The sequence below is a fragment of the Anser brachyrhynchus genome (genome assembly GCF_964034855.1).
Source record: "Anser brachyrhynchus genome assembly, chromosome: 2".
NCBI classification, from domain to species: Eukaryota; Metazoa; Chordata; class Aves; order Anseriformes; family Anatidae; genus Anser; species Anser brachyrhynchus.
Window position 1 is genome coordinate 128,550,419 of NC_137695.1, and position 63,953 is coordinate 128,614,371.

Below are 63,953 nucleotides of genomic sequence, written 5' to 3' on the forward strand. Positions count from 1 at the left end.
AACATCAGTCACTACAGTGTGCCTAGGAGACTTCCCAGAATTCTCTAAAGATCTTGAAAGAAGGTCCCAGAGGATCTAGAGGAAAAACATGGAAACTATTCTGCCAACTAATGTCTGTTTGTTTGGCATATTGTAGTTGTTTTCATTTAAGTTAAAGCAACATTCTTTTAGCAATGCCATTCTACATTTTGGGCCTCTGATTCTTATCAAAATTTACTCATCAATTAGGGATTTCATAAAACTTCAAAACAGTCTCATATCTCTTGTAAATGATTCAAAAGTTTCATCTTCTCTTTTTGTTTTTGTAGGAAACTGAAATCTTTCAAAATGCTCATTCTGTCTAGGAGTCATGTTTTCCTAAAATATTCATAACAGTTTGATAAACTACCTTAAACTATTTCATTTTTCTAGAGTAATAAGTGGTTCTCAGACCTCTGGCTCAACAGCGTGAGTAGATATATATATATATATATATATATATATGTATGTATGTATATGTATATATATATAAATCAATCCACCAATGAACCAAACAAAAAGCAAGCAAGCAACCAACCAACCAAAAAAACTCTTCTGCTTGCCTTTTTTTCACAGAATCACAGAATCGCAGAATCGTCTAGGTTGGAAGAGACCTCCAAGACCACCTAGTCCAACCTCTGACCTAACACTACACTAAAGTCCTACACTAAACCATATCACTAAGGGCTACATCTAAACGTCTTTAAAGACCTCCAGGGATGGTGACTCAACCACTTCCCTGGGCAGCCCATTCCAATGCCTAACAACCCTTTCAGTAAAGAAGTTTTTCCTAATATCCAACCTAAACTTCCCCTGGCACAACTTTAGCCCATTCCCCCTCGTCCTGTCACCAGGCACGTGGGAGAATAGACCAATCCCTACCTCTCTACAGCCTCCCTTAAGGTACCTATAGAGAGCAATGAGGTCTCCCCTGAGCCTCCTCTTCTCCAGGCTCAACAACCCCAGCTCCCTCAGCCGCTCCTCGTAAGACTTGTTCTCCAGACCCCTCACCAGCTTCGTTGCCCTTCTCTGGACTCTCTCGAGCACCTCCATGTCCTTCTTGTAGCGAGGGGCCCAAAACTGAACACAGTACTCGAGGTGCGGCCTCACCAGAGCCGAGTACAGGGGGACAATCACCTCCCTAGACCTGCTGGCCACACTGCTTCTTATACAAGCCAGGATGCTGTTGGCCTTCTTGGTCACCTGAGCACACTGCTGGCTCATATTCAGCTGACTATCAACCAATACTCCCAGGTCCTTCTCTGCCAGGCAGCTTTCCAACCACTCATCTCCCAGCCTGTAGCACTGCTTGGGGTTGTTGTGCCCCAGGTGCAGGACCCAGCACTTAGCCTTGTTGAACTTCATACAGCTGGCCTCAGCCCATCGGTCCAGCCTATCCAGATCCTCCTGCAGAGCCTTCTTTCCCTCGAACAGATCGACACACGCACCTATCTTGGTGTCATCTGCAAACTTACTGAGGGTGCACTCGATCCCCTCATCCAGATCATCGATAAAGATATTAAAGAGGACTGGCCCCAGTACTGAGCCCTGGGGGACACCACTAGTGACGGCCTCCAACTGGATTTGACTCCATTCACCACAACTCTTTGGGCCCGGCCATCCAGCCAGTTTTTAACCCAACGAAGCGTATGCCAGTCCAAGCCACGAGCAGCCAGTTTCTTGAGGAGAATGCTGTGGGAAAGTGTCAAAAGCCTTACTGAAATCAAGGTAGACCGCATCCACAGCCTTCCCCTCATCCACCAAGCGCGTCACTTGGTCATAGAAGGAGATCAGGTTTGTCAAGCAGGACCTGCCTTTCATAAATCCATGCTGACTGGGCCTGATCGCCTGGTTGCCCTGTAAATGCCGCGTGATGACACTCAAGATAATCTGCTCCATGAGCTTCCCTGGCACTGAGGTCAAACTAACAGGCCTACAGTTCCCCGGGTCCACCCTCTGACCCTTCTTGTAGATGGGCGTCACATTTGCTAGCCACCAGTCGACTCGGACCTCTCCTGATAGCCAGGACTGCCAATAAATGATGGAAAGCAGCTTGGCCAGCTCCTCCACCAGTTCGCTCAGTACCCTCGGGTGGATCCCATCTGGCCCCATCGACTTGCGTACATCCAAGTGCTGTAGCAGGTCACCAACCATTTCCTCGTGGATAGTGAGGGCCACATCCTGTTCCCCATCCCCTTCCACCAGCTCAGGGTACCGGGTATCCAGAGAACAACTGGTCTTGCCGCTAAAGACTGAGGCAAAGAAAGCATTGAGCACCTCAGCCTTTTCCTTATCTTTTGTAAACTAAGTTTCCCCCGCATCCAGTAAAGGATGGAGATTCTCCTTAGTCCTCCTTTTTGTGTTGATGTATTTGTAAATATGTTTTTTGTTATCTTTAATGGCAGTAGGCAGATTGAGCTCCAGATGAGCTTTGGCCTTTCTAATTTTGTCCCTGCACAGCCTCGCAACATCCTTATAGTCCTCTTGAGTGGCCCGCCCTCTTTTCCAAAGATTATAAACCCTCCTTTTTCTCCTAAGATCGAGCCACAACTCTGCTCAGCCAGGCCAGTCTAGTTCTGTGCCGGCTCGTCTTTGGGCACGTGGGGACAGACCACTCCTGAGCCATTAAGATTTCCTTCTTAAGGAGTGCCCAGCCTTCCTGGACTCCTTTGCCCTTCAGAACCTCCTCCCAAGGGACTCTGCCAACCAGTGTTCTGAACAGCTCAAAGTCAGCCCTCCGGAAGTCCAAGACAGCGGTTTTACTGGTCCCCTTCCTGACTTCGCCAAGAATAGAGACCTGAACCATTTCGTGGTCACTCTGCCCAAGACAGCTCTCGACCACCACATCTCCCACCAGTCCGTCACTGTTTGTGAACAGAAGGTCTAGCGGGGCACCTCCCCTGCTAGGCTCTCTAACCAGCTGCGTCAGGAAGCTATCTTCCACGCTCTCCAGAAACCTCCTAGACTGCTTTCTCTGGGCTGTGTTGTGCTTCCAGGACATGTCTGGGAAGTTGAAGTCCCCCGCGAGAACAAGCGCTGACGATTTCGCGGCTTCTGCCAGCTGCCTGTAGAACTCCTCATCAGTCTCCTCATCCTGGTTCGGTGGTCTATAACAGACCCCCACCAGGATGCTTGCCTTGTTGGCCTTCCCTCTGATCCTAACCCATAGAGACTCAACCTTATCATTTCCAGCCTCAAGTTCCTCAACATCAAAACACTCTCTAATATAGAGAGCCACACCACCACCCCTTCTGTGCTGCCTGTCCCTTCTGAAGAGCCTATAGCCAGACATTGCAGCACTCCAGTCATGAGAGTGGTCCCACCGCGTTTCCGTGATGGCAACCAAGTCATAGCCTTCCCTCTGCACGATGGCTTCCAGCTCCTCTTGTTTGTTACCCATGCTGCGTGCATTAGTGTAGATGCACTTCAGTCGGGCCATTGCCTTCTTCCCCAGCTTTGCCATTGTTCCCCCTGGCACAGCTCCAACAAGCCTTCTTTCAGCCCCATCCCCCTTCTTACCTAGTTTAAAGCCCTCTCAATGAGCCCTACCAGCTCTTGGGCTAGGATCCATTTTCCCCTTAGAGATAGGTGGGACCCGTCTGCAGCCATCAGGCCGGGTGCCTAGTAAAGCGCCCCATGGTCAAAAAAACCCAAATTTTCTGTGTTGGCACCAGCCTCTGAGCCACATGTTAATCAGGTGGGCTTTCCGTGTCCTCTCGGTACCCCTCCTTGCCACTGTAGGGATTGATGAAAACACCACCTGTACTCCCGCTCCATCCACTAACCGTCCCAGTCCCCTAAAGTCCCGTTTGATAGCCTTCAGGCTTCTCTCATCAATATCATCACTGCCAGCCTGGACTATCAAAAGAGGATAGTAGTCAGAGGGGCGAACCAGGTTGGGAAGCTTCCTGGCAACATCCCTGACCCTGGCCCCAGGGAGGCAGCAGACTTCCCTACGGGTAGGGTCAGGCCGACAAATAGGGCCCTCTGTTCCCCTGAGAAGGGAGTCACCTACAACAATTACCCTTCTATCTTTCTTGGTGGAGGCAGTCTTGAGGCGTGGAGTCAACTTCCTCGCCCTAGGCATCCTTCTGTGTAGACTTTCTACCTCATCCTCACCCACCAGTCTCTCAAGCTCCAGGGCCTCAAATCTGTTGTGTAAGGGCACCTGGGAAGGTGGGGCCGGCAGGGGGGGGCGCTGCCTGCGAGGTCGAGCAGGGACCTGTTTCCATCCCTCCTCAACTCCTAGGTCGCCTCCCTCTGCCCAACAGTGACAGGGCAGGGGTCCACCCCCATCTGGGGTGTCTCACCCTGGTACCTCTCCTTCAGGCCTTGCAGGGAATTGTTCCACCAGTCTATCTCCCACTCACACTCCCTGATAGCCCTCAACCTCTCCACCTCCTCTTTGAGTTCTGCCACCAGGCGGACCAGGTCATCCACCTGCTCGCACCTCACACACACAGTATCTCTGCCTCCCTCAGATGGCAGCAACAGGCTCAGACACTCCCTGCACCCAGAGACCTGAACTGCCGCATTGTTGAGCAGGCGGTCAGTCTGGGTGGTTACAGACTTTATAGAGAGAGCACTCTGCCTGGTGAAGACCATCGCAGCCTAGCTAGCGGTCGACAGCCGTTAAAGATGTTGTTCTTATGGGCGGGGGGAAAACTCTGCCCTCTCTGCCCTCCCTCCTCGCCCTGCCTGCGCAAACTGCCGTGCCCCGCCCTTCTGCCGCGCCACGCCCTGTTTGCCTGCCTTGTTCGCCTCGCTCCTGGTCACTCGCGCTCCCTAGGGGCTGCTTTTGAACGGCCAGGGAGGGGGCGCTGCTGGCTCCGCCTACGCCTCGTCAGCCTCCCTCGCGGGGGCTGCCGGGTCCTGGTGGCTCCCTCGAGCGGCCTCGATGTCGAAAAAAAAGCCCTGCCTGTCCCGATACCCCGCTCCGCTGCAGAACATGTCTGCCCCGGAGCCGATTGCCTCGGCAAGTGGTTTTTTAATTTAAGTTTTTTTTATATTTTATTTTATCTATTTTATATATATTTATATATTTTTTTATACGTTTTTAATTATTTTAAAGCTGTTCATCCTCATGAAGACATTAAATTAATGCTCATTTTCACTGCATTTGCATCTCTTTTTTTTTAATGCATTGAAATGTTTAGCTTAGAAGCTGTTAGCCATTTAATAACTCATCACTTCATATTTCATGTTTGAGAAACTCTTCCTCCACATCCTTAGATAGTGCTCTGTAGGAAGCTTGTGTCAGAGTGTCTTCCTTGTAACGCTGATAAAATTAACAATATTAGATTGTGTAGGTGAGAAAGACAGTGATCTAAGCAGACTTCCGTCACAACAAAAAATCAGTTAAAAATCTCAATGTTCATGCATGCTGTATTTTACTCTAGGCTTTAAAAGTCTATCTGTTTAGTACAAATTAATAAAATAGAAAAAAAAAGACAGAGAGGCATTTAGTCACAGATTTAGATTCCTGCTTGAAGTTGCAAGAAGTAAATTACATTGCTTGGAGTCACAAAGAAGGTCAGTAACTGATCCAGAAATTGATGTTACATTTTCTGCTTCCAGTACAGTGACCTGGTCATTAGACCATATTGCCTTCAAAGTAAATATTTAGAAACTTTTCAGGTTTAAATTTAATTTCCTTAAGCAAAGTTCATTTGGGGGTATTCAGGTCAAACATCACTGAGAAGTTTTTTTTACTCAGAGAAGTCTCATATAAAGAAAGATGAATCCTCTAAAGGTCAGGAAAAAAATACTGCAGAATGTACACAGCTATAATGCAAAACTGGTGCCAAGTTTCTACATTTCTTTATATATATATATATAAAAGAAATATTGATAGTTGATAATGACACAGCACTACAACCAGAACCTGGTTTGAAGTTGACAGTTGTTGAATACCCATCTAAATTTTCTTCTCTCTTTCTTTCTTTCTTTCTTTCTTTCTTTCTTTCTTTCTTTCTTTCTTTCTTTCTTTCTTTCTTTCTTTCTTTCTTTCTTTCTTTCTTTCTTCCTTCCTTCCTTCCTTCCTTCCTTCCTTCCTTCCTTCCTTCCTTCCTTCCTTCCTTCCTTCCTTCCTTCCTTCCTTTCTTTCTTTCTTTCTTTTTCTTTCTTTCTTTTTTTCCTTCAGTATATTTCAAAGTTCTAAAAAAGATGCTTGTGTCCAGAAGTGAAGCATGAACCTCTGCGCTTGATATATAGAATTTTGCCTTAATATTGGTATATACTAGAATTTTCAACTATGTTTTCAATTATAATGATGCTTAAATTACCATATAAAGGGACTACATTATCAAGGACCTATGGGAAAACACAAAAGAAACCTTAGCTTTGGTCATGATGAGTCCACAAGGCAAGCATTGCAGTCACTGCACTGGCTTAGGAGGTTGTTTTATAATTTATCTACCCAAATAAGTTAAGCAGTGATGCATTCATTTGTTTTCATTATGCTGGTTATGATAAGACTCCTAAAGAACACCATATGCCCAGAATAGTGAAATGTGACACATTAACCAAAAGAACATCTGGAAAATGTATGCTTAATATTACAAGTACACACACCCTAGCAAATTCTTAACCCTTTTGCTTCTCACCTCTATGGCCAGTGGTTTCTGCTGATGTGTTAGTAAGAATACTGATTTTACCAGTGCTGCAAAGTGTGCTAATTACCTAATTTCTAAGAAATGTTATATTATGCCTGGCACAGGACTTTAGCATTCACTCTAGTCAGCAGTAATTTCTTGGCAAAGCAGAGTTCTTGATACATGTAATTAACATTTACTCCTATTATAAATAATTGTTCCTTATTTTCTACTAATTCTTTTCTAGGCCGTTGATATATTGCCAGTAACAACAGATAAACCAGAGCAAATAGTTCATAATCCTTCCATGTGCCAATTTTGTTACTGTTGTCACTCAATCCTGTGCCATAAGCCCAACAGTATATTAATTATATTAACAGTTGTGTTTGATGAAAATTATATTTTAAACCTATTTGGAATTTCAGGAAAAGTATTTAATGCTGAGAATATGATTGTCTGTATTGTAATTGTTCATTCTTCTTCCTCTCAAACTTTGATTTCTGGGTGGAACTTGGACCTTTTGTTGATATATTTGTATTTGTTGATATATTTGATAGGATGTCAACATGAAGACACAAAAAAGCAGTGTCTACAGATGAACTGAGTTTTTTAAGTCTCCCATGTAGTCAAGAAAGATATGGTCAATACAGTCAGTAATAGTGAAAGAGTTGTCCAAGCAACCAGCCAGGGTAGATGTTTGGTACAATGTAAGATCATAGAATCAAAGAATCACAGAATGGCTTGGGTTGCAAGGGACCTAAAAGACCATCTAACTCCAACCCCCCTGCCAGGGGCAGGAATGCCACTTGCTAGATCAGGTTGGCCAAGGTCCCATGTAAACTGGACTTGAACACCTCCGGGATGGGGCATCCACAACTTCTCTTGGCAACATGTTCCAGTGCCTCACTACCCTTACAGTGAAGAATTTCTTCCTAATGTCTAATCTAAATCTATCCTCTTTTAGTTTAAGACCATTCCCCCTTGTTCTATCATTATCTACCTGAGTAAAGAGTCCCACTCCATCCTTTTTACTAGACCCCTTTAAGTACTGAAAGGGTGCAATGAGGTCTCCCTGGAGCCTTCTCTTCTCCAGTCTGAACATCCCCATCTCTCTCCACTTTTCTTCATACGAGAGGTACTCCAGCCCCTTGATCATCCTCATGCATGCCCTCCTCCGGGCTCGCTCTAACAGGTCCACATCTTTCTTGTGCTGGGATCTCCAAACTTGGACTCAGTACTCCAGGTGGAGCCTCATGAGGGCAGAATAAAGGCAGACAATTACCTCCCTTGACCTTGTTTGTCACGCCTTTTTTTGATGCAGCCCAGGACACAGATGGCCTTCTGGTCTGCAGGCACACACTGCTAGCTCATGTGGAGCTTTTTGTCCACAAGAATCCCTAAGTTTTTCTCCTTCTCCCAGTCTGTACTCCTGTCTCAGATTGGCCCGACCCAGGTGCAGCACCTCGTAGTTAGACTTATTGAACCTCATGCAGTTCACATGGGCCCACTTCTTCAGCCTGTCTGGGTCCCTTTGAATGGCATCTCTTCCTTCCTTGGTATCAACTGCACCACTCTGCTTGGTGTCATCTTCAAACTTGCTAAGAGTGCACTCAATCCCATAGTCCATGTCATTGATAAAGATATTGAAAGGCACTGGTTGGTCCCAAGACAGACACTGCTCATCAGCGGCCTCCACCTGGACATAGAACTATTGACCGCTACTCTTTGGGTGTGGCTGTCAAGCCAATTCCTTATGCACTGGATGGTGCACCCTTCAAATCCATATCTTTCCTATTTAGAGATTAGGATATTGTGTGGGACTGTGTCAAATGCCTTGCAGAAGTCTAAGTAGATGACAATGTTTGGTCTTCCCTTGTTGACTGATACAGTCACTCCATTGTAGAAGGCCACCAGATTGGACAGGCATGATTTGCCCTTGGTGAAGCCATGCTGGCTGTCTCAGATCACCTCTTTGCCTTGCACGTGCCTTTACATTGCCTCCAGGAGGATCCGTTCCATGATCTTGCCAGGCACAGAGGTGAGGCTCACCAGTCTGTAATTCCCCAGGTCCTCCTTTCTACCACTTTTTAAAAATGTGAGGGATGTTTCCCTTTTTCCAGTCACCAGGCACTTTGCCTGACTGCCATGATTTTTAAATATGATGGAGAGTGGCTTGGCAACTACATCAGCCAATTCCCTCAGGACCTTGGGATATATATACTCAGGAATCAGGGATATATACTCAGGACTCGCCGAGGCGATCGGCTCTGGGACAGACGCGTTCTGCAGTGGAGCGGGGGATCGAGGCAGGCAGGGCTTTTTTTCCGGCATCGAGGCCACTTGAGACAGCCAAGGGAGCTGCCAGGACCCAGCAGCCCTTGCAAGGGAGGCTGACGAGGCGTAGGTGGAGCCAGCAGCGCCCCCTCCCTGGCCGTTCAAAAGCAGCCCCTAGGGGGCGCGAGCGACCAGGAGTGTGGTGAACAAGGCAGGCAAACAGGGCGTGTTGCGACAGAAGGGCGGGGCACGGCAGTTTGCGCGGCAGTGCGCGTGGGCAGGGTGCACGCAGGCAGGGCAGAGCGTTCTGCCCCGCCCATAAGAACAATTCATCTAACGGCTGTCTACCACTAGCTAGGCCGCAATGGTCTACACTAGGCAGAGAGCTCTCTCTATGAAGTCTGTAACCACCCAGACTGACTGCCTGCTCAACAATGCGGCAGTTCAGGTCTCTGGGTGCAGGGAGTGTCTGAGCCTGTTGCTGCCATCTGAGGGAGGCAGAGATACTGTGTGTGTGAGGTGCGAGCAGGTGGATGACCTGGTCCGCCTGGTGGCAGAACTCAAAGAGGAGGTGGAGAGGTTGAGGGCTATCAGGGAGTGTGAGTGGGAGATAGACTGGTGGAACAATTCCCTGCAAGGCCTGAAGGAGAGGTACCAGGGTGAGACACCCCAGATGGGGGTGGACCCCTGCCCTGTCACTGTTGGGCAGAGGGAGGCGACCTAGGAGTTGAGGAGGGATGGAAACAGGTCCCTGCTCGACCTCGCAGGCAGCGCCCCCCCCTGCCGGCCCCACCTTCCCAGGTGCCCTTACACAACAGATTTGAGGCCCTGGAGCTTGAGAGACTGGTGGGTGAGGATGAGGTAGAAAGTCTACACAGAAGGATGCCTAGGGCGAGGAAGTTGACTCCACGCCTCAAGACTGCCTCCACCAAGAAAGATAGAAGGGTAATTGTTGTAGGTGACTCCCTTCTCAGGGGAACAGAGGGCCCTATTTGTCGGCCTGACCCTACCCGTAGGGAAGTCTGCTGCCTCCCTGGGGCCAGGGTCAGGGATGTTGCCAGGAAGCTTCCCAACCTGGTTCGCCCCTCTGACTACTATCCTCTTTTGATAGTCCAGGCTGGCAGTGATAATATTGAAGAGAGAAGCCTGAAGGCTATCAAACGGGACTTTAGGGGACTGGGACGGTTAGTGGATGGAGCGGGAGTACAGGTGGTGTTTTCATCAATCCCTACAGTGGCAAGGAGGGGTACCGAGAGGACACGGAAAGCCCACCTGATTAACATGTGGCTCAGAGGCTGGTGCCAACACAGAAAATTTGGGTTTTTTTGACCATGGGGCGCTTTACTAGGCACCCGGCCTGATGGCTGCAGACGGGTCCCACCTATCTCTAAGGGGAAAATGGATCCTAGCCCAAGAGCTGGTAGGGCTCATTGAGAGGGCTTTAAACTAGGTAAGAAGGGGGATGGGGCTGAAAGAAGGCTTGTTGGAGCTGTGCCAGGGGGAACAATGGCAAAGCTGGGGAAGAAGGCAATGGCCCGACTGAAGTGCATCTACACTAATGCACGCAGCATGGGTAACAAACAAGAGGAGCTGGAAGCCATCGTGCAGAGGGAAGGCTATGACTTGGTTGCCATCACGGAAACGCGGTGGGACCACTCTCATGACTGGAGTGCTGCAATGTCTGGCTATAGGCTCTTGAGAAGGGACAGGCAACACAGAAGGGGTGGTGGTGTGGCTCTCTATATTAGAGAGTGTTTTGATGTTGAGGAACTTGAGGCTGGGAATGAGAAGGTTGAGTCCCTATGGGTTAGGATCAGAGGGAAGGCCAACAAGGTAAGCATCCTGGTGGGGGTCTGTTATAGACCACCGAACCAGGATGAGGAGACTGATGAGGAGTTCTACAGGCAGCTGGCAGAAGCCGCGAAATCGTCAGCGCTTGTTCTCGTGGGGGACTTCAACTTCCCAGACATGTCCTGGAAGCACAACACAGCCCAGAGAAAGCAGTCTAGGAGGTTTCTGGAGAGCGTGGAAGATAGCTTCCTGACGCAGCTGGTTAGAGAGCCTAGCAGGGGAGGTGCCCCGCTAGACCTTCTGTTCACAAACAGTGACGGACTGGTGGGAGATGTGGTGGTCGAGAGCTGTCTTGGGCAGAGTGACCACGAAATGGTTCAGGTCTCTATTCTTGGCGAAGTCAGGAAGGGGACCAGTAAAACCGCTGTCTTGGACTTCCGGAGGGCTGACTTTGAGCTGTTCAGAACACTGGTTGGCAGAGTCCCTTGGGAGGAGGTTCTGAAGGGCAAAGGAGTCCAGGAAGGCTGGGCACTCCTTAAGAAGGAAATCTTAATGGCTCAGGAGTGGTCTGTCCCCACGTGCCCAAAGACGAGCCGGCACAGAACTAGACTGGCCTGGCTGAGCAGAGTTGTGGCTCGATCTTAGGAGAAAAAGGAGGGTTTATAATCTTTGGAAAAGAGGGCGGGCCACTCAAGAGGACTATAAGGATGTTGCGAGGCTGTGCAGGGACAAAATTAGAAAGGCCAAAGCTCATCTGGAGCTCAATCTGCCTACTGCCATTAAAGATAACAAAAAACATATTTACAAATACATCAACACAAAAAGGAGGACTAAGGAGAATCTCCATCCTTTACTGGATGCGGGGGAAACTTAGTTTACAAAAGATAAGGAAAAGGCTGAGGTGCTCAATGCTTTCTTTGCCTCAGTCTTTAGCGGCAAGACCAGTTGTTCTCTGGATACCCGGTACCCTGAGCTGGTGGAAGGGGATGGGGAACAGGATGTGGCCCTCACTATCCACGAGGAAATGGTTGGTGACCTGCTACAGCACTTGGATGTACGCAAGTCGATGGGGCCAGATGGGATCCACCCGAGGGTACTGAGCGAACTGGTGGAGGAGCTGGCCAAGCTGCTTTCCATCATTTATTGGCAGTCCTGGCTATCAGGAGAGGTCCCAGTCGACTGGTGGCTAGCAAATGTGACGCCCATCTACAAGAAGGGTCAGAGGGTGGACCCGGGGAACTGTAGGCCTGTTAGTTTGACCTCAGTGCCAGGGAAGCTCATGGAGCAGATTATCTTGAGTGTCATCACGCGGCATTTACAGGGCAACCAGGCGATCAGGCCCAGTCAGCATGGATTTATGAAAGGCAGGTCCTGCTTGACAAACCTGATCTCCTTCTATGACCAAGTGACGCGCTTGGTGGATGAGGGGAAGGCTGTGGATGCGGTCTACCTTGATTTCAGTAAGGCTTTTGACACTTTCCCACAGCATTCTCCTCAAGAAACTGGCTGCTCGTGGCTTGGACTGGCATACGCTTCGTTGGGTTAAAAACTGGCTGGATGGCCGGGCCCAAAGAGTTGTGGTGAATGGAGTCAAATCCAGTTGGAGGCCGTCACTAGTGGTGTCCCCCAGGGCTCAGTACTGGGGCCAGTCCTCTTTAATATCTTTATCGATGATCTGGATGAGGGGATCGAGTGCACCCTCAGTAAGTTTGCAGATGACACCAAGATAGGTGCGTGTGTCGATCTGCTCGAGGGAAAGAAGGCTCTGCAGGAGGATCTGGATAGGCTGGACCGATGGGCTGAGGCCAGCTGTATGAAGTTCAACAAGGCTAAGTGCTGGGTCCTGCACCTGGGGCACAACAACCCCAAGCAGTGCTACAGGCTGGGAGATGAGTGGTTGGAAAGCTGCCTGGCAGAGAAGGACCTGGGAGTATTGGTTGATAGTCAGCTGAATATGAGCCAGCAGTGTGCTCAGGTGACCAAGAAGACCAACAGCATCCTGGCTTGTATAAGAAGCAGTGTGGCCAGCAGGTCTAGGGAGGTGATTGTCCCCCTGTACTCGGCTCTGGTGAGGCCGCACCTCGAGTACTGTGTTCAGTTTTGGGCCCCTCGCTACAAGAAGGACATGGAGGTGCTCGAGAGAGTCCAGAGAAGGGCAACGAAGCTGGTGAGGGGTCTGGAGAACAAGTCTTACGAGGAGCAGCTGAGGGAGCTGGGGTTGTTGAGCCTGGAGAAGAGGAGGCTCAGGGGAGACCTCATTGCTCTCTATAGGTACCTTAAAGGAGGCTGTAGAGAGGTAGGGATTGGTCTATTCTCCCACGTGCCTGGTGACAGGACGAGGGGGAATGGGCTAAAGTTGTGCCAGGGGAAGTTTAGGTTGGATATTAGGAAAAACTTCTTTACTGAAAGGGTTGTTAGGCATTGGAATGGGCTGCCCAGGGAAGTGGTTGAGTCACCATCCCTGGAGGTCTTTAAAGACGTTTAGATGTAGCCCTTAGTGATATGGTTTAGTGTAGGACTTGTTGGTGTTAGGTCAGAGGTTGGACTAGGTGATCTTGGAGGTCTCTTCCAACCTAGACGATTCTGTGATTCTGTGATTCTGTGATATGTCATCAGGCCCTATAGACATGCAGTAGTTAAGTTGTGTCAGGAGGTCCCAGACTTGCTCTTATCTTACAGTGGGAGGGACTTTGTTCCCTCAGCGCCTCTCTAGAGGTTCAGGGACAGCAGAGATGTGGGGAGCCTGACCACTAGTGAAGACTGAGACAAAGAAATTGTTAAGTACCTCTGCCTTCTCTGCATCTGTTGTTACCACTTATATGTCTTCATTTGTCGGAGGTGGTACACTCTCCTTAGTCTTTTTTTTTTTTTTTTTTTTTTTTTTTGAGGCCAATGCACCTATAGAATACCTTCTTGTTATTCTTTGTAGCCCTTGTGAAGTTAATTCTGTCAGTGCCTTGGCTTTCCTGATCCCATGCCTGCATGTTTGGACAATGTTTCTGTACTCTTTCCAGGGCACATGGCCCTGTTTCCATCATCTGAGCATTTCCTTCTTTTGCCTAAGTTTGACAAGCAGGTACTTGTTCAGCCATGCTGGTTTCCTACCTTTCCTGCTTGACTTATTACATATGGGACTAGAGGGCTCTTGCACTCTAAGAAAAATAAAAGATATATTATATATTATATATTATATATTATATATTATATATTATATATTATATATTATATATTATATATTATATATTATATATTATATATTATATATTATATATTATATTAAATTATATATATTAAAGATATATTAGATGTCTTCATCTGGTTACCCACTGTATTTCAAAAAGGCACAGGTCTTAAGTCCTGTGTCACACCTATGAATCAGATATCTCAGATACCCAGGGCATCTGAAATGAAACTGGAAGTCTATGTCTGGGTAAAATAAAATCAGCCTTGGTGAGATGAATTATTTTCTGGGCTCCACTGACCCTCAGCTGTCATTATTTTTTCAGAAGCTTGGATAGTTCTCTGGACAGCTGTAACCAGTTGTTATAATGTTAAAGTGAAAACTACTACAATAGGCCTAATTGCCTTTTGATATTGTAAGAGAATTTATCTCTTTGTGACACTGCTGTAGTTGATGACATTTCTGTCACCACACTGCCACGAGGAGATAGATATTGCCAAAGAATTCCTGAGTGAAGGCTTTATGTTGACCTCTCTCACTACACCTGTATTAGAAAGGCCATTCTTTCTTTTGCCCTTGAGATAAGATCCTGGGATCTTCTTTCCCAGGATGATCTAGAAGTATATCTCTAGTCTAAAACAGCAGAGTTCATATCAAGGTACTGCTCTCCACGATTCCTGATTGACTACAGGTATGCCACTAACCTTATGATTCATTACTTCTGTATGATGGGTATCAGTATGATACAGCATCAAAAATACAAGGCAGAAATTTGAACATAAGAGATATTTTGACCTTTACAATGCCCAGAGATACAGAACTGGAAAACAACGACAACAACAAAACACTCTGGGGTTTAATTTTATGAATAATTTGTCTGACATTAAATTTATAATATCAAAATTATCTGGACTCCCAGGTAGGTATTTCTAGGGTATCTAAGAATAAAATAAATTATATTAAATGTTTCAAGCTTAACTGTCTAATTTTAGCCACCAGCATAAAATTATTTTGCTGTAAATGTAGTGTTGTTAAGTGATGACAATTCAACTTCTATACAGTCATTCTTTGATTTATTTACTAAAATAAATGTCAGCTAAAATGATAAAGTTATGTTGCTTTGTTGAGTAATGGATGGACAACAGAATTCTAGCATTCAGATCATGTTATATGGTTAATCTATGCAATACTGCAGTTGAACCATGAATGTTGTGAGTCATCACTTTTGTTGTGCAATGAAGAAAAGACAGTGTTTTTCATAAACTGATATCCACTTCTCTTCGATCCATGCTTTTGTGCAGCCTATATCCCAGGTGAAATATAGATCTTAAGCTAAAATATTGTATTTCTGCTTTTTTTGATATGTGTGGACAGGGATCAGTGAAAAAGTAGCTATTTCCTAGTCAACCCTTAAAGTCTAGTTCATTTCCTAGAACTGAAAGAGTCTTTTAGAAGATAAATTGACTTTTTGTTTGTTTGTTTCTCATTTTCTTCTAAATATTTTCTCATTCTTTACTGTGTAACTTTCTTCATTGGTAAAGTTTGCTGTCATTAAATACAAGAACATTTCCCCATCATTTATTCAGACTGCTCAGTAACCCTGTTGTGGCTGCCTCTGCTGCCACATTCTGTTCTTAATTAGGTTTAAAGATATTTTGACTTGTTCCATGGTCTCACTAATGGTCTCTGGACTGTAATCGTCTTTTGTCACTAGTTTAATTTTTCTCTCTTTGGCTTTTTTGAGTGAGCTGAAGAGTCTGGAAATTGTTCTTTTTGTGTATATTTCGGATGGTTCCATCCGCTTTTCATTTTAATTCTTACAAGCTTGCAGACATCTTCAGTGCTTCTTTCCCTCATTCTTCTTTATGTTATCCACTCCTCTCCTTGATGTGGACCTTCGTGAGGACTTGACTTACTAAGTCTTCATTGGTGTTGCTTGCTAATTTTTGCTGCATGTCAGCTCATTGGATCATTTCCTTCACAGGAAAACTGAGTGCACACATGTATGTGATTGTCTTAGCTATCATACTAGAGAGTTACTATTGCTCTTCCCCTAAATTATAATATATATAAAGAAGAAATTCATTACTCAGAGGATGGTGGAACCTGGAACAGGTTTCCCAGAAAAGTTGTGGATGCCCCATCCCTGGAATTGTTCAGTGCCAGGTTGGGTGGAGCTTTGAGCAACCTGGTCTAGTGGGAGGTGTCCCTACCCATGGCAGGGGGGTTGGAACTAGGTGATCTTTAAGGTCCCTTCCAACCCAAACAATTCAACATTTCTATGATTCTGCAATTCTATGGTTCTATGAATTTGCCACTGCTTCTTATCTGAGAACTCATTTCTACAATAGGTTTGGGTCAAAGTACTCTCATGCTCTAAGGCCTTTCATATTTGCAATATACTTTTTTTGCTACTGTGCTTGTTAGTATTGCTCATAATCTTTCTTTCTACATTTAAATGAGTAGTTATACTGATGGCCTGTCAGATGTGGAAACAAATAATTAGGCAATAACCACAAACAATGGAAATAAAAGAAATCTCATAAGTTGGCATGTTCTTAGGTAACTACAGCTCAGTTTTACAACTGTGAACGTTATGGCTATTTTACAACATTTGCTAGTATATCCTAATTGTTCTGTGGCCAACACCATAGAGCCCTATGTCATAACAGTTTTAAATACTGCCACAGGGTGAGTATGAGGAAATAATGATAGCAATCTAAAATGTGACTAACTAGTAAAATTTACCCTCTGAGCTTTCTGAAATATTAATTTTGAGTCTTCCTCTTGGTAATTGCAGCACGGTTGAAATCAAAGGACCTGTGGCAATTCAAAGGAACTGAGAATTGTTCCCATTGTACTCAAACAATGGGATGAAGTTCTCGACATTAACATAAGCAAATATGCACTTCATTTCAGAAGAAAGAAAACTGGATGAAATCAATTATCCAACTTCTACTCCTGCAAAGACAAATGATGTGTTAAAATTTCTTGTATAATCATGTAAAGGAATACCTGCAGCTACACTTCAAGCAGCAGTTTTTGTTAGGCTGGGTATAAATATAGTAATATAACTAGTGATGATGCTTTATACTCATTTAACACCTTTCATCACAAACTACATTACCAAACGCTAGTTATTTGAGCCTTACAACATGTCTGTAAAAGACTATTATACCATGGTGCAGATTGCACACAGAGATTAAATGGCTTGGGTTAGGCCACACAGAGAGTGAGTAGCAGAGCCAAAAGGAGAGCGTGAGCATTGGCTCTCAGCCCTGTGCTCTAACTACTGGACTCCACTTCCTTAATACTGAATTCCCATATTGTTTCTCTAAAAGAGCTACTGAAACTTTTGAGCACTTGATAATTTTTGGTGTAATACTGAACTGTTTGTGCCTCTCTCCCCTGCTCCTGCATGACATTGCGTGATGTTATTCCTACATTTTTAAAGGTCTCATTTTTACAGGTTGTCCCAGGTCGCCTGGCTCTGGAGGTCAATCAGCCTGACATTGTGGTGCTCCCATTCCCTGTCCCCAATATACAACTGCTGCCTGCTGCTGCTTTGCTCTGCTAGCTTTCTTCATGGCCTCAGCGCTACGCCCTGAGCTCTGTTGTGTGAGTGGCTGGACCATTCTGTGCCTGAATAATTCCTGCTATATGCTAGTTAATGTGAAACAGATGTCTCCTAGGCACTGGAGAAAGCTTTTGGTCCTGCTGCCGCTGTAGTTTCCCACAGGCAGGCAGTCAGGTAACAGATATTTGCCAGGCACAACCTTCCTAAAGGTTCGTGTTGCACCTAGTGTGTGTATGCACCTCTGAGTGAGGAAGTGGGACCAGTGAGGAGCGAGGCATCGTGCTCCGAGCATCCCCGGTGCCCAGAGATGAACAGCATCAACGATGCTTGCCCCAGTGGCTGCAGGCATGCCCAGACACCTCCCGGTGCATCACGGTCTGAGCTGGGGCCGAGCCATGCCGTGCCGGGCGGTGTGGCATTGGCTCTGTTTCCCACGACCGGGACAAGAGTGCACTCTGCGCTGCAGGCTGCTCCTTTTGTGTTCAAAGAGAAGAAGAAAATAGCATTCACCAAGCCAGCATGATGTTGGTGAAGTGAGGAAGAATAAACATAGAGGAAAATAATAACAATAATGAAAATAAACGTAGGAAGTACCGGGAAAAAAGGGAGTCTTGCATGTTGCCTTTTTGTACTATAGAAACAGGGGGTGTGACTGAATAGCCAAACCACCTCCGCCACAGAGATGCCACCCAATCGCTGTGTGTGTGCTTTGCAGAGCTCCTCCCCTCTCCTTCTGGCTGAGCGGAGACCTTTAGAGAAACTGCCTGTTCTGGATCATGCAGGCTGTAACATATAAAAGCTGTTAGCAGCTCCTGTGGCCAGAAAGCTTCACAACCAGCAGAGTTTTGTTCTTTGGGGGTTTGTAATAAGAGACACTCCTTCACAAAGGTTCATATCACCACATAGGAGAGTGCTAAATATACTGGGAGAACAATAGACTGTATTCTTTTTTGGTATTATCCAGAGGTAAGCCATTTAGCTCAATAAGCTTGCTTTGCATGCACTTTTAACAATGCTCATCACATTTTGCTGTAGTTAAGATCTGAATGCTATTTCTAAGACGTTTTCATGCTTTATATGTGTTCTTTTGCCTACTAGTTTATCTGTGCCACAGGATGTCAAAACAATCCATGCATAAAGGACAGGCATAACCTGGGATGTATTTTTTTGTTTTCAGTGCATAACATTCTGTGAGGTTTCTTGCAGTCTCCCCATTTAAGATTTATAGTGTGGTTTATGGACTGATCTGGTGTGCTACCACTGTCACTCTTTCAGGAGTACTACTAGCTCTGATCACTTAATTCAGGGTATAATGATATTTCATCTGCTGTGTTCATAGTAAGAGGATATTATTATTTAATGATAATATGGTAAGTGAAAATTGCTCGGTAACGTGTTCTGACTGGATTGTTTTTGTAATTGAGCTGACAGAATCATTTTTCAGACCACAGCCTGTCAATTCACTTTGTCTTGCTAACCGGATGTACAGAATCACATCTTTGACATCTTCTCTTCTACAGATCTGTTCCCTACTGCCCTGACTTAAAGCAGAGTACCTCTGTGTCCTTTCTCCTCTGGTCTCAAAATGACAGCAATCACTGCAATCAGTTGTGCTTTCTTATTTTCCATTCTCTGTGAAACAAGTGCATTAGTGTTACCCAACTCCACTGACCTACTCCTGTCAAACAATAATTTCACTGACATTGAGACGGCTTTGGCAGCTCATCTGGACTCTGCAAAAATTCCCAAAGCCAGGCGGAAGCGCTACATTTCACAGAATGACATGATTGCCATTCTTGATTACCATAATCAAGTCAGAGGCAAAGTCTTCCCACCTGCTTCCAACATGGAATATATGGTAAGTGACCTTCATTTACCTTATAGTAAAACAAACTGTAAGCCAGTGATTTTGTTTTCTTAAGTTGTGGGGATTTAATTAGGCAGACAAAATATTTTTAACTCTTATTGCTTGGTAAAACATTATTTCTTTACATCTTTTAGAGTTGTACTAAAGTATCTAAATACCAAACTCTGAACCTTTTACTAGCCCTGTTGAATTGTCAATTCCATGAGTAGTTCAAGTGAAGCTGCTGGGACCCCAAGTAATGAAGTTGTGATTTAACTGCTAGTTGGCCTGAAGTGGCATAGGATCATAGTGTACATGATCATAACGTGATCACGTGTCTAAAGTGCTAACCACTAGCAGTCCCATTGTTTTTGTGGAGTATATTGAAAGTCATTGCCCTGATGTATGCCAAAAATATAGTTAACATTTCTAATTTCTTTCACAAATAGTATTTTCAGACACAATATGGTCAAACTGCATTTGGAGAGCAATTCATTTGATGCACTGTGTGTATCATGCTCATGGTTTTTGTTTACTGCATATTTTTCACCTAATATTCTTATTTTTTCCATCAAATACAATGCTTATTTTAGATGCTTTTCCACTATGCAGGATTGCAGTGTGTTTGAACGTTATGTTTGTAGCAGACACCTTTTCTCCTTATTGGCATATACTCATTATGTGAATTGTGTGTTCCTACAGGTATGATAGAAGTTACTCATTCACCGTGATTTCATACTTGGTACTCATAGCTAAAAGCTAAGCTAAAGCCGCATGTTTACTGTTTCATGTTCCAACTTTGAATGCGTGCATGTGAAGTTCTAATGTTAAACATAGGTTGGCCAAGCAAAAATTATTTTACCTTCACAACTTACACAAGTTGTGTCAGCACCATAATATCTGCCTAAAGTCACAGAGCATCTCAGATGATGACAGTTAACAGTTTTGAGAAAGCACAACACCATCAGCATGACATAAAAATGGGATAATGGTAATAACTCCTTTTTAGCAGCTAATGACTAACAATTTGGACATCTCTCTATCACAGATGTTACCTAAATCTGGATTTGATCATTTAATCTTCTTAACACATCCCAACAACACCTTAAAAATGCTGAATGCATTCAAAACATTGCAGGATGAAGTCCTGTAGCCATACTATAGTCTGAGTTTGAAGTTTGTGAAGTGGAAAGGTCAGAGACAGAAAAAATAGAGAGGTCAGAAGTCAAGCTCAGTCATCATTTTATTGCTGAGCTCTCCACTGACGTTTCCTTTGATTCTGCATAAATAAACTTTGTTGTAATGTCTGAGGGAATGGCAGCCTACCATGCCCTTCCTTGGCTTGTGAGTTTTAGAAATGTGTTCCTGCAGTTTGCTTAAGTGAAGCCAGCACCCTGTTGTATTCCCAAAAGTTTTGTGAGTGCAGTGTTCTTAGCCTGTTCAGTTAAAAAAAAGACTTCACAGAGAAAGAATTCTTCCTTGATTAAATCTACATTTATTTCACTCATTTGCTAAAACTGCCAAGGTTTCACATATATTTGTTGTGTGTTCTGCTGCAGCCTTGCTCTGCAATGGGACTGTGTGAGGTTTGATCCAGAATCAAGACTGGGGCCATGCTCTTTATAACTTACTTGTTACTTTTTTTCCTTGCTCTTCTTACTATTGCTTTTACCAGTCCCACCCAGCCATGGGATGTTCCTGTGTTCCTATTAACATCAGCCCCATTAATAGTCACAAGGGCAAGGTCTAAGGCTTTCTTTCACCTTTGTTTTCCCAGTTCGAAAATAGTTTGTTCCTTCATGCAGCAGAATTCAGAGCACCACATCAATTTACTTAGGTAATGATCTAGAATGCAACTCCATCTTGAATCTCCAAGTGGAAGGTAACCTCTTGGCTATTAATTGTATTTCAGAATTAACCAATCCGTGTCTGACTCATGTAATGTTACAGAGCAAAAAATAAAAATAGCCCAGTGAGCAACATCACACATAGGTGTCTCTGCCATCTAGTTTGGAATGACAGCAGCCTCAATTTAACTTCTTAACTTTGAGTCTTCAGAAAGGTTTTGGTAGGAAGGTCTTGAAGATGGCATAGTGTTGTAAGCCTGGGGACCCGTGTATCAGTAATGCCCAAGTGAACTTGATCAGTTCATTCTTTAGTCTCTGTCTAATTATGTGTATGGCACAGCATCTGCTTTGTCTTATGAGAACATAAGATTACTGCTGTTATATATAAATGAGACTGTGCCACTCAATATGCGTTTCCAGAAACAACAAGCATATTGCCATTACCAGCAGACAATATGCACAGTGCTGAAAGACTGTTACAGAGTGTGTGTTCCTGTTCTGAACACTATGGAAAAGTGCAGTGATAGTGATGAAAGTGGCCTTTCCCATTCATATTACAATGATTGAAAAGGATGTCATATGTTAGAGGATGGAAGTATCTATAGGTGCATTAGATTGTGGAAACCTCTTGTAAGTGTGTTGAAGTAGAGATGGCCTAAGCATGAAGTAGAAATGGCCTAAGCAGTTCAGAACCCCGCCCCCCCCCAAATGTTTTCTGTTCTATTCTCTGTCCACAGTCATACTAAATCGTGTTTTGTTCTGTTTTCCTAATTCTGTTAGGATCTCTTTTCATGAATGTCTGTCACATTCTTAACTTCTATAAAATTCTGTTTTCTTTTCTTCTTCACTGGTAAGAGCTTAGGGTTTAGCAATATGGGTTGGTTCTTGTGATTCCAGTTCTCCACACACCAAACTTCTTTAATATTTTATTTTTTACTTTTGACACATTCTGTTCCTTCCCCTGATACAGTCTGATTCTCAAACATTCAGTGTATTTATAGATAGCTTGAAGTTCTTGGGCATTTTTTAATCTGTACTTGTTGTCTTGAAAGTTTGTGTGCTTAGGACTTTTGATGAGAGGTCACAAAAAATGGCAAAGAATGCACACATTAGGCAAGGAAGGTTCATCTGAACACTGCAATATCAGAAGTGGGGAGCATATTACCTCCTTTTGGGAGAGGTGGGTGTGAATGCTGCTCCATCCTGCTGTTGTATGCAGTCTCTGAAGTAAGCAGACAGATGGGGTGTCAAAAGCAACGATGGGAAACATTGTTCAGTTGTCAGTCCATAGAGAAAGAAACTGCATGTTTTATGCACTGTGGGTCAATAAGATTTTGGGTAATCTTTCTCTTGGGATGTTAGCACTCTATGAGTCATACTCCTTTTTTTTTTTTTCCGGTGCTGGTAGCGCTGATGACTTTGATTTGAAGTTTTTCTGCAAGTACAAGTCTAGACTTAGTGAGTGTGGGAAGGAAAGCAAATGAAAAAGGAAACAAGAACTTCCAAACCTATAATGTAGAAGTAATGTCCTCTGCTTTTAATTTGGGTCTTTTTATATGCTTTATTCCTTTTCATCCTAAGACTGTCATTCTGAAGCCTTCACTTGTGCTCTAAAAGCTGATGCCATACCTGCAGAAGAAAGGATGACACAATACTTTTGATCCGGTGGAGGCTGGGTGATCATCCACTTGGCTTTGCATACTTTTTCTGGAGAAAGCAGAAATGTTTCACAAAATTCATGGTTCAGAGAAGTGAGGTATAAAACTGTCTACAGCTCTGTCACGTGAAAGATGTGTAAATCTACAAATCCAGGGGAAGACTATGAACAAAAAAATTGCTTTCTCTAAATGCTATCTCTGTGCTATAGAGGCCTGTGTTGCCTTCCAGTAACACCTCATCTACTTGGTGGGCCACTGAAGGTTTGCAATGTTTGTCAGATGAACTTTGAGTCTCATAAAATATGTCATTTAGTATGCATCGGTACTATCTGTAGGCTCCTGATTACATTCACTAAAGAAATATCTGTTCCTGTGGGAATCAAATATTTAATTTTCTCTGTAACCATCCCCACCTGAAGCCAGTTTCTTTGAAGTCCATGTGCTCTTTTGATGTAACCCATGTCCCTGTATGCATAGAAAACCTGGTTTGAACAGATGCTTGTCTACATACATGTAAGCTCCTTACTCTTTCGCATGCACTAAGCAGAAGCAGTAAATCTGATATAGCTTGCCTTAATGGGCATTGAACACATTCCTCCATAGCATTTGTGTAAGCAAGCGAAGAAATCTAGTCTAAGTAAGAGTAATCTAAGGTGATATGAATAATTTGTTAAAGAGCCATACTGAAAGACAAGATGCAAGTAGTTCACTGCTGGCTTGCAGAGCTTCTCATGTGAGGTTCTGCAAGGATGCGTCCTGAGCCCAGTACTTATCAGCGCAGTAATTAATAGACTGGCAGTAGCATGTCAGAAGTATAAAAGATGGGACAAGATTATACACTCAAAAACATGAAGCTAGATGTTTGTGGAATGCTGTCTGAAGAGCAGAGAAATGTTCTAGAAAAACTCGAGCGTATTTCTGTATAGAAGATGGTCTCATAGGGTTTCAGTTCCTTTTTGTTCAGTGATTGCATAAGTTCTTTTATGTTTAGGAAAACATGCCCTTCAGTGAATGTGTCACTTTTTAGGACTCACTTTTTAGTACTAACAGATTCCCAGACTATCCTGAAATGAATTATCTTGGATATCCAGAAGTTGCTTCATGGCAACACAACAGAAGATAGTTTCTCATGAGCTGGTGGCAGAGGAGTTGGAAAGGAATGGAGAATCTTAGCTTATTCATCTTCTACTGAATCCCATATGAAAGAATATGATAAGATGGACAAAATAAGTCAACAGTTGCTCTAAAATAAAAGTAATTGTATTCCAAAAGAAACTCCTATAATCGTGTGGGCTAAGGCAAAGTCACAAGGGCTGTTCACTCTGTAATGCCCAGAAGTGACCTTTTTTGCTGAGTGATGAATATGGAGACTTTGCTTTGTGTCCACAGAGGTCTGCAGGCAATATGCAAAGTCAGTTCAGAGAAGGAAGAAAATAGTCTACTTAGTGGTCACAGATATAAATAACTTCAACACTGTTTCACTCCTGAATGTGAAAGTCTTCATAAAATTTTCTTGCTGTCAAGGTGATCTTAAAAATGTTTTTTGAATATGCTACAGGTTGTGGGTAAGAAAAATAGAAAAGGAAATGTTTTCTAACTACTTCACGTTTTCCAAAGTCCTATTTAATACCTGAAAGCCTTTCATATGAACATGGAAGAAGTGAGTCAGTTTGTTTTTCACTCCAATGCAGTAGTACTTCTGATAAATAAACTTCTCGACTTGTTTACCTATTTTTGCTGTTGTCAGTTTGGTTTCTTACAAACCAGTCTAAATCTTGGAGGACATTTTGTACTTGAGTTGTTTGCCCTGGCTCATCTACATTGTCCCACTGAAATCATCCATGTCTGTAAGGACTCCATGACTAGTTTCTTCAAGATTTATGTCTATTGAGTTGGATAGGATCTCTTAATTCATATAGTTTATCCCCACCCTGTTGCAGGACTTCCTTCTGCATTAAGTACATATGGTTTTCATCTTGTCTGCTCCTGAACACATATAGTGATGCTGTCTCAGTCACATCTCTTGGCAAATATTTTACCTTAGGAATAGAAATGATTTCCAAATGTCTAACCTAAATACTTCCTTCCAAAACTCAGATAATTAATCTTTATATTCACTTTAACTGTCCAGTAGAACTTCTCTCCTTGTTTCATTTCAAACGTTATTTTTCATATATTTACTGCCAGTTTTCTTGGAATTAATTAAGTTGCATTAGTAATGTATGTGTATAATGGTTCCCTAATTTCCATGTGCATGTCTTACAGTATTTCTGCATATTGGAGCAAATTATTGTTGCATTCTATTTAGAGCTTCTTTATTAGATCAGGGAACAGCAGTGTCAAAGCAGATTAGACATGTATTTAACTACACATATTTAAAGAGATAAGTACCATAATACAATGAAGAATTAACCCTAGACGTTACTGCCAACCTACTTTTTCCATTGAATAGATCTGTTCCCTTAAATCCTATATACACAGTGAAGGCTGAAACGAGCCAAGGCATAAAGATCTTAATCTGGTTTTCATCATGCCAGAGCACAAAGTAAATCTAAGTATAGTCCACTCTAGTCTTCTAGGAGGAAAGATACCAAAGAGCTTGGAGCTTCTCCGGTGTAATTCACCTTTCCTAGTTGGCCATAGCTTTTAGATTGCTCTGCGCTGGGGATTCACAAGTGAGGTGAATGCAAGTGGGGTGTAATGATGAAATATATTGACTGGCTCCAGTTTTTCCTTCCTACCACTTGTGTTTATGTTTAGGCAGCTGAGTATGTTCCTTCTATCTGGTGCCCCAATGCACCAACAGGAGTGTCTGAAGATAATGAATGTCATGAATGTGATTCCTCTCAGGAAATTAAAAGAAAGCAGAAAGCATTGAACTGATCTCCATGGTTATAGCTTGAGGTTTCTGTCTGCATGCCAGCTGTGAAAGGAAGCAGTCATTTTACAGCATACCCAGCCTTTTCCCCCAGCAGAGGCAAAACATAGTATCTGAAAGTAAGCTGAAAGAAGACAAGAGTAGATGGAGTTACTTTCTCTTAATTTTGTCAGAGTAGAGTTACCTAGCTTTCTTTTATCTATCAGGTGCATTTATCCACTTACCTATTTCCTACTGTACCACTGTCAATAACGCAATCCTGTACTACTATCAGTGGCTATCAGTGAGATACAGGATGCTGCCCATTTTTCTAGCAGAATTTCAACTACAAACCTCTAGGAACCACATTCAGTATCAGTAACTAAACTGGTGTTTCGGGTGAAGACAAAGTTGATGCTACCTCTATGAGGTATAAAAGCCACAAGTTACGTTCAGTGAGAATGACAGAAGACCTGCTTAGGAGACGAAAAGAAAAGACCTTTCCTGGAAAGCACTTCTTGAAAAACCTGAAGAACTTCCCCAGAAATTTTATAATTGATAAATACTATGATAAAGAATGACTGTGTTGAATATGTTTTGCTATGAGACCTCCTTTCCAATGTTTTGTATGTATTTTAAAACACCCATCTCTTGATGGTATTTTAAAACAGAATATTTACATTATTTAAATTTAGTCTTAGGAGAAAGCCTTCTAGGAGTTTAAGCAAACAAAAACCAACTTAGTAAAGTCTCTGATAGAAAAGCAGCCTGCCTGGGGCCCTCAGAATTAGACATTCCTTTATTATTAAATGTAGCACCTCTTGAACTTTTTGGCTGAAAACAGAGACAGGGCATTTTTCACAAGAATCTTGATCCAAAGTACACAGCGCTTTGCTTCATACATGAATGGAGAAGATAGTAACCTTAAACCTCTCAACATTTTTATCCTCTTTCTGTATCTGAAAAGAAGATCTGAAAAAGAGAATAGGCTATCCAAGTCTATGGAAAAGTGTCTCCTAAAACCAAAGCAAAGAATGTCAAACCCAAGATAACCACTTGCTTTGGGATGGAGAGAACCATCAGCAGACACCTCCACCTGCAAATGCATCTGCAGGTACCCTGTGACGGGGTCTGAGGTCTATTTTAACTGAACTGAGAGTGAACTGTTTTTCCATCTCCATCTGTACAGTGTTATCTATTGATCTGTATCAAGATAAAACAATCTTAAGTTGAGATGCCTTGTTATGAGAATAAAGAACTATTGTTCTTGTTCTTTATCCTGAAGAAAGAAGAAGCTGTGTTTTCTTTTGTGTCATGCTGCTATATCTTTCAGTTAAAGCTACTTAGAAAATAATAAGTATTTTCTTTGAAAACTTTTAAAGAAATTAAGAACATTTTTGTTTTAATGAAAAACTTCAGTGGTTAGTAATAAAAAAGTAAAAAATGTAGATTATTTCCGTATAGAAGAGAAACAAAACATTACACTACAAAACAAATAATTTTTCTATTCACATGTTGTGGTTTTGAGAAAAGGCAATTTGCACAGATGATGTTTAAAATGATAGAGTTCAGACACCTTACTCTTCAGACTTATAACAAATTGTCAGGGTGACATGGAGCTGGATGAAGTTTGGTCCTTTTTGTTACCAGTTCTGTGATAAGCTCTTGCCAACTAAAACATGCCTTGCAGTAGGTTAGGAAAGCACTAAATATTTTAAGATATGTAGCTCTGATATTTAACTTTTCCAAAAGCTAAACAAATAATAGCATATCAGGGAAGCTTATTGTTATTTAATTTGACAGCCTACCAATTCTTTTTGTTTCTTATTGTTTAAAAGCCTGGTGCCAAACATGAAAAGAAATGCGGACAAGCTTTAGAAGAAACAAATTGAGTATTAGCAATGGTCAGGCTTCAAATAATAGGAGTTTGAATTTGGACCAAATAGACACCCAGAAATACAAACTTCTATATAAAATACAGACTTGCAATGGTCTTGAATTTTCATAAGAAAAGAATTTCTGGCAATGAGTTTTCTTGGACATCTGTTTGGTGATGCCTTAAGTACTGTAAGTTAGACCTTCTAATACTGAGCCCTTCAAAAGTGTGTATCAGATGTTTGGAGGTTTGTTTATATGAAAGTAAATTGACTATAAACCATTGCACAATTTTACTTTGAGTTGCAGAGGAGTATTGGACAAGCAGCTTGATGTATTAACCGTGTATTTATCTGCAAAAAAGTAAGTACAGAACTGCAATTCCCATCAAGACTTTCCCTCTAGGGGACAGACTTTGGGAATTTTCTGTGTAAAGTTCTAATTAGTACCTAATACAGTACCCAATTATTGCCTAATGGGGAAGGATGTGTACATGCAGTAGGCACTAATTACAGTATGCCCAGTAAAATGTCTAACAGGTGGCAGTTGAGAGCAAAAAGTATTTGTATTCTTAGAGAGAGAGAGAGCGCCTGGAGTCCAAATGATCTCAGAGCCCAAATAAATATGTAAAGTTTGCCAAATCTGTCTTTAAATTCCAATGAGCTCATGTGTTTTCATCACACAGTATGTATTGAAAAAAAGTGAAGGCAAAAAGACGAGTCTCTTTCAGTGACTCTGCTGAAAAAGCAAGCAGGTAGAAGGGCTGGTGGGTAGTTTTATTAAGTTTGTGATTTAGGGTAGTGGATGTGGTGGGGGGTCCTACAGAAAATCCCTGAACCTTAAAAAGCCACAGGTTCAACTATACAAAAGAGAAGGGAAGAAGCTGTTCAAGGGACTTCTGCATGCCCTGCACACTGCTGTAGGATTTCTGAGAAACGGCCACCGCACGTGCGAGCATTATGGCCGGTGCAAGTATGTACAGCTGAATAACCTATGAGGACAAGACCTGCATATTGGGGGGTAGCAGCGTACATCTGTTAATCCACTCTGGAACTTGAACTAGCAGCTGTGGAGTGCAGCTGCACAGATGGGCTGGAAACGCTGGATTTCATCTTTCAGCTTCCCAATGGTCAAAACTGCTTTAATTGAGGTTTTCTTCTTTCCTACTTTTTGCCATTCTGAAAATAAGCGTGGCTGATCTTCGGCTGGACAAACAAGCAAAAGCACAGGGTTAATGGAGAATAAAATCAGAAGTCTGATATAGAAAGGTTAATTTTTTTGATCACTGCTAAAAGAAGGTCCTACTGGCCACCTTCTGAGGTACATAGGAACTATTGTGGATTTGTTGGTTCTGTTGGTACCAAACAGAAATCTGAAGATACTAGTATGAGTCCACAGTAAACATATATTAATGACAAAAAAGATGCCAAAGCTGACAAATTGCCGCTTTCTACTATTATTACTGCAAAATGTAACTTAATGTAGTATCTGGAGCTTGTCACTCCAGATGGACAGCTGGTGGCAGCACGCTAAGGGGTGAGACACACCACGCCTGCTTAGTATTAGAGTCAGCAGCCCTTGACTGCTGGGTGCCCTGGGGGATTCTTGGGAGGATTGTGAGTGACTGGGATGTGTGTGTTTTGCTTAAAATACTTGCTTTGCCACTGAGAAATTAGTAGAATATTACCCCAGCTGATATGTCATTAAAAACAAACAAACACAACAAAGTCCACAGTAAAGTACTGAGGACTGCTGCTAGTACTTAATATTTAGAACAATGCTCCTTGTGCAAGTGAGGGGAGCTTCTTTGGTACTGGCAAACATGAGTCAGGGAAGTTTAAGGATTACGATGACAGCAGAAGAATGGAAGCATGGTTCTGTATTGTTTGAATGCTTTAAAATGATCTTTAGAAGACCCTCTGTTCGCCCAGGTTGAAAATACATCTTCATTTCCCAGCAAACACATCTCTTCTAGCTATACAACATGACTGCTGGCAGTCTGAAGGAAGCAGTGCTCCTACTTCTTAGTTTTTTCCATGTTGTCTCTGTGACACTGAAGGCTGTAAACTTGAATGCTTCTAAATAATACAGTTTACACAGATATCCACAAGGAAAGAGAAACACTTTAATATAGTGTATTACTAAATATTCTGCTCACTTTGTCTCTAGATCACAAAGTCTTTTGACCCATTGCCATGAGTAATGATTTCAGGATATTTGCAAAGAAGGAGAGAATTAAATTTGCTTTGGTAATGGTGTCTCTTATACAGCAAGGCGTGCATAAGGGTATTGCCATATTAAATCAGATCAAGATATTTTTCCTGGTATTTTCTTTTGTCACTGGAAATCTGCACTGTGAAGGGAAGGTATCTGTTTGCCCCGAAAAGAAAACAGATTAATTTTTGTCTCTGAAAATCAGGAAGTCAGGAATAGGTAAATGAAAATGTTTCAGCTTTCTCATGGAAAGTCATCTTTAGCTAAATGGTCAACTGCATCTCAGTAATGCTTGCATTATGAAGAAATGGACTACCAAAGGATAGACTGATTTTTTTTTTCACTCTCTATATTTGCCAGGAGTAACAGATCCTAAATCTTTCTGCTTCCTAATTCTTAACTTTAAGAACAACTTACAAATGGATATCATTCCAGATGAATGTATCAGTCATACATTCTCAGGTGTGGCCTCTCTAGTGGGGGCAACTAAAAATTAAGTTTTAAATTTACCTTTTTAGCTCTAAACATATTACTATTTTAAGTATCTGTTTTACTTGGAAGATATTTCACTGCTTGAGTGAGGTCTTTTTTTGTCTACCTGTAAGGAAATTGAAATAAACATTTTATCTGTGCGTATTTTATTTTTACTTTTGAAGTGGTGAGTCATTAGAAAAAGGCAATGTGAAATTATTCTTAGGGCTTGTAAATGGAGTGCAGTGTTGACAGATCTTCTGGTGGCTTTGGAAGAAGGCATTAATTGCTTTATGAGGAAAAAAACAAAACACAACATCAACAACAAAAAAACAGACCATGTCTTACAGTTTTTACCAGTCAGATAATAAATTTGATGATAAGTACTGGCAACATGGAAAGTGAAAATCATGATTTTTTTTTAAATTGCTTTTATTTGATAGTATGTTGAAGAGTTGCAAGAGAAATAGGCACACATTTTCATATTATATAGTGACAATGGTTTTTGTTTGCTTGTTTTGTTTTGTTTTTTCTCCTATTGCAAAACTATGAAATGTTGAGATCCTTATTTTTCAAATGAGGAGATGATACTCTCTTGCAGAAATAGGAAACAAGTCATTAGTATATTCTTCTATATATAGAAGCAATTTAAGAATATAACAGTTTTACGTTTGCAGGGGTAGGTGTTGTCAGTTTATCATAAGAAAAGCATCTATCAAGGGTCAATGTGATTTTCAAGACATTTGTCCTTTCCTTTCTTGACTTAGCTAGTCATAATTTGCATGACGTAAAACTTCCCAGAACTCATTTGCAGCACTCAAAATATGAGAGAAAGCCTTGGCAGGGGAAGGAAACCCTCTCTGTCTTCTCTTTTTATCAAAATGTTTAAAATGTTCTCTCTAAAGCAATAAGAAACCTCGAGGTGTGTGATCAAGAAATTGAAGTAATAGTCATATATTGCCACTGTTTTGTTTGAGCTTTTCAGACAATTCAGAAAATTATGATCTTTCATTAAATGTACTTTCATTGTGTAATATGTTTCTGGTTCTTCGAGCTATGGAAAATCTCTTAGAATATCACCCGACATAGGCTTTTCTCCAGGTGTTGGCAGTCCTTTGGTTGGCCAAGCTGAACTCTCAGAGAGAAAGATTGCATCCTAGAGACCTGTGGGCTGCAAGCTGACATCTCACAAAGGCAACTTGGAGCCCAATTTTTTAATATTGGTTCCTGGCAGAAATGTTTTGTAGCTTATATTTGGACCACCTCACTGAGGTTAATCAAGGAAAAAGCAGTTGTATAATGAGCTCAACTGATAAGCACAGGTCCTGAGTCGGACCTTCCACAAGAGAAAGTTTTGCTGACCTGTATGGAATTACATAGTACAGACACTATGAAGCCAGACTACAAGGACTCCAACCTATTGTACAGCAAAACTGAGTGGTGCTCCATGGAAAGACGAAGTCCTTAAAGGAAGGTTTGGCATTAATTATTTTGTCTATAAGCAGTTATACCCATAGTATATATACACACACATGCGTTGGTAAAGTTACAGATCAGAAATGACACAATCCCTTAATACCTTCAAAAGGCTGAGGCTTGATTTCACTGTCACTGAAAGTGAGCTCCAGACTCTGATAATGATGCTTTGAGTCCCTACTCTGTTTCAGACAGTATAGTTTAAATCATGGATATATGACTTCATTTATCCATCATACACAAATGTTCTCAGAAAAGTTTGCATATACAAGATGTGGTAATAAATGCTGCATTAGTGCATTTAAAACTACAAATAAGAAACTACAAATAAGACAGTAAACAATGAAGGTTAGTGTTCATTCTTGAAAAAAATACCACAGGGTAAATGTAGCCAGCATAGTGATATATTTACAGTAATTTAGCAGTCCGTTAGAAGGTTTGCAATAAGAACAAGTGAGGCAGAATAAGAAAGCTCCATTTGATCTGTTTCATGTATACTTACTCAATGTGTTCTACTTACAGATAAAATAGTGAAGTTTCTGTGTGAAGTAGTAGTCTGCTGCTTTCAGCTTTAGCTCCCCGTCTGCATCAGGATTTGCCCCCTAAGACATGTATTGAGCAGGGTCAAAAGAGAAAACTACTGCATTTGAACTATAGATTCTAGGAGTACAATTATGACCCTAGTGAGAAAGAATGGAAGAATTTTGTTTCTAAGTTCAGATCATAGTTAAATAGTGGTTATATACACTGTTCTTCAAATTAAAGCATAGCTATCAATGTGGGGAGGGAACAGCCAGTTATTCTTCTGCACAAGTTTTGAAAAGGTCTTTGTTATGCTGTAGTTGCTTCTTTTTTTTTTTTTTTTTTTCATTGTAACGCTTCTTCAACTTCATCATCATTTTATTACCTAAGAGGACAGTGATGATTAGGACCTTATGGTAATAAAAGATAATCCAGCAAAGAACAGAAGGACATCTCCCACCCCTCTACATATGTAAGAGTGACAGAAACAGCAAAAAACTACAGAAAGGCAGAAGGGTGTGAGGGCACCGTGACCCACTTTACAAGGTTTCCTTTGAGAAAGGAAGCTTCCTTTGTGGTCTTTGAGAAATTTCATTTAATATTAAAGAGATTTCATTTTATTCTCCATTGCTTACTATAGATTAAGGGAATAACAAGATTTATTTTACTATTTGTTTACAGAGTCGGGAAAATTATAACCTTGGGTTAAAGTCTAGCCTTACTGACAAAATTCCCACTGACTTTATTAATGCTTAGATCACGTGCTGTATGAGTGCACAGAACACCCCACAACAACCTCATAGAACCTCAGAAAGAGCTTTCTTGGTGTTGAAATGCTCTGTATAAAAGCACTAGCCTCTTCCCTATATTCAGTCCATTTGACAATTTTCAAGTGAAATGTAGTTTTGAAGTGTAGTTTTGCAGGGAGACAGAGAGCAGTGTAGAGAGCACAGTCAGACAGCTTTCTAGGAAAATAATCATTGGCGGAGGAAAGAAAAATAAATTGGCCAAAGGATGTTGACTTCGAGTTGCCAGTGGAAGTGTGATGAGACACTTTAACTCTATCACAGCTTAGACCCAGCTGAGGGTGGAGAGGATTTCCAAGATCGACCAAATCAATGGTCTGGAGAGTTCAGGAGGGATCTTTATATTGGGTGGCAGGAAGGTAATTGCTTCCCCAACCATTAATGACCTAGTATTTGTTTACTAGTTCTGCTGTCCCTGGCGAGAGAATGAGCAAAGTTTGGCATTTTGAGCCTGCATGATTAGTACAAGGATGAGTCACATCCTCAGATCTTGACCCACTGTGCATGCAAATCTTTTTCCTTTTTCCATTTCCCTTTTGCAATTTTCTGTTCATATCAGGCAGCTTTCTCTGCCATATTTAATAGAAAGCCTGTATTGGCCATCATTACACAGTTTAAAATTTTATTTATCAGATCTTTTTAAACCTTTGTTTTTTGTTTAAAATTCATTGAGCTTTTTAATTTCTCCTCATACCAAAACTGCCCCTCTGTCTTTCAAGTTACTTCAGTTTCTCTTTTTAGGATATTTTTCTATTTCCGTATATCCTATTTCTTTGTGTACAACAGTTAAGCCTCACACGTTCAAAAAGCCTTAAATCCATTTATCTCATTGTCCTACATGCCCAAAACAGGACCAAACTGAGATAAAAATTAATACAAGTGTTGACTCAGGATCAGAATTCTTTTGAAAGGGGAGAACTAGCAGTGCAGTCTCTTGCAGTTTAGAAAGTTTAGATTTTAGATCATTATAATTTTTATCTGATTCACAATCATTTTTTTCTGCCTCAACCTATATTATTGCCTTTACTTGTGCAGAGGATCTAGAGGTAGTCCTAGATGTACTGAGAACACTTTTCTGAGAGAGAGAGAGAGAGAGAGGAGAAAAAAAAAAAAAGGAAGAAGAAAGTTTTTGGTGAAGTGCTTTGTCCTCTCCCATAGAATCCGAATGATTTACCTAGTAGAAGGGGACACCATACAAGGGAAATTCACCAGCCTGTTAATGAAGGAGTGGAGGTAATTAAAAGATGCTGCTGCCGATACTCCCTCCTTCATCTCTCTCCCCCCCCGCCCCTTTATTCCTTATTCAGTGGTTATGTTTTCTGTTTCTCTCTCATGTTGGCCAAAAATGTCATATGTCCAGAGAATGGTTGGGATTGAGTAGATAATGGCAAGAAGAGTGAACTACATATATATATATATATATATATATATCACAGTAATGCTTACCTGCCAAACCCACAATTTTTCTTCAGATTTTTAACTGAGTTTGAAACAACCCCCTATAACTTTCCCAATCTAATGCTGCAAATGATTTCTGAGAACCAGAAAATGAAGCTAAAGAGGAAGAAAGTGGATTACCAATGTTCTCACTTGTCAAGGGGGAATAATGCCCAGTTTTTAGAGGGCATTAATGATGAAAACCTAATCCAGTCTTCACAGTTCTTTTAAACAAGTAACATACTACTTTGAAAGGCAATTTAGTATGTAAAAATATTCTGGGTGAAAATCAGGAGCTCGGTGCTATTTGTGCAAATACAGTACACATTCAAATTATTGTGGGACTGCAGCCAGGTCACTTGGGAGCAAGCACACAAACCTCATGTTCAGCCTCCTGGCAGAGAGCACTCATGCCAGAGGCATGATTAATCTCAGCAAAGGAGGGTGTTTATGGGGTGTCACAGTACTGGCTGAGCTGCCCATTATGGATGCACACCAGGCAGCTGTGTTTGGACCCACATGCTGGGTTCATATGCTTCTCCATTCCCCTGGGCCTGGGCAGGCTCCAAGCATCGTCTGTGTCCCTGGCCTCTCAGGCACACTTCCTATGCAAAAAACTTTTATGCTGGTACCTACTGTTGCCTCCTCTTTCAGCCCTCTTTTTGGGACCACTGTTAAACCACAGAGATTATAAAGGGTTATTTTTATGCTGGCTGCATTCAGCTATTTGGCTTAACAGCAGAGATAGAAATCAGAACAAATATCTGTACAGTTTTCTTCCTCTTGGACACTGGAGCGTTCTCTGGGTTATGGACAGTGCCAAAGCAGCTCCAGGTCCCTTTCTCTTGTATGGTAGTGCTCCAGTTTAGCCTTCTTTACCTAAGTTATAGATTTATCTCCTTCACGAAACTCCTCTGAGAAACTCCCTTCATTTTTCAGAGGTGAAGTCAAAGTTCTCTCTGGCTCAAAGACTATTCCTTCTTAGTATGCTTCTTCCTAACTCTTCTCTGTTTTGTCCTTTTACTGGTGATTTGCTCTGACTTCAGTCTGGGACCTTTCATGAACGAAATGTAAAGTAAATCTCTGCTTTAACCACCATCCATCTTACTTTCCCTAAGGTGATTCAACTTGAAGGGAAGATCATTTGTGCTAAGGGTTCATATTTATCAGTGTTGCACTTCTTCTGCTTTAATCTGGGAAGTACCTCACCCACTCCATACTAGCAAAAGCTTCGTTGAATGATAATGGCAATTACATAAAATTTGCTAAAGATTGTTCTGTTCACTTGGAGAAATATCACAAACTACCAGGCAGAGTCAGGGACATGAATTAATGTCCAAGTTCATGATCTATGGTCAGCTCATTCACTCTGAGATTTTTGGGAACTTAAAACTATGAAATCAGTGTTTTGTAAATCTGTATTAGCACATAGTACAGAAAATATTTGTGTTGTGGGCCACCTTATCCTTTGATAAGTTTATTTCTGACTTTGCTTCTTATTTCATACCTCACAGAGGATACTCTTTATTTCGTAACCAGTCGAGATTTATGAGTTTGGCTTTGCGTTTAAAAAGATGTAATGGGCTGGGTAAGCATTTTTACCACATTCTGTTCCCGCTTTTCTACCTACAATTCACTAAAACTCTCCTGCACCAAAACAGTCCAAACGGAGTATTCAAAATTCATGTGTAATTCCAGGATCTAGAGCCTACTTGGCTATCACTTAAACACTTAGATATTTATGTATGGTAGGATATTCTTCATCTGGAGCTCCAGTGGTGCAGCAGGTTCTATTGATGATAACTCTGTTATTGCTGAGGCCAGCCTATTTGCTGTGGAAAAATCAGCAGAGTTACACATAAGCATGTAAGCGAGCAGGCAAAGTATATAAAGGAGACAGTGTTACTGTCATGTTTTTACCACTGCAGTAGAACATAAGAAGTTGAAACAGGTCTTCTTACAGACCTGTTATCTTTTTATTTCAGTCAGGTAGCAGTGTCAGCTCCAACACAGAACAAAGTAGTGAAACTCATACTGCACCTGGAAACTACCCACAGTCTTTGTTTTTATGGAATCCCTTTTCTTGACCTTGTGGCCTCAAATACGAAAAGCTGCCACACATACTCTCTCTGGCTATAGATATTCCTGAGATCCTATTTCAAAAATGTTGGGGTTTTGTGGGGTATGTAATACCTGTGCTCAACTTTTCTTCCCTATGCGCCTGTACTTCTCTTTAACCTTCTGAGTCCTATCCAATGTTTCACTCCCCTCCACACATGGATCTCATAAATTCAGGAGGGAAAATGGCAAGTGAATGCCTGCTCCAGATAAAAAGGAGAGATAAGAATACCTGCCTTCCTCTGATGATATAGGCAGGGATTCTGCCCACCTTTAGGGCAAATGCTATTGCTGTTACTGTGCTGACCCATGATTTTCTGGATTCAGGAGGTCTTTGCCTAGGTTATAAATCTGTTTTTTCTTAAGTATGTGTTTCTTATATTCTTTCACCATGATTGCTTTTTTTTTTTTTTTTTCTTTTTTTTTTTTTTTCTGCATACTACTGCCTAATGGTACTTTATTTTGTCAGGTTTGGGATGAAACTCTGGCCAAATCTGCAGAGGCTTGGGCTGCTACTTGCATTTGGGACCATGGACCTTCCTACTTACTGAGATTCTTGGGCCAGAACCTGTCTGTGAGAACTGGAAGGTAAGCAAATCCTACAAAACAGTTATTTTGTTACTCTTTGTAAAGCCTTTGGGATTCAGATCTTAAACTGATACAAGAGTCATCCAGTATTATAGCAATAATTGATATCCATCTATAATTTACAGAGATTTTTCACTTGGGTTGGGTATTGGCTTAATACTATGCCCCTAATGATGTTTTGAGAAATGTGCTTTTAGGTGACTTGCATCATGGGGATTAGCAGCAGAAAGTTCCAAAGTACCTTAATCTGAAATGACATATTTCTCTTTCTGCCTTTTAAATAAACATAGGTATCGATCTATTCTCCAGCTGGTAAAGCCATGGTACGATGAGGTGAAGGATTATGCTTTCCCTTATCCTCAGGATTGCAACCCCAGGTGTCCCATGCGATGCTATGGACCCATGTGCACCCACTACACACAGGTTATATAAATTACATTCTTCTATTCAAAATGTACTGTCCAAAGATGGACTTTTCTGTGATGTATTTATAGCTTTCTGTCATATAAATGTATATATAAATACATATATGTTTCTTTTCAATTTGGACTTCACCAATAATGAATATTTATTCAGATGGTTTGGGCCACTTCCAACCGTATAGGCTGCGCAATCCACACATGCCACAATATGAACGTCTGGGGATCTGTTTGGCGACGAGCTGTTTACTTGGTATGCAACTATGCCCCAAAGTGAGTTACTTTCTTTTAATATTGTTTATTTTTATACTGTATGCATGTTTGGGTGCTCTCATAGGACTGCTTACTCCTTTTTCTGCAGCCTGACCTCTATTTATGCTTTTTTTCTGCAGGCTGCTCATTCATTCTAACATCACATTTGAACACGTTGCAAATGCATGACTTTGGCATACAAAGAGAAAAAAAGAAATAACTTGATGTGCATTGAACAAAAGAAAAAAAAACAGTTATTTTCTATGATTATTATTGTCACCATTCTCCTTGTCCTCTCCTTATGTGTTTACTTAGCTTTACTTTGAGTTCCTCATTTCTTCACTCTGTTGCATACTGCTATATGAGCTAGACTTCCTCAGGTAAGCTACAGGACTGTATATCAAGCTGTTGATTCACTGTGAACCCACATTTTTGCCCACAGGACACCTTTGCTTATAACCATGCTGCATAAGGGCAGCCCTAGCATAGATTTTCTATAAAGATCAGTGTCTACAAATATCATCTTGCCTTCCAAATTTGGGTCCATCAAAGTATCTGTCATAGTCACCCGTGGATGACCCCTATTATGAAATAGCTGTGCAGAGGTCTGTGTTGGGTTGAAATGAAGACATTATTTTTTTTCCCAGTGTTCACTAGACATCAACTCAAGTGCATGTCTGGGTGCAGAATGAATCACTAACGTGTGGATCTGGGAGAGCTTCAATTTAAGGTTTGGTTTGGACCGGTGCTTCAAAAGCAACATGGACAGTATAAATGAGTGGTCTCTCTGACCATATAATAGGCAGAGACATAGTTCTGTGTAGAAAGCTAAGTATAATTAACTGAGCATGTTTTCCATAAAATTTTGGTCCAGGCACAGGTCCATTTGTGGTAAAGAATGTGCATGAATATGTCATTATTCTAGCTGATACATGAGTAAAAGATGTTTTAAAGAATTTGCAAATTAAAAGAAGATAGGATTTAGTAAGAAAAATGACTTGAAAAAATGTCCCTTTTCCTTTGGAAATCAATATCTCTTTGTTCTTTTTTCTTTAATATATACTGTAAAAGGATGGTAAGAAATGAATATGAGGGTTATCAGGCAACAAAAACTGAACTGAAATCAAAGTTTATAAGAGAAACACAGATACTATTTTTTGTATCACTCAGTTTGGAAAAACAAAAATAAAAACTCCCTAGGATAAATCTCCCATTGTGTTAAGAAACAGCAAAATGGTTTCAAGCATTAGGCATTACTGAAAACTGGCGCATTGTTTATCTATCATGTAGCAATTACAGACATTTTATATTTTTGCAGCCTAAAAATCCATATTTCTCAAAAGGCAAACCAAAACCTGGAGTTACAAGCTTCTTCTCTGGAGGAGATTTTTCAGTATTTGTTTGTTTCTTAGGTTGTAGAATCAGGATTTTGACATCTACTTCTTGCACAGTCACAAGAAAGGGTACCAAGTGGACTTCCCTGGTTTAAGGTTATATTCCTAAGAGTTAATTAAAATTGGGTTAAGGACACTGGGTTTAGAGTCCTGGAGCATACATTCAGAAGTCTCTTTCTCAGTCAATAAAGGCTGTGTCTGTCTGAGTAACCAGCACATCAGAAGCTTCTCTAAAGGAGAAGGAGATGTGTTATTATTACCTACTTATTAAGATTGGAATTTGGCAAAGATTTGGGGTTTAAAATTCCAATAATTTTCACTAAGACCATGTTGTAATGCTGAAGAAATACATATGCTTCGGAAATCAGGAGAAAAAAAAAAGGTTAAGAGGAGGATAATTATAAAATTTACAAAGATCCTGCACCTGGTTAACTAGAATGGACTCACAAAAGTCAGCCATGTGTTGCATAGAAAGTGAAGCAGAAATGAGCTTTCAGCAAACTCTTTCTGGATTTCCGTATCTGTTATCAAACTAAATATATTTCCTGAGCACTCAGTCTGCTGTACCTATTTGGAAGAGAAGTAGAAATGAGCAAATTATTTGAGAGATTCTTGCTTTCTTCCAAGGCACAGTCCAAACCAGGGCTTTTGATCCAGTTTTATTGGCTGGGAGGTGGGGGGATGAGAAAATGTTTCATAAATAATTTTGTTACTCACTGGTATATCACGTCACATGCAAACTAGAGGAAAGATCTCTCATGAGTGAGACATAATGTTTAAATGAAAATCTAATTTTAACTTTTTGCCTACCTCACTTTAAAAGTCTGGAAATTTATATAAGCACCTAAAAGTCTGTAAATGTTTTTCAGGCATTCCTAGATCTTCCAGTTACCTCTAAGTCTGGACCACTGTCCAGACTTCTATTCTTCTTCCCCAGGGCTCTGTCACAAACTGTAGAGATCTATTCATCAGGTGGGAGCCCTCCACCTCCCATTAATACCTGAGGCCCCTACAAGTGCCCCAATATAGTTCTTTTTAATACAGTACTGTATTAATACTTGTCATCTTCGCTTTTTTTTTGAACTGTGAAGTCAGCCTCAGAGTTTCACAATGTGGACCCAAGGCAATGAAACCTGATAATAAGATTCTCTCAGTTCATCTTTCCACCTTCCAAAAATAAGCTTTTATGATAAGTGCCAGACAAAAAGTGTTCCAGGAAAACCTTGCACCAATGCTTATGTTGCTAATTTCTCTTTAATATAGTCCTCTGGTTAAATATTCAGGCTTGGGGAGTCAAAAATCACTTGTCTGTAGTGAGACTTCACTGCAGACATATAAAGGATATGGAATGAACCACTGTCCTGGGATGACATGATCATTCGTTTACTGTTTTTTTTTGGGGGGGATCAGCAGACTATTTTTTTGTTAGTAACCTACAGAAATATATTAATGTATGTTTTCAGTAATGGTGCATTTGTAGGATATCATGCAAAAGTATTCACTTTAATCACTCAAAACATGTGCTGTTAATGAATATTTTTTTCTTCCTCTGTCAAATTGCTAAGGATTTTGTTTCCTTTCTTATTTTCAGGGGGAATTGGATTGGAGAAGCACCATATAAAGTAGGAGTGCCGTGTTCTGCTTGCCCTCCAAGCTATGGAGGCTCTTGTACCAACAACCTTTGTTTCCCAGGAGTAACATCAAACTACTTATATTGGTTTAAATAAGTTCATGTTTACATTATTTAAAAACAAAACAAACAAACATGGATGAGTAACAAGCTTGTATATTGAATTTTGCACATATTATATATAGAGAGATCCTGTAATAATACTCTGATGTTTTCTTTTTGTATGCTTTTGTATAATTAGCTTTCAAAGTATAGTATAATTTGTTTTAAACCCTTTGGGATTTATGACTCACATTAACCCTTTTAGATTAACATTTTGTAAAGGTGAGCAAACTAATTTTCACCTTAGCAAGTGTAGCTTCCTGAAGATAGGTTCTGTTAAAAGCACATTGAAAGGTACTGTCAACTTATACCTAAAATATAATACCCTTTAAAAAATAATACGTCTAGAAAGAGAAGGGTCATTGTTTAATACTGTGCTTTAAAAATGGAGTGTTACATGCAAAGAAACAATTTGTCCTCACACTACCAATGGTTCTTCCCATTTACACCTGTGCTTTCATCTGTAGTGTCTGGGACTCTGAGCACAGGAAAACATATGTGCAAGAGAAACTGCAGGATATTACCTACCTCATGCACAACATTAATTCATTTATAGTGTTTCAAGAGTTCAGCACACGGCTGCTGCTATCATCAATGATGCCTGTGTGCAGACAGGAAAAGTAGAATAAGAAACCACACTGGCCAAGATGCAGTAGCTGTTAACTCATATGCCTAATCTTATCTAGATAGAAAGCTACATCACTATATATATACTGGTATAATCAATACAGCCAAACTTTATATTCCCGTGTTTTTGAACATTACATTCACAATGGTATAAATGTGCTTTGCTGCAGTATAGTTTTTCCTGTACAGGAAGGCAAAGAAATATATTTCCACAAAGCAGTCTATATCAATACATGACATCCAAACTAAGCCCTTTACACTATTATCTTACCAATATATGTGCTATTCACCTGACTGAAACTCATCCAGGTAAAACTTTAAGACGAGCCTAAAAGTAGATAATAGGATTTCCAAATAAAATATTAAAAATTAATTAGGCGACTTTAAAATTTCATACAGATTTGTGATAAATATTTCAAATTTATAAAGCAATTGGCAGTGCCCTTTAAAATATGTTTTGCTATTTCCTGAAAATATCTGTATGAATTATTAAAAAACAAATTATTCACACCCTTTCTATAAAAAACCGAACATCTTATGGGTGCTTACTGTAATCCACAGTGTACACCCATAAAGAGGGCATACATTTCAAGCTAGACTACTATACAGGTAGTTTTCTTGAAAAGGAGATCATAAAAAGGAGGAAATCCAATGTCTACCACAACTAGTATGCCATTGAAATAGCATAGAGTCTTGGCTTTATATTACAGGGTGGAATTTATTCCACTTTAAGTACAGGTGTTTACTGTGCTTGCACTGCTACATTTAGACCTCTGAAATTTACAGACTTTGAAAAGTAATATTGAGTAGAGCAAGCAGAACAACAGAGGATAATTCCACTGGTGCTGTGTGTCGTTAAGTCACTAATTCAGACCTTTTGAGGGTGTTTGAGACAGTCTGTTACTAGAATATGAAATATCATATTGGTGCTAAAAAACAAAAACAAACAAACAAAAAACAACCAACCAACCAACCAACCAACCAACCAACCAACCAAAAAAAACAAAAACAAAAACAAAAACAAAAACAAAACAACAAAAAAAACAGACCCTCTCCATCTGTCCATAATATGATCCCTCAGAGAATGTCAGCAACTGATCTGTGGCTCTTCAGACTTCTGATTAATGACGCTCCTGTATTTGACAGGACAATAACTAGAGAAGTATATTGTCTTAATATCTGTCCATGTTTTAAAGGGACAACACTTGTAATATTCCACTTTTATCCTAACAATTACAACATGTATGATTTTCTTTGTGGTTTCAAAGGGACCTGGACTTAGCCAATGCTCAGTGAAACACTTTGGCTGAGTAAAATCCAGTACTGTTTTGAGAGTGAAACACAATCTCTTTGTGTCATTTATGTACACATTGAAAGAATTCAGTGAGACAAAACTGCTATATGTGTAACTAGTCCTCAGCTAGCACAGCTTTTGACAAAGATGCATGGGACAGATACATTTTTATTCCACATGAGTTCTTCCCCAGAGGTAAAGACAGTACAGTTCAAACAGTGCACCTTGACATTTTCTTGTATTTATTATATATATATATATATGTGTATATAAATACAAGATAGGAAGCAGAGCATAAGCAAAAGTTCAGGTTAAGCCATGGAGCCTACAGCAGTAGGTCTATTGAGAAATGACTATGCACTTTGGAACTTACAACTTGTATGTTGTACGGTACACTTTCCAAACAGGACTAGACATTGTAAATTAATTTATAATTCTGTAATTCAGCTGAAATTATTATAACGGGTATATATGTTCTTGTATCTGTTATTTTTTAACTTGCTACAAAGACCTTGATTTTGTGGAATATTTTGTTTTCTGTGGATATAGAAAACTTCACTTTTAATAAATAGGTACACAGGTTTTTCACAACATCCTGTAATGGTGCTAGGCATTAACTATTGTAATCACACTGTAATTAACAACAGCAAAAAATGGTCTGGGTATAAGCTATTTCTTATGAGCAGCTCCTGATAAAACCAGCTACAAGCACTCAAGCATTAGATGAATATTTTTAATGGAATGAAGATAATTACAGCAAATCAGACATTTGATTACCACACGATGTTTCTTTCCACTGTATTTAATAAGTAGGTTACTGAAGGCCTTTCTATATTGCCTACCTGAATCTCCCCACTTTTGATCTTATTTTTCTTTTGGGTTGGATAATGACAACGACAGCAAATACCTACTTTGCTTGCCAGTGTCAAAGCTGCCCGATTGTTTGCCTGACACAAAGTGCTGCTGGAACAGAAGTACTGAAATGTGCTGAAAACTTTAGATGTCTTCAGCAGTATGTCTTCTCTGATACATGTTGATGAAAGTTCTTGATGAGTTCAAGGTTATGCTGAAGCAAACTACCCCTGGTTGCTATTCTCATAGCCTTAAATATTTGTAGTAATTCTTTCTGAGCACAGTAGTGTGCCTTTAAAGAAATCGTGGCTGTCAGAGAAATTAGCTCAGACTTTTGTTCCATTCTAAATATAAAATTATGAAAGTATACACAGACTAGAATAAGGCTAAAAATATTTGTGGTCAAAATACTGTGAGAGGTATAAGAGTAAAAATGAAGCAGTTATCATGAACTATTGAGTGCAACTGTTTATATGATAATATCTGCTTGAAATTTTTTTTTTTTCTTCATTTAAACATTTGAGATGATGGGTAGCAATTGATACCTTTTGGTGCTAACCTATATGTTCTGGTGCTGAAGTTATACATTATTTTTGTGGAAGAGGAGATTTACTTCCGATATTACCATATACACTCCAGGGTTTTTGAGGTCTTTTCCAGCTAAGCGTATAATGCTTTCAAAGTACCTTTTTATGGTTTATTCAGGCTCTAATGAGAGTTTTATATGCAGCAGAGAAGAAAATGTATTCCAGTTCAAAACCAAAACAAACAGCATCCTCCCCTCATCACAACAGTGAGGTGCCTGTGGAAAAAAATATGTGGAGAGTAAGACCTCTGGGAGCTATGATCTCAAACTGGTGCTGAGCAGATCTGAGTGATCCCAAATCCTCTCTCTGGGGTAATAAATGACTTCAGAAAATCCAAGCTTGACCTTGCACACTTAGTCTTGAGAAGCTGTGTGTTCCTCTTCTCTGAGATCAGTTTGTTCCCCTCTGAATTTGAGATGAGCTGGATCAGGCCTCAGTGAAGACCACAGGAGACTTGATATAACCTTTATAGGGCTGAGAAAGTTGGATTCCATGAGAGATTTGGAGACAGCAAAATGAGACTTGAAGTTCCGTACCAACACTGGGAAATACCACAGTAATCTGAATGAGGAAACATTCCAGAGCAAAAGTGCTCTATAACATAGCTAGGATCTAATAGAAAGAAATATGTCTATATCCATATCTTATAGATAGATGGATAGATAGGTAGATAGATATATGTATTTATAGATTACCTGTGAGGATCTGGTTGCAAGCATGGATGCCCTCTTGTGGTTAAGAATGCTAATATATATTTAGATTTGACTTCAAAAAGTCCAAAAGTTGTGGTTTTTTTTTTTAAAGGAATAGATATAAATTTTGTTAATTTTCTTTAAAGTTTATGGCTTTGATTTTAAAGACACATGACTTAGTCTGTCCATTATCTTTCAGAAAAGTGGTCCATCACAAAAATCCTCCATTTCTTAGTTTTATGTCATTTGTAAATACAGAACTAAATCAAAATTGCATTGGCTGTTGCTTACCTACCATACAAAGTTCTAAAAGTAAGAGGTAAGACAGCTATTCAGATGTCATATGAATTTTTGACTGCATTACTTCAGATATAGTTCTCAAAAAGTAGGGGGTGGAAGTCTCCTTACTTAGATACTAAATTCTAATTATGCCAAATAAAATATGGTTTTTAAAGGTCAAAATTACACTTGAAATTTGTCCATTATTGCTAAGTTTTCAAGATTTTTTTTTTCTTCTGGAATAAAATGATCTCATAGAATTTGAGAACGCAGCATTTTTATGGTGCTTTTTAAAACAGAGAATTCTTAAGCTCTTGCTGTTAGATCATAAATGGTCAGATGGTCTCAAAGAGCACAATCCTTCACATTTGGGTTCATAAGGGGAGCATGAAATTACTTTTTCAAATCCTTTTTCAAATCACTCAGTTGTTTATCATATTACAAACTCATTAGAGCTTCAATACATCATCATTTAAGTGAGGAATCATCTTAGATACGTTATTTAAGCTAACAAACCTGTTCTTTAAGAGTGAGTGGTAATATTGGAAGCTAGTAGCTCTGAGGAGTTAAACATCTTGATTCATGTAGGGTGCTCCTAAGTAATTAAACGGTGCTTAAAGGCTGGGTTCATTTAAAAAGTAAACCATTTACAGTTGCTTTTCTACTTCTATATGCTTTGCAATAAGGAAGGAAGATTTTTCTGAGAACTGAATGTGTTGGGGATTGGAAAATGATGACATTTTTAAGCTTTCTATGTGAACCCAAGCTCCCCCCCTCAAAAAAAAAAAAAAAATATATATATATATTTATACAGTGAGATGTCCTTTCTCCCCCTCTCGTTATATATTTTCAACATTTCTGGTTTAGACGTTATTTTTGTCTAATAATTGTGTGTGTGGCTTTTTATCTTTTTTTTTTTTCAGAGAAGAAAGCTTGTGTAACACATCTTGCAGTGAACAATATACTGTTTTTTCATATTGTCATATGATGCTATATACATGCTATACATGAGATATAAATTTGTATCCCTGTTTCAACCTTTAATACTTTGAAACTATAAAGAAATGTACATCATTTTGATCTATTTTGTAGCATCTATGCATTTAAATAAATAAGTAAAATGATCAGTACTTACACTTGATGTTCTTTTGAGGAATCTTTTGTTGTTTCTTTTATTCGTTTGCTCTGTGGAGAAGATAACTTTTCAGGGAGCTAGTAAAAGACATATCTTAACTGAATTCAGTTTGAATATATTTATATAAATGTGTATGCTTTATACGTGAGCTTCATTAAATACTTGGGGTCCCTTCTTAAGTCACCAGAATCATGACATATAACAAGTACTGAGATGAGAGCCTGAACTCTTCAGTAGAATTAGTGGTCAGGAGATGTTTTCTTCTGTGCCTCTGGGTAAGCTGACAAACTGGAACTCAGTCCAAAGACAATCATAGAATGTTAGAATCACAGCATGGCTTGGGTTGGAAGCAACCTTAAAGATCATCTAATTCCACCCTCCTCTGCCCTTGGCAGGGGCACCTCCCACTAGACCATGTTGCTCAAAGTCCCATCCAGCGTGGCCTTGTACACTTCTAGGGATGAGACATCCACAGCTTCTCTGGACAACCTGTGCCAGTGCCTCACCACCCTCACAGTAAAGAATTTCTAACATCTAATCTAAATTTCCTCTCTTTTAGTTTAAAGCCATTACTCCTTGCCCTATCACTACACTCCCTGACAAAGAGTCACTTCCTAGCTTTCCCGTAGGCCCCCTTTAGGTACTGGAAGGCTATAAGGTCTCTGTGGAGCCTTCTCCAGGCTAAACAACCCCAACTCCCTCAGCCTGCCTTTATAGAAGAAGTCCTTCAGCCTCTTGATCATCTTTGTGGCCCTCCTCTGGACTCATTCTAACCTGTACAATGTCCAGGTTTTGGCTGTGATAGAGTTAATTTTCTACCTAGTCGCTGGTATGGTGCTAATAATAATGTTGAAAATAATGCTTTATAACACTCTAATGTTTTAGTTGTTGAAGAGCAGTGCTTACACAGACCCAAAGACTTTTCTGCTTCTCATGATGCTCTGGCAGCGAGGAGGCTGGGGGTGCACAAGGAGCTGGGAGGGGACAGAACCAGGACATTTGACCCAGACTGACTGTGGGATACCACACCATATGATGTCATACTCAGCAGTAAAATCTGGGGGAAGGAAGGTGTAGGAGAATGTTCAGACTGATGGCATTTGTCTTCCCAATAAACTATTTAAACTATTATCCCTAATGAACCCTGCTTTCCTGCAACTGGCTGAATATCTGCCTGCCAATAGAAAGTAGCAAATGAAATCCTGATTTTGCTTTACTTGCACACACAGATTTTGCTTTACCTAGCAAACAGTTTGTATCTCAACACACAAATTTTCTCACTTTTATACTTCAGATTCTCTGCACCTGGGTGGGGCGTGTGTGAGAGGCTGTGTGGGGCTGAGCTGCCTTCTGGGATCAATCCATAGCAGAGGATATTCACTGAAAATCAGAGACGTGCTATAATTGACTTGGCTAAGTTCTCTTCAATGGAAGGAACTGCAGGCAGAAAAAGAAATTCTTCAATACCTGAGCATTTCTTCCTCCTGAGATGGTAGCAAAGCTGTAAGAACTACATTTGAAAACTAAAAGCAAGAAATATGTATTTAAAAGAAAGAAGCAAGCTATGTCATGAGAACAAAGGAGAAAAAGAGGAAGGAGATAAGGCAATTTAAAAATATTAAGAGTTGTCATCACAAAGGCTATTCAAACTCATTGTGAAAATGCTTGGTTTTCTTTGGTTCATTCTTCACATGCAGGAAAATTTGAACACAATAAAAGTCATTTTTCTTATAATTCAACATGACATAAAGTTATTTTACAAATTGTTAAGGGTTGATGTCCAGAGATGTGCTAGTCCAAGTGCAGGGGAAACTTTCTGAATATTTCCCACCTGGATACAAGAAAGGTCTGAAGAGAAATTTAGAGATTCAATTGGGAAAATATGATGTCATAGCAAATGGGAAAGAATAGAAGGAAGAGCAGATTCTTTCAGAATGCCACAATGAATTTTCTCCAATATGCTCTTTTCTTTTTTAATGATAATGTGTACTTTTCATTACACCTGTTTGTGATGTAGACGTTCACTGAAATTTGGGTTGAATAAATACAGCCCAAGTTGTTGGCACTCTCTGGAAACAATTGTAATAAGATTACATCAAATGTAAGTAGATGGCCAACAATATTCAGTGTTGCTCATCTCTTCCTTATCTGAGCACAGTACTATTTGAACTGCAACAAAAATTATTTGGTTTTGCCTAATTGCTTACTTTTGGATAGACTTGATTTGATTTCCTGTTCTCTCCTCCTCTCTTGCTTCTCCCCCATCTTTCTCTTGAACTATGAATCGGTCTGCAGTTTTTGGAAAGACAATGTTAAGGCAAATTAATCCACTATATTAATTTTCTTTTCTCTCTGTTGCCCTTTTCTCTGCATCTGAGGCTGAAACAGAACTAACAGATGAAGATTTCTACTGGTCCCCAGTGTGGGTCTCCCATAATTTCCATCAGTTAATCATAATTTCCATCATTTTCACACCCTGATTTTCTGCCAGGTGAAACCAGGAGGAGCTGATGTGTATGTGACTCTTACCTGATATGGAGGCTGGTTGTAGCTGGGGTGTGTTTTCTTAAGTGTGGGAACTTGAAATCAGTTGCATAGCCCACTCTTCAGATACAGGACAAGGTGCTCTAAACTTATACTTCAACAGAAGGAATAGCATCACATTTGTCAGGAGGCAGACAGTACACATATAGTTGCACTATGGCTTGGAGTGCTTTTATGTTATTGTGCAGTGGTCATTGTAAACTCATGTAAACTACTGGATTTTTTTTTTTATTTTTCCTGGAGAAAGTGTCTTCTATCCCAAGACAGTATGTGTCCCCAGAGTGACAAAGTGATGTGATATATCTACAGGTAGTCAATGTGGCATCCCAGCCATTTACAGACTAGGAGAGAGGGAGACAGCTTCCTCATGAAATCACACAGTGCTTGGGGGTCCAGTCATATTCTTTGACATTAATATTTGTGCGTGTGTGTGTTTGTGTGTTCTTTGTGTTTTCTTTCATGTTAGTAACACAATAAACTAAAAATTACTGGGCCAACCAGGCAGTTTTTTCCTATTTAACACAGTCCCTTTTGTTGAACAAGGGGAATATAATAATAGTTGCATTCCTTACATATATAACAGGCCTTTACAGCAACCTCATGAAAATAGGTAATGGAAAATAAAATGAAGAGTTATCCATAATGGATAATAGGAATTGAGAATATATTTCCTCAACTTGGCAGTGCTTATAGCATTTTTTACTTTCTGTGGGATTTTATCTTGAGCTCTAACTCCATCACTTTGAATTCTCTTTTCATCTGAGGCAAGACAGGTTTATTTGATTTTGTCTGTAAAATCTAGCACTGGACTTGCTCCACTGTATTTTTGTCAAAAAAGCTTGAAAGTATGTCTGTAGGCCCAAAACTCTTGAGTTCTTGCTCAATTTGCAGTCCATACATCTGTAGCTGCAGCCCGTTTTCTGTAGATGTTGGCAACAGTGAGTGCTGGTAGTTTCAACCAACACAGACCTTGCATAGTGACAGGAGCTTATTGCACCTAGATCACATCCAGAGTCTCCCCTGTAACTGAATGAAGGTATAGAAATTCACCATTATTAGAAGCCATGGTAGATGAATCTACATATTTTACAATATCATTTTACTATCATGTAGAACAGCACAGAGAGTGATGTATTAATATCCATGTAGGAGGCTAAATGTATCTACGTTTTTAAATACCATTTTGTCTACTATATGCTCTTAATATCTTTGTGGCTTTTCAGGCACTGTAGAACCCTTGGCTTTCTGCTTTTGGTTAGATTTAAGTTTGGCACCATTTTTTCTGCATTATTCTTCAAAGAGTCTTTGGATCTTTTCCTTGTTTTCTGTATCAGATATTTTAATATATTCTTCATATTTAATGGGATCTACCTGATGACCTTGCAATATAATATTCTCTTATGTGTGCTATTTTCATTACAAATATTTTTTTTTTTTTAACCTTTCTCAAAACCTCCAGCTCCTCCCATAGTTGTATGAGCTTCTAGACATCTTCTTCACTCCTCCCCAATAGAAAGTATAATATTTTCTGATTATTATGCTTTATACAAATGAAATTTTCTATTTTACAATTAGGGAAAAAATAAAAACAACAACAACAAAAAAAACAGTGTCTCCCTAAGGGTGTGTTAAATGTGCACAGACATGTGGTCTATTTTCCTATGGGCAACACCAGAATCCTGCTGATGTATCAGACATGGAAAAATATTTGGCATTAGCCATCTCCTAAAGGATTTTTCCCCTGGCAGGTAGTGGAAAATATTTTTTTTTTTTTTACATATCTGTTTGATTATTTTAGGTATGTCCATAAACAAAAATAACCATGTTGTTTTTCTACAATGACCAGGGAGTGTGTCTATTTTATTCATTCTTCTAACACCAGTGCTGTCACTCAGAGCTGTATATCAAAATGTAGGAACAGCATAGCTCAGTGAGCTGAAGGCAAGAGTATCTCAAAATCAGATGTCTTCGTCAGTCTCAGGGTACCTCTATTTCCTTGCTGGACAAGGACAAATGGAGGCTGCAGCTGGACCTCATGATGATGTAGCAATATTTACATCTCTAGTGTCTGTTTCACTTGCTTCCACAGTTATATTCTGAAACCTTCACACTAATATAGCCTTTATGGTTATATGAAAAAGCACTAGAAAAAGGCCTGAATGTACCTTTCAAACTGTACTGCAACTCAAGAGTCATAGGTGGGAAATATCTGTCCTGTTGCTGTGACCCTATCCATTATCTCTGGAAACTCAGCTTAGAGTGAAGGTACTTGCAATGGGTACCCAGACTGTGGTACAACCTAGCTGGATGATGCACAGTAGTCAAAGGTCTCCTGCACCTTGAAAAGAGTCAAATTCCATACCTGTTTTATTTCTTTCATTTCCAAAGCATGAACATTTTTCTTAAGATGAATGGAGTGACATGCTTTTAATCCAAAAACAGATGTTCTTTACTGAAGTTCTATTAAAGTTGCTATCATTTCCATTATTTACTCATCCATTTATATATTCTTTTGTGGAAATAAGCTCACCCTGATTTTTAGCTATTTATCCTCTATTACCCATAGCTTCTCTGGCAATAATATAAGGAATGCTTCAGGAAAAATCAATGATTTTTTTTGACTTTTTGACTATCTTTCCTTTTATTTGTATCCATTTATCATTGCCTTTCCATGTCAAAAAAATGTTTCAGCTACAGTCTGCAATCTTTTTGATATCTACATATATTTTCACCTTTGCTATTTTGTTTTGTTTTCAAGGTTTTAATTTATCCAAACAAGGTATTTTCTTTCCTTTTTAGCAGGGGGGATTGGACTAGATGACCTTCGGAGACCCTTTTCAACCTCAACCATTCTGTGATTCTTGCTGCTTGCAAGAGATCATTTTTTTTTTTCTTTCTTTCTTTCTCCCTCCTCCCCGCCACTCTCCCCCCTCAGTTGGTACCATAATGTCTGTAGATACTAATAATAACTTCATAGAACCCCATGTAGTGGTACTTTCTGGAAAACTCCCCTAAATACTTCCATTTGTGTGCATATACTGCTATATACACATACAGCTAAGGAGTAAAAGAGCCACCCTTTGAAGTCAATGAAAGTTGTTAATTCCATTGGAGCAGGAATTTCTCCTCCACTAAACCTGTGACTTCTGCTTTTCAAGACCTTTCTAAGTAGTATTACTTCACATCAGCTAAAGAGAGAAGGACCTTTTAAGATATCTGCAAGCTGTATCCAGTTCTCCAGAAGGTATAAAAGCATGTATTATTGAGAGAGGGAGTTACACAAAGGGGAACAAATATCAGAAGGAGCAAACTGCCAGCTGAACCAAACTAAGTAAATGCAAAATAAAATTTTAATTTTACGTCTTTGGAAATTTCTTCTCTAGCACATGCTGCTTATTTAAGTTTTTGTGCAATGAAGACATCGTAATTTGGAGCTTGCTTTAAATGTAAAGACTTTTACTGCATTTACAAAACAAACAGAGACATCAAAAGTCTTTAAACTGAAAAGGACAAAATAAGTAAGTATTTGATTTGGGTAAAAAATTAACTCCATTAAAGGTCCTTATTTTCTAAAGATAAACAATCTTGTTTGTGTACAGAAAACCTTTTTTTTTTGACTGGTGCTTTCAGAACTGATTTTCTATTCTAGATTCCTGTAATTATATATTTTTTTGTGCCTCATGTTTTCTCCAAAAGTATTTTAATTTTTATCATTATCAGTATTTTTAATTTTTATCATTATTTTAAAATATTTTCTCTACCTCAACTTATTTTATGGTATATTACCTGGTATGCCTGAAAATGTTAAGAGTCTTTTTGAATCTTTTCAAATTAGAAAATATTGGTACTTAAAACTGTAACATGTTTTTTAATTTATTATTATGTAATTTTTTTTTCAAGTAATATGAATTCAATTAGTTTTAACTGGTATTTCAAAGAGTTATTTCCATGTATTTTCAAAATTGCTCAAAATTATGTTAATGAAAATCTTATTCCTCCTCACAAAGAGGAGGAATAGGAAAATAAAATAGGAAAGGAAATAAAATAATAGTCCATGCACCATGTGGTAGAGCACCTGGGTAAAAAAGGCAAGATCCCCAAATGCCACTTGATTGTTTGAAGGGTTAACTAGACAGAATATAAATTCCTAAATCCAGGAAAGTGATCAATAATCTTATCTTCATACCAACTATGCCTGCTAGTGTATAAGCACAGCCTGTTTATCTCTTTTCAATGGTGAAAACAAAACCAAATTTTGCCATCCCAAGCATGAAGGGCTGGAGCCTTCTTCCCAGTAAAAAACAGAGAGTTCTCTACTGGTGTTTGCTCCTTCTGCTGCCAGGGAAAAAGAAAGAAGGCTAAAATGGTGGCAGCTAGTACTGCTTCAATAAATATTTAATTTGTTTCCATACTGTCTGTTTGTTATATAACTCTAACAGTCTAACAGGAAAAAGGGGTCTTAGAGGTAGTTTCTTCCTCACCCTGAGAGGATTCAGCTTCTCTCTCACACTTTCAGTAGACTCCCGAATAGCATAGTTTTCATGGCCAGAGAAGCTTTTCTTAAAGCTAGATAGGCAAGTAACGAAAAGCCAGGTATGCAAGACTCATGCAAGAAGACCAAAGGATAACAAAAGCAGTCTCCTAGTGTGGTTTGGACACTTTTCTCTAGAAAAGCTACAAATCCCAGCCATAGCTCTCAGGTCTGTGGCTGCTATAGGCAGTGATTTTGGCATGCAAAATGTGTAACATTATGCATGTCTTTTAAAACATAGAAAGTAAATGCAACTGTCCTGGGAACATAGACTGGAACTCACCAGCCACTGAAGAAGAATCTGGGTGGAGAGATTTCATGTTCTCTTTAATCCTCACATAGGTTGGGTGAGCCCCCAAAAGAGCTAAGCAAAAGCTGGCTCTGAAATGTATTTTTTACCTTATGCATTCACACAGAAAACTTCAAGGAAGGAAGTGGAAAGAAAACCAAATGCTTGTTAAACTAACAATAATGCTCTCTTGGGTGTCGTGAAATTTAAAATGAAGGAATGCCTCATCAGATAATCATGGGTCTTACCCTACATATAAGGTGGGGGAGGGAAGGAAGTGAACTCTCTTTTTGATAGGGTCACTGAAAGCCAGATTTTGTCACTTTTACTCCAGTTGTGTAGCTGAAAGGGTTACTGGCTGAATTTAATGGAATTAAGAGTGGAGTAAGATAATACAGTGGTAAAGTCATGGTGGCAAAACACAGACTGCTCTATTTATCTGTGCGTGTAAAAGTATATGCAGATCTGCACATATTCCTAAGCTTTCACATTCCTCATCCATGACAAGTTTGGCAAATCTTAACATTACTACAAAGAGTATATATCAATCCATAGAATTTACATTGTAACTTTTTTTCTCCTGTGCTTTAGCCAAGCCTGACCATTTGTGTGCATTAGAAACTCTTGACAAAAGCCAGCTGAGGGCTGAAATGTTGGGAATTTGCCCTCTTTACTCTTATAAATAAATCTTTCTTTAAAAGCAAGGAAAAAATCCTCTTGGCTCAGAATATCTCAGCATGCTGACTGTGTACAAACCAAGGTTGGACTAATCATGCATTACTGTGATTTGTTTTTTTATTGACTCTTTGTCATGTTTTTAAAAAAGAATAAAAGTATTATAATTTCTTATTGCTGTGCATCAGGTGCTTGCCAGATAGTTAAGGAGAGATAGCTGCTAGCTTTCAGGAGATGCCAGTGGAAGGTCTGGCAATTTTTTTTTATTATATTTTTTTTTAATTTTTTAACCAGTGTATTCAGAAACCTATAACATTCCTGTAAGAATATAGAATCTGCTTGCCTTGAGAAAGAGCACTAGGAATTTTAGACATCTTTTTAGAAAAGAGGAGAAAGGCAGTGAAATTTGCACTGTGTGATGAGCTAACTCTTCAAGGACCAGCAGCGAGTGTTCTGCAAGCTTCATTTTGAAAACTGTTTCTGTAAATGCTGCAAAATGAATGCATAGTCTTATATAACTGGAGAGTTTTTATCTGTCTGTACCTACCTACTCATAAGGTGTGCACTGAAAGCATCAGGGCTCATCCCACTGCTACTCTTGGCATCTAGGTGCCAAGACAGCTGCAGGCCCATAAAGAGAGCTCAGAGTGAAAAAAAATCAAAACACTGGCCATCATAAAATCTAAGCACAAACTCTATCAGTGTTGTTATTAAAGCAACTATTGCAAAAGGATGGTTTCAGTTTTTCTTCAGTTTAAAGATTAATTCTCATTATTTTCCAATATTTTCTTTGTTTATAACACCAGATAAGCTTTCTCCTGTTTGTGCAGATATTATAATAACCAGAGGTGTTCTTTCTTGTTCTATCCTACTTCTTAAATTAAACATCTTTCAGTTAGGTACAGCTCCATTGATCTGATTTGGCACTAGCCCAGACAGCAAAGTTTGCCAGTAACTCTGGTGGGAGCTGGTTCAGATCTACCCAGAAATGCATGTCCTGGGAGCAGCCCTACAGGTTTCTCCTTTTAATGTCATGTTACACCACCGTGGCTAGGAGCCGTGAGAGTTTATCAGAAAGGTGAACATGGATGGAGAAGACCACAACTTCATTAACAAAAAGTTGTGAGATTTGAGGAGATCCAGGACAAGGCTTCAATGCTTCTATTGTGTAACCACAATGTAGCTTTTCCACAATATCCCTGTAACACCTTGACTGTCCTCCCCGCCTTTATTGTTAAGAATCGAGTATAACAGGGACCTCACAAAGCAACACTTGAAGACTTCTGCTTCTTATGGCTTAAGGTCTACTAGCAAAATCACAGTTCTCTCTTGCTCCTGCTACCTGACTCTTATTTTTCTATACAAACTCTAACTTAGAATGACCTAAAATGTTCCTAGAGAAAAGACCAGGATTCAGATCTAAGTTCTCCAACAATCTTGCTTTTCCTGCTGACATTGTGAAGAAGATGAAAAATCTGCCAGATTAACTCTCAAGAAAAACCCAAACAAACAAAAAAACAAAAACAAACAAAAAATACTGCTGGCCCTCCAAAATTAAACACTAGTCAGCATCAAAATATTTTAAAACTACACAATATCTGTAACTTACCTGTAATTCATCAGCAGCAACGGAAGTTACAGATACAAAAAGGAAGAATTTAAACCCTGAGGAAACATTTTTATTTATTTATTTATTTATTTTAAGGAAGGTAATGAAGTAAGTAACAGTTGCTCTCTGACTGAACCATGGGAGACCGAGATGTTTTAGAAGAGCTGGGATCCAGACTCAGTTGTCTATGTGCTCTCTCTGTTCCTTCTAGACATAGCCATAGAATGACAATTTATTCCACTTAAAAATCAATTCTGTAGCAGTCATTTCACTTTGAATTAGGAGGTAAGCTGACTGTGAGCACAGTAAAGAGGGCAACCCTGGCTATATGTCCAGACTGGATGATGAGACACTGCAGAGCAGCCCTGCAGAGATGGATCTGGGGGCTGTTGTTGATAGCAAGTTGAATATGAGCCAGCAGTGTGCCCTGGCAGCCAGGAGGGCCAACCATATCCTGGGATGCATCAAGCACGGCATTGCTAGCTGGTCGAGGGAAGTGATTGTCCCACTCTGCGCTGGTGTGGCCTCACCTCTAGTACTGTGTGCAGTTCTGGGCACCACAGTACAAAAAGGACATTAAACTGTTGGAGAGTGTGCAGAGGAGGGCGACAAAGATGGTGAAGGACCTAGAGGGGAAGACATATGAGGAGCAGCTGAGGTCACTTGGCCTGTTCAGCCTGGAGAAGAGGATGCTGAGGGGGGACCTCATCGCGGTCTACAACTTCCTCACGAGGGGGAGTGGAGGGGCAGGTGACCTGTTCTCTGTAAACACCAGTGATAGGACCCACGGGAACAGTGTTAAGCTGAGGCAGGGGAAGTCTAGGCTGGACATCAGGAAGAGGTTCTTCACCAAGAAGGTGGTCGCACACTGGAACAGGCTCCCCAGTGAAGTAGTCACTGCACCAAGCCTGTCTGAATTTAAGAAGCGATTGGACTGTGCACTTAGTCACATGGTCTAAAATTTTGGGTAGACCTGTGCGGTGCCAGGAGTTGGACTTGATGATCCTTATGGGTCCCTTCCAGCTCGGGTACTTCTATGATTCTATGATTCTAAGAGTTTAATGGCAATATTAGCAGCTCAAATACTTACAAAGCTGCACATCCTGATAGAAAGCATCAGAAAAAAAGCTTAAATACAGATGTATAAATAGCTTACCTGGATAAAGGGAAAAAAGATTACAGATCCTAGCATCTAGCAAGTCCCATTATTGACAAGGTTCACTCAAATTAAATAGACAAATCTATACCAAATAGCCTACAGGTCCCCATTTTCCTGAATAGTTTCCTGTTCTTTCAGCATAATAGAAATGTATCTTGAGACATACAAGTCTTGAGAAGAGAAATCAGTTCAGTTATTAGAAGGAAGGTTCTCTTTCATATTATCGTGAATTGGTCCTGAGACTGCACATGCTTAGGCCCAGATGTTGAAAAAATGCTTCTGCTACTTCTTTCAGCAAGTAGCTTCCCCTTACATTTCAAAAATTTAAAATCTGCATACATTTGAACTGTGCACCTAAACTCTATATATTCTAAAAAGTGGAAAGTGTGATCCTACTTTTTTTTTTTTTTTTTTCCCCTGTTACCTGCTCCCCAAATCAGAAGGTGATATTAAATACAAAGGAAAGACATAAATCTGACTGGATATAGGGATTAGAACTTGAGGAAGAAATGAAAAGTACATTTTGACATTTTGGGAATTGTTTGTCGGTAGGTAAACTAGCTGATAGGTCAGTAAGAGCAGGATGAATAAGAAGCAAGGATGCAGCTGCAAGATTTGATCAACAAAGCAGGATGAATTCAAAGCAGGCATAGAGCCTGGAAGTCAAGAGAAGGCAGAAATCAGAGAAAGTGTGAGAAAGAGGAATTGCATAAAAGGTAGAAGGCAGAATGATCATAAAGATGACAGAAACATGCCCATTAGATTTAACTGAAGTGACAGTTATAATAAACCTCTAGTTGAGATTATCTGTTGTTAAGGATAAACCATTTTTTTGGCAAAATAAATTTTAATCCTCATAATTTGTAATTCTACGGTACCCTTTATATACCAAAATAACATTTCTCCTCCATTCTCTATCACTCTATCATTAGGACTGTTATTTCAACATCTTGTTTTGAAAAACATTCAGCCGTCTAATAGCCAGTCAGAGACAGAAGATTTATTTTATCCCTACTTTAAAAGAAAATGGTTTTAGATGCCACAGTTTACAGAAGAAAAGTGCAGCAAAGTAGTTCCAATACACACCATTTTTTCCAAATGCAGTGAAGTTACAGGATAAGTCAGCCACATGAAACACAAGACAGTACTGAACAAAAGAAAGAAGTGATATATTGTTAAGACCAATCCTGCCTTGGCAAGGAGACAGTTTAATGATCTAACGGGTCTTTTCCAGTTCTCACTTCTACTGTATATTAGCTCTTCTGACTGAGCAAGTAAAAAAAAAAAAAAAGGTAAATATGAAGACAGCTTTAGACTGAAATGTGTCCTCCCCACCCCAAGAGGGGCGAAGGGTAAGACATGGCTCCTTCTTCCTCCAATATCCATGATGGATCGCATGCACTGCTGCCTAATTTCTTCTTTAAGACATCTCACCTCTTTTCCTGGGAAGTTGGCTTGCTTTCTTCCGCTAAAACCAGCTCCTGTTAAAATGCATTTAGGAGAATTTTAATATTCTCCTTTAAGGTTTCCATATCAGTTGCACACATGCTAGGTTGGCCAGCAAATATCATTACCATATCACACCACTGAGCTCTGCTCCATGTCTTTTAGCACAGAGGCTCCTGTTTTCCATACCTGTAAGAGAGAAAATAATATAATAATGATCTAGGTATTTTGTCTTCCTCTCTACTTACTTATCTCCTCACTGACCTGATGTATCATTTGGAGCCAGCTCCAGTTTCTGGTGGCTGTGGATATTCATTATCATAGTCAAGCCTCAAGGGCTGGCAGTCAGCCTGGAGGTGGCTTTGTCACTGACATCTGTGGGACAAAGAACACCATTATGGCCAAGCTTCAGAAAATGAGAATGACAAACAGGAACAAGTTCCAGATTGTGTTCAATATTGGATATGAATTACAACAATTTTCTGCTAATGGAGATTGATTGAAGAGGATGATTAATTTACTCACTCAGCCACTAATTCAATCAATTAATCCTTATTTTGGAAAGAAAAATATGGGTCAGACTTGAGCTTTTAGATGTTTACCCTACCAGGGAAGATTTTCAGGGAAGGAAAAAGATTCCTTATCCTCCAAATTCACCACTTGGTGTTCATGTACGCTGTTTTAAGGAGAAGGAAGAAGCTGACAACATTGCTGGTGATATTAGAGTGACATACAGCCATGGTCTGCCAGGTATAAACTTCCTTCCATGATCTACATTCACGTAAAAACAGATAGAAAGTGTTATGATGCATTTCATGTAGACAGAAGGAGTTGTATTTAGAAACAGAAGAGTAGATCCCTATAGACCACTGCAGTTTGCATTCAGTCAGTGAAGACAAAGACAAACTTCAAATGTTTTGGGGAACTAAAGGGATGAGAAAGAGAGAGACATCATATTGGGTAAGAGGATATGAACACATTTGAAACAAGTGTGGTTAAAGTCTGTGTAGTTCAGGATAACATCTTTTTTTTGTATATATGCTGCTTCTAAACGACTGTTTTTTTTTTTTAAGTGGCTTAAATTTTAAAGATTTGCGCTGATTTTATGTGTTCTCTCTATGGTCTCATGCTCTGTTAGTAACATCAGTCGAACAGTGGAAGCTTTACTGCTGTACCTTTAGCAGAGAGAGCCTATCACATTCACATGAGTTGAAAATGAGAAGAAAAAAAAATCCCCACAGGGTCTGATCTAAGGTTTCACTATATAATGAGCCTTCTTTTTCTCTATCTACTTAATGAGGTGCAAGTAAGAAAATATCTTGAAGATCATATGAAAATCAACATGACTAACCAAAGGTAATTTCACCACCCACTCTTCTTCCTTTAAACAAAGTGTTCTAGAAAAGTATGCATAAATCCATGGGGTTTACTGCAGCTGTCATCACAGCAAGTCAGACAATGTAAGAATCATCTTTTCAGAAGCTGTATTAGCCAAAATATATGTTATATGATTTTTATTGCTGTTTAATTGTGCAATATTTGTTTTGGATTAACAGCACAAAGTGCTGAGACTGTGAAATGTAGCCCATTTTATGCTGCTCCTGGAGTGTTAATGATTGCATTTCTTCCAATTAAGTCATTCTAGTTGTGTAATCTTCAAATTTCACCAATTTATTTTTCCTCTCATTATTTATTAACATCTCATAATCAGATATTACAAAATCCTATAAAAAAGCAGACCGTACAAAACCTAATATTTATTCTGTAAGTAGAATGTCATTCTTCACTAAATAAACCCCAGTAATTGTATTAATATTCTAGAACAGTAAAAAGATATGATAGGAGCTTTAGGAATCCAGCTTGCACTTTCCTGCTAATGCTTTATAGCAACAATTTACCTGATGGCCCTATGTGGAAGCTCAGATGATCATTCTGACAAGATGCACTGATCATAAAAGGTTCATAAGTTACAGAAGGAAAATAAGTAGAGCTAAACCATCTGCCTTCAGAATTAGATATTGAAAATACATTCTTTTGTAACATCCTGGTCTATGTTTTATTTTCTTTTGAAAAATAAAAGCATTCGGGGAATTTAAGCATAAGGTTTTCCTATGATGATATTTGTAATACAAATACACTGTCATAATATATGTGGTCAAAATCAGAAAAAACAAGAACAAAAACAAACAAACAAAAAAAAAAAACACAAAAAAACCACAGAACATTTTGATTGATTCAAAGTGAATTATTTTTAAAAACATATTTTCTTTTTCCTTTTTTCCAAAAGTTTTAATTTCATTAAATGTTGTAAAATATCAGAATTTCATTTCACCAATTTAATCTCTATTATTATAAAATAGTCCTTGGGATTTTTTTAAGTCTAAAAACCATATTTTGTAATCTTTACTTGCAGCATTCTGTTTGAAATTATGGATAACCCTGCTTTTTTTTTTCATATAAATTTCCTTTTTCAAAATCTTAAGTAGAGGAGAATTTTATTTAAAAGTCTCTTTACAGTTTCTAATTCTAGAATTGCTAGGATGAAAGAAGACAGGAACAACTGTTAGTTTATCAATGTTGGTGACTTGCTATAGATGGTATAATTTTTGCCTATATCATTCAATTGATCCATGTCTACCTTTCAGAAGAGAGGACAGACACAATTTGTTAGCATTTGAGAACTGTAGTTTCTTCTGTCTATCCTAAAGTTACAACCTTACTAGTTACCATGTTAGCTAACACCTTCCAAGGAGCATCTGCTATGGAAGACAGAAAATCACAATCTTCTCAGAGAAGTGGCATGATTGAAGGAGCACAGTCTTGGATCCATCTCTCTTCTGCAGCAGGGAAGGAAAATGAGGTTAGCAGTGAGAAAGTATGGGGAGTGTAACATTTCATGCTGTGTCTTCTACTGCATCTACCAATGTGCCAGCATGGCAAGAAACTTACACATTGCTTTTCTTCTCTATTCTCACAGATTTTGGGATTTTCTGCTGGAATACTTCTGGTCCTTTGAAGGTGAACCTCTTGCTGTCACTTGCTGAGGACATCCTACAAACACCTGAGCAAAATGACTTATCTATATTGAGAATGGGCACTGCAGAATTTTTAACTTCCTGCCTAGAGGAATTTATGGACTTAGTTTCAGTCTGTCAAGGGAGTGACTGAGAAGTATGAAGCAGCTAACACTAGGTCAGAAAATGTCTAAAGTATTCATTAAGAAATGTTGAAGCAAGAAGGAAGAGAGACATTTTAAAACATTCAGGAATAAAAGGGCTTACTTTTTTTTTTAGAGTTCAGATTTGCTTTAGGAAGTCAGATAAACTGTCTTTGCCAATCATATTCCAGCACATATTTTATTTATGGGACCAGTGAGACAAAATGAAAGCAAGGATATTTCTGTCTGTAGCATCAGTACTTTGTGCACAAATGTTATCCAGGAGGTGTGCTCTCATAATTGCTTATTAATTGGGTGGCTTGATTAGGCCCTTCACAAGAAGCAGAAGTAGGAAATCATAGTAAAAGCATTGTAGTGGCACTTAAGCATCTGCTCAGCTCTGTTAGGAGGTAGCTCCTTATAAGTATACCTCGATTTATAGGGAAAATGTGCTGCATCATATATAACAGGACTACAATAGTGGTCTGAAGATCCATGTTTTTTTTGTAGTCTCTTAAAAGGCTCCATTTTTTTCCTGTGGATCAACTGCAAGCACAGGGAAAGCCTGGACATTAACTGCTGTGAAGGAATAGCTTGAAAACCATGATTAAGGCCAAAGCAAGTCCCCTACTGAGAAATGCAAAGAGATGTTTATTTTCAAAGGAAAATAACAGTTGGTTTCAAAACAATCTTGTGTTTCCAACAGAGTTATTTGTAAGAAAAAAAAAAAGTATAAAAATATTGGAATGAAATGCAATCACAAGAATGTAGGGTGAAGTTAGCATTTTTACAAGAGCAATGTTGTCATTATGAAAAATTCTAGGGTTCTGTCTACCTTGCCAAAATATACATAAATATATATAATGTTGTTAATGAGAAATATACCTCTAACACCAGACAGTATAATTACATGTGAGCATTATTATAAAAGCTAAATGGGTGTTAATTGAACATTTCCTTTTTTTGCAGGCTCCTCCCATTGTCTCCAAGATCATTAGCTCCTTGTCAATTGCCAAGTCCCCTCACCACAAGTCTGGAGCGAACTCAAGGCAGTCAAGAGATGGAATTGACCCAGCAATTCTACTGTGTGACTCCATTTGCAGTGTTGAATAGAAAACAGCCTCTTTTAATAATACTCTAGCACCTGTTTGAGGTCAATCTGTAGCCGTAGCTGTTGCATTCCCTTGGAGCTGGCAGAAGGATATCATAAACACACAGTTCATTTCATTGAAGGCAAAGCAAACAAACAAACAATCAAACAAAAAAACCCACTCCTATCAACTGAAAAAACTCTATCCTTCATGTACAGACAGGAAACTATCAGCGGAATCAAATCTCCCACAGTGTTAACCTCACCTCATTATAAGGGTATTCATGGTAAGCTGTGTAATCATAGAATCATAGAACAGCTTGGGTTGGAAGAGACCTTAAAGACAATCTATTTCCAAGCCCTCTGCCATAGGCATGGTTGCCACCCACTAAATCAGGTTGCCCAAGGCCTCATCCACCCTGGCCTTGAACACCTCCAGGGATGGGGCATCCACAGCTTCTCTGGGCAATTTCTGCCAGTGCCTCACCACCTTCTGAGTGAAGATTTTCCTCCTAACATCTCTTCTAAATCTCCCCTCTTTTAGTCTAAAACCATTCCTCCTTTTCCTATCATTATCTGCATGAGAAAACAGTTGTTCTCTGCATTTTTTATAAGCCCCCTTTAGGTATTGAAAACTGCAATGAGATGACTCCAGAGCCTTCTCTTTTTCAGGGTGAACATCCCCAGCTCTCTCAGGCTTTCTTCATAGGAGAGGTGCTCCAGCCATTTGCATTTCTAGGCTGCAAGTACACATTGCTGGCTCATGTTGAGCTTTTTGTCCACCAGAACCCCCAAGTCAGCAGGGCTGCACTCAATGAGTTCTCCACCCAGTCTGTATACATGTCTGTGCTTGCCTGGACCCAGGTGCAGCACCTTGCACTTGCACTTGTTGAACCTCATTAAGTTCATGTGGGCCCACTTCTCAAGCTTGTCCAGGTCCCTTTGGATGGCATCTCTTCCTTCTGTTGTATTGGCTGCACCACTCAGCTTGTTATCTGCAAACTTGCTGAGAGTGCACTCAATCTCATTGTCTATGTTTTT

The 63,953-nt window shown here is 39.8% G+C and overlaps 1 protein-coding gene across 1 annotated transcript; it reads left to right on the forward strand.

Annotated features, from left to right (window-relative positions):
* Positions 1-18,182: 18,182 nt before the first annotated feature.
* PI15 (peptidase inhibitor 15) lies at positions 18,183-42,562 on the forward strand. The gene is made up of 6 exons (XM_080578989.1): positions 18,183-18,400; positions 18,955-19,292; positions 37,031-37,149; positions 37,440-37,572; positions 37,726-37,841; positions 40,806-42,562. Exons 2-6 carry the CDS (start codon positions 19,020-19,022, stop codon positions 40,939-40,941), a joined length of 777 nt encoding a protein of 258 aa, XP_080435115.1. The 5' UTR covers positions 18,183-18,400; positions 18,955-19,019; the 3' UTR covers positions 40,942-42,562.
* Positions 42,563-63,953: the final 21,391 nt, after the last annotated feature.

Coding starts and splice junctions, on each gene's coding strand:
- PI15 (XM_080578989.1), top strand. CDS start 19,020: ATGACAGCAATCACTGCAATCAGTTGTGCTTTCTTATTTTCCATTCTC. Junction 37,150..37,439: donor CTGTCTGTGAGAACTGGAAG/GTAAGCAAATCC, acceptor AAATAAACATAG/GTATCGATCTATTCTCCAGC. Junction 37,573..37,725: donor TGTGCACCCACTACACACAG/GTTATATAAATT, acceptor ATATTTATTCAG/ATGGTTTGGGCCACTTCCAA.